This window comes from Megalobrama amblycephala, linkage group LG20, assembly GCF_018812025.1.
Source record: "Megalobrama amblycephala isolate DHTTF-2021 linkage group LG20, ASM1881202v1, whole genome shotgun sequence".
Classification (NCBI taxonomy): domain Eukaryota; kingdom Metazoa; phylum Chordata; class Actinopteri; order Cypriniformes; family Xenocyprididae; genus Megalobrama; species Megalobrama amblycephala.
Genome location: NC_063063.1, coordinates 33391951 through 33464039, shown reverse-complemented (window position 1 = coordinate 33464039; position 72089 = coordinate 33391951). Strand labels below are relative to the sequence as shown.

At 39.0% G+C, this 72089-nt stretch overlaps 2 protein-coding genes and 1 long non-coding RNA gene across 3 annotated transcripts in view; 2 read left to right on the top strand and 1 right to left on the bottom strand.

The window, feature by feature from the left end:
* The window catches only part of LOC125255188, a 19107-nt gene extending 18913 nt beyond the window's left edge, over positions 1–194 (top strand). The window contains exon 12 of the mRNA XM_048170221.1: positions 1–194. This exon is cut by the window's left edge and continues 1584 nt beyond it. The gene's annotated coding sequence lies outside the window, so the exon portion shown is untranslated.
* A 31669-nt stretch (positions 195–31863) lies between these two features.
* On the bottom strand, positions 31864–56635 carry LOC125255516 (NACHT, LRR and PYD domains-containing protein 3-like). Its single transcript, XM_048170823.1, has 9 exons — positions 53845–56635; positions 53647–53709; positions 51232–51408; positions 39200–40997; positions 38749–38922; positions 38483–38656; positions 36577–36750; positions 34018–34064; positions 31864–33755 (listed from the first exon to the last, which is right to left on the bottom strand). The coding sequence occupies exons 1-9, from the start codon at positions 54098–54100 to the stop codon at positions 33223–33225; spliced, it is 3396 nt and encodes a 1131-aa protein (XP_048026780.1). The 5' UTR covers positions 54101–56635; the 3' UTR covers positions 31864–33222.
* Positions 56636–67932: 11297 nt separating this feature from the next.
* LOC125255543 lies at positions 67933–69383 on the top strand. The gene is made up of 2 exons (XR_007181926.1): positions 67933–68335; positions 68438–69383. It is a non-coding gene; the product is annotated as an uncharacterized LOC125255543 (long non-coding RNA).
* The last annotated feature ends 2706 nt before the right edge of the window (positions 69384–72089 follow it).

Genomic DNA, 72089 nt, shown 5'->3' with positions numbered 1-72089 from the left:
AATAAACTATTTTACATTGTATAGAATTATAGTTGTTTAGTTGTAAAGTTACGAATTTGTTAATCTTGCAGAATTATATTTTTGTTTGTCAAGCTCAAAGTTATTTCTTCTGTAAGGATTCATTCATAACAGTATGTTACTTTAAATATTCATATGCATTATGCAAAATATGTCATTTTTGTTACAAAATATCTTAATAAACAAAACAATAAACAATAGTATAAAATTTGTATTTTAATCTTTTTTTTTCAGGTTCCACAAAAGAAACAAACCTCCAGTGACTTGAATTTGAGAGGAATAACATAGAAATATGAAATACTAAATCAAGCCATCTTCCACAGCATTTCTGTATTTAAAAAGAAACATTAATAACCCTTAGAAATGCAAATGCTTTTTATTTATTTTATTGTATTTTTTTCAACAGAAATCAATAATCAGAGTTTGAGGGATGGATGAGACTTGAAATGTACATCTTATTGAGGAAGTTAAGAAGGGAATGTTGGGATTAGTTATGACGGGTTGCGCCAACCTGTGCGGAAAGAAAATATTTTTTATATTTATTATGACCAATATATTAAATGTTTTAAATGTATTGAAAAATAATACTGCATAATATATTTGAACAATTCATAAGGAATTGCCTCTTTTCATATATTGAAAAATGACAATATATTTACAGTATATTATGTTATACACTGTAAATGAAATGTAATTAGTTGAATTTACTTAGAAATCTTGAGGAAATTTCTCAAACATGTTTTACTCAAGTTAATACAAAGACATGCAAAAGAGTGTTGGGACAACAATATACTGTGCAATTTTTTTTGCATTTATTAAACCACAAATACTTGTGGGTTTTGTACCCCAAACCTTTATATGCGAGTGTAAGATTGTATCTATGTCTTTATGTCTTTTGCACCCTGGCATGTTTAGTCTTGAATGAATTCTCTCAGGATGCTTTAATTAACTATGTATGTTCTGTTACAATACCATGCATTAGTCTACTTCTAAGGTCTTTTGGAGTAAAAGTTATGGCGGCATTTTAATGCCATTAATGACCGAGCGCACAATTGATGCTTGCGCGCGCAGTAAATCACTTCCGCGAGAGGATAACAGATCTGCACGCGAGGAAACGGGAGCCCGCAAGCTCATTTTAAACCCGCGCGCGCGCATGACATCTTCCTCTGCGCGCAGATCAAGCCCTCGCGCGAACACTTTTGATTTTTGTCAGTCGTGGGGCGGGACTTTACTTATTTCAGTGTAACCTCAAATGTCATTGGTCAATTCAGTTTTTCCAGAAGTCTGTTTTGATTGGACGCCTGTTGTAAAATGATTAGACATGGCTTGGACCAGATGAAAAAAATACTATAGTAATTTATAGTAAATACTATAGTGTTTTTGAACCATAGTATAGTATAGTACTTTTATTTGCTGTGGTAATTCCATAGTTGTTGAGGGTAATATAAACAAATTACCCAAATACTATAGTTTTCTACAACTATAGGGTATATTACTACAATATACACTAGAGTTTACTGTAGTAAAAACTAAAGTAGCCTATACAGTATTTATTACAGTTTATCAGTTCATCATAGTTAATACACTGTATACTGAAGCATTCATTAACAAAGTGTTGTAAATAGTATAATGTATACAGTATACTACACTTTACTATAGTATGGTCCAAAACACTATAGTATTTACTAGTATTATGCAAGTGAGTTAAACTTTATTTATTGACTGATTGATTGCATTATTATTATTATTATATGTCCTTATTAGATACTATATTAACTTGATTTATTATTTTTATGGAGCTGTAGCTGCTGGGGAAAAATGAGAACACATAGTAGTTCACCGCTACATTATCATTATACTTCCACTAAACAGTATCTGCTTACCCATGATAGTATACAAAAACAACAACAAAAAAACGAAATATGTCTTAGATATAAAGATTTCTAAATTGGGTTTCGGGGGGTATGATCATTCATACTGTGTACTGTATCTTAACTTTAACTGCAACCTTTCAACAGAGTGAAATGCTGAAACCATTTTATACTGTATTTAATGGAAAATATATTAACCTGATAATATATTAAACTGACAAAGAATGATAACAAAAAGCTTACACAACAACTCTTGCTGATATGAACAAGTGATGTATCTTTCATCCAAAGCCACATGAAGCAATTCTGGATTTAGAATCATAGTTACAACTATTTAATTGACACTTTTGACATTTCTGTAGTTCTCAGAACTGATATAATTTTGGCTGGGTAAACAGATACTGTTTAGTGGAAGTATAGTGGTAATGTACTACAGCAAATATAATATGTGTTCTCTTATTTCCCCAGCAGCTACAGCTCCATAAAAATAATAATAAATCAAGTTAATGTATATGGTAGGCCATATTATAATAATAATGCAATCAATCAGTTAATAAATAAAGTTTAACTCACTTGCATCTGGTCCATTGATGAAGCCATGTCTAATCGTTTTACAACAGACGTCCAATCAAAACAGACTTCTGGAAAAACTGAATTGACCAATGACATTTGAGCTTACACTGAAATAAGTAAAGTCCCGCCCCACGACTGACAAAAATCAAAAGTGTTCGCGCGAGCGAAATAGAAGATTGAGCGCGAGTGTGGGGAATGATGACGCGCGTGCTGCGAATCTTGTCCGAGCACGCGAGGGCTTGATCTGCGCGCAGATGAGATGTCATGCGCGCGCGCGGGTTTAAAATGAGCTTGCAGGCTCCCGTTTCCTCGCGTGCAGATCTGTTATCCTCTCGCGGAAGTGATTTACTGCGCGCGCAAGCATCACTTGTGCGCTCGGTCATTAATGGCATTAAAATGCCGCCATAAAAAGTTACCAATTCTGAAACCATCATAAATTATGCAAATTGAGCTTTCCCTCAAAATCCACGCTGGACATTGGCTGTTCACCCAAGGAGGCGTTTTGGCTTGTTTGTCCTTAAAAAAGACAACCACACGCAGGTTCCTTCGTCTCGATTGTCGTTTGGAAGCGGACAACAGCGGTCCGCTTGTTTGGTGCGCACCAGGGTTCGGATGGCAGCTGTTACAGATCCCTTGTTCCCCTGGACTCCATATCCCATGATCCTCCTGTTCTCCTCACCTGCACTCACTTCCCTCGTCAGTTCCTCATCATCACGGATCACCTGCACCTGGACTCTATTGTTAGCACTCCTATATATTGCACTCACTCCCTTCACTCCTTGTCCGTTCTCTGTTGTGTTAGTTGTATGTTTGGTGCTCTCTACCTTCTGTGTTTATTAAAGTATTGTTGCTATTGTGGAAATCCGTATCAGCCTCATCTCTACACCAGCATACCGTAACAGAAGAACGGACCTAAAAACGACCGGATTTTCCACAGCTGCCACCGCCGAGCCTGCCGCTCCAGCAGCCGCTGCCGCCGCCGAGCCTGCCGCTCCAGCAGCCGCTGCCGCCGCCGAGCCTGCCGCTCCAGCAGCCGCTGCCGCCGCCGAGCCTGCCGCTCCAGCAGCCGCCGCCGCCGAGCATGCCGCTCCAGCCGCCGCCGCCGCCGAGCCTGCCGCTCCAGCCGCCGCCGCCGAGCCAGCCGCTCCTGCCACCACCGAGCCCTTGATTATGATGAACTTTGCTCTAAAAGTCTCTAATTCAAAGACTGTTTTCCCTCCCTGCCTCCCTCTCCCGCCTCCCCCCACTAATGTACTCACTGCACCTCCACCTCAAGCCCCCTCGCCCAGATCTCCACCTCAGACCTCTGGGCGATTACCTTCACACCGGCTCCAACCTCCCTCTGCTCCACCGTTGCCCATCAGTCCACCAGCTTCACCAGTATCCATCCTGCCTCCACTCACACCTTGTTCACTCGTCAGCCTGCCCTCCCCTCTGGACTACACTCCTCCGTCTCCGCTCCGTCCCTCAGTTCCAGTTGGCCTCCTCACTCCCCCCGGTGTTCGTTTTGTTGGCTGTCCTCCTGCTTCTACTGCGGCCTTCTGGAGCCCCGGCTGCGCTTCGGTCGGCGGAGCCTACGGTTCCGCCATCTCCCGCCAGTCCTTCACCGCCGCCTGGGCTCAACGGCCCTAAGCCTTCGGTCCCGGACCAACCATGGCTGCCCACGGCTCCTGACCCGCCATGGCTGCCCACGGCTCCTGACCCGCCATGGCTGCCCGCGGCTCCTGACCCGCCATGGCTGCCCGCGGCTCCTGACCCGCCATGGTGTTTGAGCCTGCCCTGGAGACCTCCACTCCAGTCTACTCCTCCCCCTGCTCCGGTTTGAGGTCTCCAGGGCGCCCGCCCCCCTCCCGGTTGTTACATCTACGGCGCGAGGACGCGCCTACCGGGAGGGGGAGGTACTGTTACAGATCCCTTGTTCCCCTGGACTCCATATCCCATGATCCTCCTGTTCTCCTCACCTGCACTCACTTCCCTCGTCAGTTCCTCATCATCACGGATCACCTGCACCTGGACTCTATTGTTAGCACTCCTATATATTGCACTCACTCCCTTCACTCCTTGTCCGTTCTCTGTTGTGTTAGTTGTATGTTTGGTGCTCTCTACCTTCTGTGTTTATTAAAGTATTGTTGCTATTGTGGAAATCCGTATCAGCCTCATCTCTACACCAGCATACCGTAACAGCAGCGTTCTTAACAAAGTGTGCACTTAACAAAATGATCTGAGTTTTGTGTTGTGTCAGGTTTCAGATCAGGGACGTAACCATTGAGGGGGACAGTGCTCATCAATGTCAAAATGATTGAGACAGCTAATCAAATCAAAGAAGGTAGGCCTTAGAAGACAAGTGTAATTCTAATGCAATGCTTTAGTTTTAATGGTGAAATAATGCATGGTAAGAAGTGGCTCCTCATGCAATTTTAAGGGATTTCGGAATTGAAAAAAAAAGTTGGATTCATTGTTACTGCCAATATGGTAGCTGCTGTGAAAAAAACTGGCATAAGGCACATGCCTTGCTTCACACAAACTTCAAATCTTAATGAACTAATTGAAACCAGAGAGAAGGTGAGAAGAATCATTGGACATTTTAAGAGCAGCTGAGTTCCTATGGAGAAGCTTTTAAAATATCAGTGAGAAATTAAGCTTCTGGAGTATAAACATATACAAGATGTTGAAACAAGGTGGAACGCCATATACCAGCTGCTCGAACGCTTCCTAGCCATTAAAGTTCCCCTGTCTGCTGCCGTGTCAACTATAGATGCTGGCCTGCCAGTCCTATTCAGCTCTGACTGAGATGCAGTTGACAATGCTGTGAAGGTAAAGCACAATGCCTTAACTCTGGTGGAGAATTAGAGCCTTTTGCATTTAGCAAATTAGAGCATTTTGATCATTTTGGCATCATTGAATCAGCATCTTTAGCTTTTACAGAGGAAAACATTTCTGTGCCACAGCTGAGGGAAAGTCTGACTCTGAGTGGATGTCTGAACAGAAGAGGAAAGCTGCTGCTGACAATGTTAGAGATGTTCCTTGGACAACAGCTTGGAGGAGGAAGAAGAAGCCATTGCAAAACATTTACCTGCAGCCAAAGACGAAGGAGTATAGACATTTGCAAAGCTTTCTGCAGTACTTATGAAGGGAAAACTGTGGTGCTTTGGTTGGCAGACCAGTGGGCCCTTGCTCCTGTTGAATTAAGGTCTTTATGGTTTTATCTTTATAATTAATCTTCAGGCACTTGCGCCTTACACTTTAAACCATGCGCTTAGATCGTTAAAATATGGCCCAGAGTTTCGCAAACCGCATCGGCCTCCAGTTATTTGAGGCCTCCAGTTATTTCCAGCCGCCGCCGCCGAGCCTGCCGCTCCAGCCGCCGCCGCCGAGCATGCCGCTCCAGCCGCCGCCGCCGAGCCTGCCGCTCCAGCCGCCGCCGCCGAGCCTGCCGCTCCAGCCGCCGCCGCCGCCGAGCCTGCCGCTCCAGCCGCCGCCGCCGCCGAGCCAGCCGCTCCTGCCACCACCGAGCCCTTGATTATGATGAACTTTGCTCTAAAAGTCTCTAATTCAAAGACTGTTTTCCCTCCCTGCCTCCCTCTCCCGCCTCCCCCCACTAATGTACTCACTCCACCTCAAGCCCCCTCGCCCAGATCTCCACCTCAGACCTCTGGGCGATTACCTTCACACCGGCTCCAACCTCCCTCTGCTCCACCGTTGCCCATCAGTCCACCAGCTTCACCAGTATCCATCCTGCCTCCACTCACACCTTGTTCACTCGTCAGCCTGCCCTCCCCTCTGGACTACACTCCTCCGTCTCCGCTCCGTCCCTCAGTTCCAGTTGGCCTCCTCACTCCCCCCGGTGTTCGTTTTGTTGGCTGTCCTCCTGCTTCTACTGCGGCCTTCTGGAGCCCCGGCTGCGCTTCGGTCGGCGGAGCCTACGGTTCCGCCATCTCCCGCCAGTCCTTCACCGCCGCCTGGGCTCAACGGCCCTAAGCCTTCGGTCCCGGACCAACCATGGCTGCCCACGGCTCCTGACCCGCCATGGCTGCCCACGGCTCCTGACCCGCCATGGCTGCCCGCGGCTCCTGACCCGCCATGGTGTTTGAGCCTGCCCTGGAGACCTCCACTCCAGTCTACTCCTCCCCCTGCTCCGGTTTGAGGTCTCCAGGGCGCCCGCCCCCCTCCCGGTTGTTACATCTACGGCGCGAGGACGCGCCTACCGGGAGGGGGAGGTACTGTTACAGATCCCTTGTTCCCCTGGACTCCATATCCCATGATCCTCCTGTTCTCCTCACCTGCACTCACTTCCCTCGTCAGTTCCTCATCATCACGGATCACCTGCACCTGGACTCTATTGTTAGCACTCCTATATATTGCACTCACTCCCTTCACTCCTTGTCCGTTCTCTGTTGTGTTAGTTGTATGTTTGGTGCTCTCTACCTTCTGTGTTTATTAAAGTATTGTTGCTATTGTGGAAATCCGTATCAGCCTCATCTCTACACCAGCATACCGTAACAGCAGCGTTCTTAACAAAGTGTGCACTTAACAAAATGATCTGAGTTTTGTGTTGTGTCAGGTTTCAGATCAGGGACGTAACCATTGAGGGGGACAGTGCTCATCAATGTCAAAATGATTGAGACAGCTAATCAAATCAAAGAAGGTAGGCCTTAGAAGACAAGTGTAATTCTAATGCAATGCTTTAGTTTTAATGGTGAAATAATGCATGGTAAGAAGTGGCTCCTCATGCAATTTTAAGGGATTTCGGAATTGAAAAAAAAGTTGGATTCATTGTTACTGCCAATATGGTAGCTGCTGTGAAAAAAACTGGCATAAGGCACATGCCTTGCTTCACACAAACTTCAAATCTTAATGAACTAATTGAAACCAGAGAGAAGGTGAGAAGAATCATTGGACATTTTAAGAGCAGCTGAGTTCCTATGGAGAAGCTTTTAAAATATCAGTGAGAAATTAAGCTTCTGGAGTATAAACATATACAAGATGTTGAAACAAGGTGGAACGCCATATACCAGCTGCTCGAACGCTTCCTAGCCATTAAAGTTCCCCTGTCTGCTGCCGTGTCAACTATAGATGCTGGCCTGCCAGTCCTATTCAGCTCTGACTGAGATGCAGTTGACAATGCTGTGAAGGTAAAGCACAATGCCTTAACTCTGGTGGAGAATTAGAGCCTTTTGCATTTAGCAAATTAGAGCATTTTGATCATTTTGGCATCATTGAATCAGCATCTTTAGCTTTTACAGAGGAAAACATTTCTGTGCCACAGCTGAGGGAAAGTCTGACTCTGAGTGGATGTCTGAACAGAAGAGGAAAGCTGCTGCTGACAATGTTAGAGATGTTCCTTGGACAACAGCTTGGAGGAGGAAGAAGAAGCCATTGCAAAACATTTACCTGCAGCCAAAGACGAAGGAGTATAGACATTTGCAAAGCTTTCTGCAGTACTTATGAAGGGAAAACTGTGGTGCTTTGGTTGGCAGACCAGTGGGCCCTTGCTCCTGTTGAATTAAGGTCTTTATGGTTTTATCTTTATAATTAATCTTCAGGCACTTGCGCCTTACACTTTAAACCATGCGCTTAGATCGTTAAAATATGGCCCAGAGTTTCGCAAACCGCATCGGCCTCCAGTTATTTCTGCAGTGGAAAGAGAGTCTGGAAAAAGACACTTCTCTAGCCATCCCATCCTCAAGCAAGCAGTGGCCTTCAAAACTGAAGATTGTGTATGATATATTTGATTTTCGTGTAGTAGTGTTTGAATTGACATGATGAGAATGCTGACAGTGGTTTTGTGTTTATGTGTAGGGCGCCACTACCGCGTTTGTGTGCCCTAACACTAGTAATAATTGTAAATTCAGAGACACTTTATGACTTTACTGTATTTTCTGTGAAGATGTTCTTGTGAAATCTTCGTTTTGAGTTTATACACAGTTACAGTGGTGAATTTGAGTAGTGTTATCTGTGATATAAGTTGACTGATACTGAATTATCATGTGTTACCATTCATTTTAAATCACTGAAGATCACAACAATGAAATTTTAAACAATTGACTGAGTTAATAGAATAAATAAATTAAGCAAATCTAAAATGTGGTTCAGTGTCAATTGATTTATTCTGTTAACTGGCAAAACATTTATAAAAAATTGTAATCATTTTCCTTTGATTTGTGGTATTTGTTGTTGATTGCAACATTCGGTTTTTAAAGGATTAATTCACTTTCACATGAAAATTAGCCCAAGCTTTACTCACCCTCAAGCCATAATATGTGTATATGACTTTCTTCTTTCTGATGAACGCAATCCGAGTTATATTATTAAACATCCTGACCTCCTTCAGTCTTTGCCTGATATGTCCTTTTGACCATATGGTTCCATTGTTTATTATTACTTTTTAAATCAATCTTTCTCATTCATTTGCAAGGGTTATGTAAACGTAAGAGCTTAATTTTCACCCAGCATTTTTAATAGGTAAATCAATGACCTACACGAAGAGCTGTGAGGGCTGGGATGTCTGTCAAGAAGTGTGTCATCATCATGGACTGCTTCTGGGCTTCTGTAAACTTTTCCAAAAACTCAAAACGGTTCGTGTCTGCGAAAAGGCATCACTCAGAACTGTTAGTTCATACAACCAGCAAAATCCTCAAAGCAAACGAGGACTTGGACAAGGGGTCCGTTCTCCGTACGTCGCTCAATACATCCGAGATGATTTGACAGATGCCAGATCTTCTAATTGTGATAACTGATCTCTGGCTAATTTGGTTAAAATATCTGGATTAAGTTGTCTGAGATTGCTGCGTATTCTTGTGTTCATTGGAATATAGCCTATCGATACCTAGCGGCAGGACAGCAACGTAATGACATCATGTTAAAAAAGAACATCACAAAACGTGAATTTCTGGACAAAATTATTACAAACAGCCAAGCAAACAAAATTATTAAACAAGTTATAATAGATAAATGAAATCTACTATTTGTTAGTGTCATGATTCCCCGTTATTTCCATTATTTCATGATTTCTAGTATTTGTACAGGAGTTACATTTTTATTTCAAATAATTAGCAATTTGTTTCAATTTACTTGTGAAGATTTGTTGTCAAGTCTAGTCTCGTGTACAAACATATACATCTCCATTTTAATTTAATTGATATATGGTATAAATAGTTTCTTAACCTTCTACCTTTTAGACAAAGTCTCACAGTCTTTAGTAGTTTAATCCCAGTATTTTCAGCACATCATTGAACAACATGTATTTAAATATGTATTTCGCCAATACATTAAACTCTGAATTTCTCATATATTATTTTTATATTTATGCACTTGTGATTGTAGACAGATGTTTGTGAACAGGACATTTATTTTGATTTAGTGGTGCGATGTCATTGTTGTGATTCTGCTGAAGAAGGTTTGTGTTTTAAGTTTTAAGGTGTTTAAACCGATAGAAAACATTAAATCAGCTTTAGAGTTTTACAAGAGACGCAGAATGATTTATTAAAATATTTAACAATACATTGCTTTATCTAACATTAATTAACGTTTCGCGAGTAAAGTAACATAATGAAAACTCATGAGTAACATTAAAGGTGCGTCTCATTTCGCTTTCTTATATCGTGAATCAGTTTATCATAAACATGAATTCAGTTACTGTGTCGAGTAATTATGGAGTTTCCAAAAGCTTCGTTTCACCGAGTCAATTGAATTGCTTCGGAAAATGATTCAGTGATTCAAAGCGTTCTGTTTCTTTTATATCCCGATTTCTACAATCATTAAATAACCAAACTGTATAGTGTCTGTTTAATTTGTGTTCTTTTATTAAATTGTATTAGAAGTAGAAGCAAATGTAACAAGTTCCAGTTCTCATGAGCTTTACCTCCTATTGTTTTTCATCTTGAGGCAAAACATGAGGCTTATTGGTCTTATTTGTCCATTTGTTTGGGAAATTGATTCGTGGTTTTCATTCAAAGTAATGTACTTTTATGATATTATGAATGTGAGACACTGTAGGAGCTCAACAGGTACAATACCCTCAAAAATATCATGGGCAAAGTCTGGAGGGCATCCAGCTAGAAAATCAAAATGAGAAAGCTTTTTTCACTCATACTTTCAGTACCATTATCTTCAGCTGGTTTCACATGAGCTATGTGGAGATCTTTTGTTCTGAGTTTGAAAGCACCTGTTCTTAACTCTTTTGACTGAATGTCTAGTTTGCTTGCAGTACAAAATCGACAAATATAATGTCTGGAAAACTTTCATTAGTCTGCTAAACCATGAGCTCCTAAATTGTATGCAGCAACATTGTCAACTGTACCCTTTAGTGTTTTCCCTAGCTGTGGTAAACAAATTCCATTTTCTTTCAAGGATTTGAGGTGTTTTAGGAGTGGTTCTAACACTATGTATAGCCATATGTTTTAACATCATCAGTTCTACATAGTACGACCATGATGAATTGGACACTGGAGGTAGGTTATTCAGCACCCAATAGACTGCACAAAGCTTGTGTTTTTTGCAGGATGTCCCCAGGGGGTTGCAGAGCTCAAAATCATCAATATATATTAATCCACAAAGTCTTAACTCCTGTCCTGAGAAGAAGTTATTTTGCTTCAATTAAAGACCATCTTTAAACAACAGATTGGAGATTAAAATAATATCAGATTTGTCTCATTTTAAATAAACACAAAAAATATAGATGAAAAATTAGCTTAAGTAATACATTTACTTTTGCTATTGTTAAATAAATATTCAGTGATATCTTCCAAAGATTTCTGAATTTTGTCGCAATTTTTTCTCTATATATTGTCTAAATGGCAACTAGTAAATATGCTAAGGTTCTTCATGCTAGCGTGTGTGGAAGTATTTAAACCACGCGTGTTACAACTAACCCCGCATTAGTTTGTGCCCCGCGCTCCCCTGCCTTTATCTGATCTATAATAGTTTAGATTTATAGATCAGTTTATCAATTAAATAGGCTATTCAATTCACATTTATTTGTATAAGCCTATAGCGCTTTTCACAATACATATATTTTCAAAGCAGCTTTACAGGAACTGCATGTCAACATTACAATTTGGAGTAATCTGTTATCAAAGGTGATTCTGTGCAAGTTATGTAATTTCAGAATTGTAGGCTACACATGCAGTTAATGAACAATGTATTAAATTTAAACAATATATTAGGCCTAAGGTAGAAACAACAAGCTAATTTAAGTATGTTACAAAAAGATTACGATGTCTAGAAAAATGTGTAGGCTATGAACACTATACTAATAAAGTATACTATACAGAAAAAATGGTTTGTGCAGAATTAAATTTTTTAATATCACTTTGTAGGCTACATTAAGCGACGTTAAACTTTTTCTTTATAACGGTTTTCTTTGAGAGGAAAACACTTACCGTGTGCAACCTAATTAAACAAATTGCACTAATATTCTGGGCTCATCTGCTTTGCTCTACATATGGTTTATTAGTATGATCTTTATGGAGTTCGGTCTTTTAATATTACTGTCTTAGTACATTAAGCCATGTTAAAGGTGCCCTAGATTATGTTTTTAAAAGATGTAATATAAGTCTAAGGTGTCCCCTGAATGTGTCTGTGAAGTTTCAGCTCAAAATACCCCATAGATTTTTTTTAATTAATTTTTTTAACTGCCTATTTTGGGGCATCACTATAAACGCGCCGATTTATGCTGCGGCCCCTTTAAATCCCGTGCTCTCCGCCCACAGAGCTCGTGCTTGCCTTAAACAGTGCCTTAACAAAGTTTACACAGCTAATATAACCCTCAAAATGGATCTTTACAAAGTGTTCGTCATGCATGCTTCGGATTATGTGAGTATTGTATACTGTTATATTGTTTACATTGATTGTGAATGAGTTTGAGGCTATGCTGCGTGGCTAACGGCTAATGCTACACTGTTGGAGAGATTTATAAAGAATGAAGATGTGTTTATGAATTATACAGACTGCAAGTGTTTAAAAATGAAAATAGCGACGGGTCTCTCGTCTCCGTGAATTGTTACGATGTATTTGTAGATGACTACATCATCCAAATAGACGTTACATTTAGGCACTTCGCCCAAAACCATGGACATCAAACGCTGAAACATCGCCGGTGCGTTTCGCAGGCCGAAAGCCATCCGTGTGTATTGAACAAAAGAATCTGGAGTAACGAACGCGGAGATCGCAGAAGCGCGTTCGGTTAGAGGCACCTGCCAATAACCTTTTAATAGATCTAGTTTTGTGATATATTTCGCTACTCCAAGATTATCAATACAGTCATCGATGCGCGGCAACGGAAAAGCATCAGGCACAGTGACGGAGTTAACATTTCTGAAGTCGGTGCAAAAACGGACGGACCCATCAGATTTTGGCACTAAAATGCATGGCGAGCTCCAAGGACTGGTACTCGGAACAGCAAAGCCATTTTTCAGAAGATACGTTACCTCGCGTTTCATTTCTTCCCGTTTACTTAACAGACAACGATATGCATGTTGCTTAATGGGTGATGCATTACCAACATTGATATCGTGCGCAATAACATTAGTACCCGGAGGGACATCATTAAACAAGTTTGGGAAACTATCTAACAGTTTCTTTATGTCCTGCTGCTGTTCACTGGACAAGTAAGAAAGTTGAGACTGAAGAGTTGACAAAACTTCAGAGTTTCTCAAACTACCACCCCTTACGACCTCCATGGATATCTCCAACCCATCATCCACATCATCTGTAGGCAGAATACGAGTGAGTAACGAAACGCTCTCCCTTGACTCAGTCACTGGCTTAAATAAGGAAACGTCAGTGGAAACATCAGCGGTCTCGTCCTTAACAGCACGGCACAAATATGGCTTTAACATATTTACATGGCACAAGCGAGTTTTTCACCTTCGCTCAGGAGTATGGATTACGTAATCCGTCTCACTTACCTTGCTTTTAATAACATAAGGACCTGAGAACCACGCAGCAAAAGCAGAACCAGGAGTGGGAATTAATACTAAAACTTTTTCTCCTGGTAGGAAATTACACGTAACTGCCTTTTGATCAAAACAGCGCTTCATTTTCTTCTGCGACAGAGCAAGAGCTTCTTTGGCTGCAGTACAAGCTGTGCGTAAACGTTCACGAATACGAGAGACAAGGTCGATTACATTAGTCTTCTCAGAAGGACCTGTGCAAAGAAGTTCTTCCTTCAGCATTTTTAAAGGCCCACACACATTATGTCCAAACACTAATTCTGAAGGGCTAAAACCCAAGGAATCTTGTCGCGCCTCGCGCACCGCAAATAAAACAAAGGGAACTCCCTCTTCCCAATCGTTCCCGGTCTCTAGACAATACTTACGCAGACCTGATTTTAACGTCTGGTGCCAACGTTCGATAGCCCCCTGAGATTCAGGATGGTAGGGACTTGATACCACGTGAGATACTCCTAGAGCTTTTAACACATTCCGGAACACGCGAGATAGAAAATTGGACCCTTGATCCATTTGAACAGTTTTTGGAAGCCCAAAAGTCGTGAAAAATTTCGTTAACGCTTTCGTCACAGATTTAGCAGTTATGCTTCTTAAGGGAATCGCTTCTGGGAACCGAGTAGCCACGCACATTATCGTTAATAGACATTGATAACCAGACTTGGCGCGGGGAAGTGGACCCACACAGTTTACCAAAACGCGCTCAAACGGCTCTCCTATGGCAGGAATAGGACAGAGAGGAGCGGGTGGCACCACCTGGTTAGGTTTTCCCCCGACCTGGCAAATATGGCATGTTTTACAGTACTTTGAGACATTTTTAATCCTGGCCAGAAGAAATGTTGGAGCACTCGGTTATAGGTTTTATTAATTCCCAAATGTCCAGACCAAGGATGATCGTGAGCTAAACTCAGTACATGCTGTCGAAATTGCGAGGGAACCACAATTTGATGCACCGCATTCCAGTCATCTGCCTGCTCAACACTCAACGTACTGCTCCATTTGCGCATCAGCACTGCGTCACTCCAATAAAAATGTTGATTACGCGGCGACAATGAACTGTTTTCAGCACTCGCACAACATTTTTCTAAGGTCGGATCATTTTTCTGCGCATCAATCAAGGCTTCACGTAAAATTGACGCATCAGCAACCAAATCAAAGTAAACGTGTGAACCCTGCGACACTTTAGCATCATCCAAAGATTCTAGAGCTGCATCATTCCCCAGAATTTCCGAGAAAACAGAGTCACTGAGGTTAGTATCTTGAACGTCACGTTTTGCTTGTGCTCGTGTCGTAACAGCACTTATTGAAAACACATCAGGCAAAGTTTCAGCAAGTACATCAGACTGCGTATCCCTGCACGGAGCATCAGTCACTTTTAGGACCGGCATAACCTTACCACCAGCGATATCATTTCCCATTATTAAATCAATACCTTTCACAGGTAAAGATGGGCGAACTGCAACTTCAAAACACCCAGATGCCAATTCAGAAGTAACCCATATGCGATGAAGAGGAACGGTTACAAACCGAGCTCGATCCTGAGTCTCTAATTGTAGACGAGCTAAACGAACTTTTAAACGCAAATCCGAACAAATTTCAGCCGATGCCTCAGTAGAAAAAGAAATCGGTTCGAATTTATGCATTGAAAAAGGTGCACCTACCTCCGCACCAGTAGTCACTGGAGTAGACTGATCACCAACCGGTACTCGTGAAGGACTTCCTGCAGCAGTTATCGCGGGACCAGCTGCTTCTACAGAAACTGCTTCCATTGAAGAAAAAACCCCTTTGTCAACCAAAGCAGACACAATACAAGCTTTTATTTCCGCTTTACGCTGTGTTTTAGGAACAGAAATCTCATAGCACTGAGCGATCAGAAACAGATCATTTTTTCAAAACGCCTCTAACCCCTCAACACTAGGCTGATCTATGAATTTGTTCAAATCAAAAGTTGCCATTTTTACAAAACCGGTGTGGAAACAAATAAGGAAAATCCACAGACACTCCGGACCTACCTACCTAACCAGAAGTCTAACTACCTCCTATAGCTAGTCTTCGGAGGGTACCGATTAAGAGATTGCTCTCTCCCCCGGAATACCTCCAAACAAAATAAACTAAAATAATAAAGAAAACAACAAATAGTAAACCGTAGCCAGAACTGGCACTAAGCACAGCCCTGTTGGCTTACTCTGACTAACCGGAGAATGCGTAGGACAAACCTGATCCGCTCCACACCAAACAAATCACGTTAATTACTGGCAGCTGAATTCTCGGGAAACAATACTTACAAAGGAATCCCGGACGAGCCCTCATTTATGTTACGAACCCCACTTTTAAAGAGCTCGCTAGGGAAGGGGGTAAGCAACATAAAAGGACACGCGAGACAAAGAGAAACAATTTATCCGTTTATTAATGCCGCAGCACTCACGTATCACAGGCAACTGTTCAGGTAGTTTAGAACCAGCTCTCTGATACAACGAACATGAAATAAACAAACACACAGATCAACAAAATAAAACAAAAATAAGACAAACAAAAACAGCTTAGTCACATCAGTGGGCCATCAGGATGCACACAGAACTCGTCAGACAGAAGCTGGCCGTCCACGTCAGCTTACCGCACGAGCCCTCTCTCTCAAGTGTGTGCCACGCTCACGTAGAGCTAAAAACAGTGGCAGTGGCGGCTACACGACAGGTGTTGTAGTCATTGGGGGTTCCCAAGTGCGCACCACGCTCACATAAAGCCAAAGACAGTGGCGGCCTGGTGACTGAAGTTGAAGTTGTTGGAATTTCTCAAGCGTACACCACGCTCACATAGAGCTAAAGACAGCGGCAGTGGTGACCTGGCGACTGGAGTTATGATGGAAGCAGCACAAGTTCGACACTCAACAGCACACCCCTCACATCCACACTCTCTCCTCTTATAACCAGCCCAGCGCGTCGTAAATTAATGGGCCGCAGGTGCACAGGGGCGGAGCTTACCCTCGGGAGAAGAGAAAGACCAAAATTAATACAAAGAAAAAAATACATACCACACTAAATAATAAATACAAAGGCTTGGATCGTAACAGAATACAGTAAGAAACGATGGTAACTTTAACCACATTTAACAGTACATTAGCAACATGCTAACGAAACATTTAGGAAAACAATTTACAAATATCACTAAAAATATCATGATATCACGGATCATGTCAGTTATTATTGTTCCATCTGCCATTTTTTGCTGTTGTTCTTGCTTGCTTACCTAGTCTGATGATTCAGCTGTGCACAGATCCAGACGTTCTGCGCTTGCCTAATGCCTTTCATAATGATAATGTTGGGAACATGGGCTAGCATATGCAAATATTGGGGCGTACACCCCGACTGTTACGTAACAGTCGGTGTTATGTTGAGATTCGCCTGTTCTTCAGAGGTCTTTTAAACAAATGAGATTTATATAAGAAGGAGGAAACAATGGAGTTTGAGACTCACTGCATGTCATTTCCATGTACTGAACTCTTGTTATTCAACTATCCCAAGATAAATTCAACTTTTCATTCGAGGGCACATTTAAGCGCTTATCTATGGGAGGAAAATGCTTAACGTGTAATTAAACGCACTGCGTACAAATTCTGGGCTCAACTGCTTTTCTGTACATATGGTTTATTTGTATGATGTTTATGAGTTTGGTCTGTTAATATCACTCTCTTAGTAGGCCTTCAACAAGCCACGTTAAGCGTTTTTCACGTTAAGCTTTTTAGAATGTCCCGACTTGGGTTTTTGAGTTTATTTGTATATTAGGCATGAACACAATACAATAGGATCTACACTACCTATCAAGTAAATCCCTGAATATTTAATTAAATTTTAATCATTCTAAATAACCAGCTAATATTCATAAATTCATTAAGAATATGGACAAACTTTATTTAAGTTACTGTATTTGTCTTGGCAATATGTGGGTAATATATATATATATATATATATATATATATATATATATATATATATTTATTTATTTATTTTATTTTATTTTTTTAAAATATTTTTTCCAATACATGTAATATTTTAAACACTATTATTTTTTTTAACTCTGCATTTGTGCAGTAAAATTAACTTGAATGAATATCATAACAAATTTTGTCAATTTTAGGCCATTGCACTGAAGTATTGTCACAGACACGCCAGGCTCCATCATCCACCAATCACAGCGCACACCTTCCCCGGAGTACTCATCACCAGCACTATTTAAGACACTCTCACACACAGTCACATTGTCCAGTCTCGTCCGCATCTAAGGACTTACCTGTATGCTTGCCTCAAGGACTGTCCTCGCTACTCACCTGTTTCCCTTGTCTCCGAGTTTCCTCCATTGTTTCCAGTCTGTGTGTGAAGTGTTGTCTGCAGTCATCTACTCCATTCAGCAAGTATCATTCCCCATCGTCAATCTGCAACAACAAAGGACAGTATCATTCTCTATACCATTCATCAGTCACGAACTTTGCATCTGCATACTCACCTGTTGTCACCATATACTCTGCTTGTGTTCAATAAACTACCTGTTAACCTATCTTCTGTCTCCTGGCTGGTCCTACTGTAACAAGTATGAGACTATACCGCTCTACCGTTTGTTGTTATTCCAAAACATGTTTTTGCTCATGTGAAGGATGCTGTTTTACGTGGATACTGGGACACGTATAAAGTAGCTACAAAGCATTGACATAATAAGTTTAGTGTCCTAGTGCTAAAATAGAAATATTTGGATTTGTGCTAAATGAGAGAGGAGCCCACGTTTCAGCTTCAGCTTCGCTTTAAATAAATTAGATTAGGCTTTAAAATAAATATTGTTTGTAGCTAATGAATGCCACTATAATTTGTTTATTTTATACTTATATTTTTCATTCTTGTTTTGTATTGAATACCATTACATTTTAAGGATTTGTTGTGGAAATAGCCTAAATAGCCGGTATTTTTGCTACATTATTTTTGAATATATAATAAAATAAGATTGATACACCAACGGGATTTTTTTTTTTTTTTTTTCCTCCTCTCAAAAACTAAACTAAAGTCTGACCCGATGCATGTGACATCAGGTTTTTCCAGAAAATAAGGAATGCTAATTGATAAAATTGTGCTTTATTATTAGAAACTGCATATTTACAAATGGGGATAAACGCCAATAAAACAATAATATTGTGTTCATTACTCTATGGGCGCAGCCATTGATACAGGCATCGAAAGGTATTTTACACTATATTTGCTTGCTTTTCAAACGCGAAAGTGTGATAAAGGCACTGATTTAGGCTATATAAATTTTCCAATATAGGCTAGATCAGATAAAGGTAAATGCACACCTCATGTACAAAATATGTTGTTTTAACGACATATCTCGTTTTTACGAGAAAAGATGTTTTAATGACATATATCGTTATTATGGTCTACTTCCTGCTTCACTACTGTTCGGACGCTCTTGCTTACAGCTCCGCACTTTGCTCTATTGCTTTTATATTTTATCTCCTAATTTTAACTACAGAAATCAGCACAGTGTTCAAGCGACACATCTTGGCACCAACAAACTTTTTAACTGGAAGATTTGCTACAAAAAAGGAGAATTTTTATCCAACCAGCCTCCCATTGACGGCAGCCATCAGCTTACATTCCGGAGAAGGGAAAACCCAGCTGCCTACATCCAAAAGGATTAGAAATAATATGCCTCCTCTGGTTGAAGAATCTACCTGCTGCACAAACTGCCACAGACTTCTACAAAGGATTGCAGTTCTTGAAACAAAGTTACTTGCGGGACTACCAAACCAGAAGGAACACACAACAGAGCTTCGACATGGACGTCCTCCACACAGCCAGTGAGTCCCATGAATCTAATGCTCCTAAACAGACCATACTGAGTGCCGAAACTGATCAACATACTAATCGATGGCACAAACAGGGAGCGAGACCCAAAGGCACTCGAAACATCAGATTTAACATCAAACGTCACGAGTATCACATATTGCTGTAGGATCCTCTACCCCAAAAACTAGTTCCCTACCACCGCCAATACATCTGGAAAACAGATTTGAAGTTTTAATGAATGTGGGTGAGGAATCTCCAGACGTGATGAATGTGGGACATTATCGGACACAGATCAAATCAGCCAGCAGCTAACACCGATGCTAACTGCCGCTCATGGTCGAGCAGACAGCAGCACTCAGCTCTTAGAGTAGCCGAGCCTAGGACTCTGATAGTGGGTGACTCTATTATCAGAAACATTAGCAGCAGGGATACAACTACATGCTGCCTTCCACAAGCAACAGTTTCTGATGTAAACAGGGAACTTAAGAGCATTTTGACGAAATATAAATCTGCAAATCGACTAATCATTCATATGGGGAAGAATGATATTCGGAAGGAGCAGTCAGAACTCCTTAAAAGGGATTTCAATGAACATTTTGAAATGGTCAGAAGACTAAAAGTTCAGTCGTTCATCAGTGGACCACTCCCAGCAAGAGGAACAAATCATTTTACACGGTTGCTTGGGCTTAACACATGGCTGCAAAAAACCTGCAACTTAAAGGGACAGAGTACAACTGACCACAGGACTTCATTTCAGCACCTGAATGGACATGCAACTGACACATCCCACAAGGACAATGATAACACCATGCAGCTACAACAACCACTGCTCACGGACACAATCCTGACTGAGCCCTGCCCACAGAGCTCACCGATAGACAGTGACGTGTTAGAACTTCTCCAAGATTCAGCACCCAAGGACGACTTTCTGGAAAACAGCCAGGGAAGCCAGGACAACATATTACAGCCTCCTATAACACCAGAGCAACAGCCTCACTCACCGGACCCATTATCCCTCTCTCCATCATCCCCTCTTCTGTGCTTCTCAGAGAAAATGGAGGAACTGGTCTATGCCACAGCCAAACTCTGCCTCTCTTTTGCTGCGAGCCCCCAGATATCAACAAAAAACCGGCGAGCCCCGCAACCACCAAAGCCTGTGGGCCCAGCTCGCCCTCCCCCTCCTCCTGCGAGAGCTCTTCGGCCTCTGTCACAACGCCAGGGCCCACATCCTCCTCCATCTGTTCTAGGTGAATCAAAAACAACCGATAACAGCTCTCAGTGATGTGTGTCGGGTCCCCGCTATGATAACAGTGACTTTGTCAAATGTTTACAGAACAAGCGGGAACCCAGTGTGCCTGCTGCTTTCTCTATTTCTGCTTTCTCTATTTCTGTTTTATTATGTGATAGAAAGCCAAAGGCCTTCTCAAACCGTTTGGCAAACCCATTTAATCTGCTGCCTATTACACGTCAAACTAAGATTACTGTAGAGACAGAAAGTAAGACTGTTAAGTTAGCACTTTTAAACATTCGTTCACTTAAAAATAAATAATTTCTAGTCAATGACTTAACCACAAACAACATAGATTTTATGCTTCTAAATGAAATATGGCTTGAAGACAGCTGCAGTTCAACTATCCTGAATAAAACAGCCCCTCCTAACTTTACTTTTATGAGTGTCTGCAGAGCTGTTAGGAGAGGTGGAGGTGTAGCTGCTCTATTTAAAGATGTCTATCAATGCAAGCAAGTGTCATTTGGTGATTACTTGTCTTTCGAATACTTGGGTATTGTGTTAAAAGGTGCTCCTCGCATTCTACTTATAGTTATTTACAGGCCTCCAAAATACTCTCCAGCCTTTGTGGAGGATTTTACAGAACTGTTATCAGCAATTTCCTCTGAGTTTGACTGTTTTGCTATTACTGGGGACTTTAACATCCACATAGAAAATGCAGAATCCAATATGGCAAAAGAAATCATAACTGTTTTGAATACTTTTGATCTGACTCAGCATGTACATGGACCTAAACACAATCGTGGACACACTCTAGATTTAATTATTAGTAAGGGTCTAAACATTTCATCCATTGTCGTTAAGGATGTAGTGCTATCTGATCATTTCTGTATTTTCTTTGATATATTGATCTCTCCAACTGTTGAAGTTAGATCTATCTCGGTCAAAAAGCGATGCTTAAATGAGAATACTAGTGCACTGTTTATGAAAGCTATATCTTTAACACCAAGCATATCTGCAGACTCTGTTGATTTTCTCCTTGATTCTTTGAACTCAAAAGTTCAGAATGTTATTGATAACATTGCTCCTGTGAAAGTCAGGAAGAAAAGTGGCAGACAAAAAGCACCATGGAGAAACTCAACAGCAGTGCAAAATATGAAAAGACAATGCAGAAAAGCTGAGCGCATGTGGGGAAACACAAAACTTGAAATCCATTATAACATGTATAAAGATAACCTTCATGCTTTCAATGTGGAACTAGGCAAAGCTAGACAGACCTTCTTCTCAAATATTATAAACAGCAACACCCGCACTCTTTTTGCTACTGTAGAGAGACTAACAAACCCCCCAAGTCAGATTCCCAGTGAAATGCTCTCAGACAGCAAATGCTGTGAGTTTGCTTCCTTCTTCTCTGAGAAAATTAATAATATCAGAAAGGCGATCAGCACATCCTTGAGCTGCACTGGGGTAAAAGAGATCAGATCACAACCTCAGAAAGTAGCTATTATGTCTGTTTTCGAAGCAATTGATGGTAAAATTTTGGAAGAAACAGTACAGCACCTTAAAACATCAACCTGCGCCCTTGACACACTTCCCACATCTTTTTTCAAAAGTGTGTTTAACTGTTTAGAAGCAGATCTCCTAGAAGTGGTAAATGCCTCACTTCTCTCTGGGACTTTTCCAAAATCCCTGAAAACTGCAGTTGTTAAGCCCCTCCTGAAAAAGAGCAATCTGGATAACACCATATTGAGCAACTACAGACCAATCTCAAATCTTCCTTTCATAGGCAAGATCATTGAAAAAGTTGTTTTCAATCAGCTTGAACAAATTCTTAAGCTTGAATGGATGCTTTGACAACTTTCAATCTGGTTTCCGACCGCATCACAGCACAGAGACAGCACTCATAAAGATAATAAATGATATTCGCCTAAACACAGATTCAGGTAAATTATCAGTGCTGGTTCTACTCGATCTCAGTGCTGTGTTTGACACTGTCGATCACAACATTCTTCTTGACAGGCTGGAAAACTGGGTTGGGCTTTCTGGGATGGTCCTTAAATGGTTAAATGGTTACTTAGAAGGGAGAGGTTATTATGTGAGTATCGGTGACCATAAGTCTGAGTGGACATCCATGACATGTGGAGTCCCTCAAGGTTCAATACTTGCACCCCTCCTGTTCAACCTATATATGCTGCCACTGAGCCAAATAATGAGAAAGAACCAAAAGATGACACTCAGATTTACCTAGCCCTATTACCCAACGACTACAGCCCCATTGACTCCCTCTGCCAATGCATTGATGAAATTAAAAACTGGATGTGCCTAAACTTCCTTCAGTTAAACAAAGACAAAACTGAAGTCATTGCGTTTGGAAACAAAGATGAAGTTCTCAAAGTGAACGCATACCTTCACTCTAGGGGCCAAACAACTAAAGATCAAGTCAGGAATCTTGGTGTGATTTTGGAGTCAGACCTGAGTTTCAGTAGCCATGTAAAGACAATAACAAAATCAGCATATTATCATCTCAAAAATATTGCAAGAATTAGATGCTTTGTCTCCAGTCAAGACTTAGAGAAACTTGTTCATGCTTTCATCACCAGCAGGGTGGATTACTGTAATGGACTCCTCACTGACCTTCCCAAAAAGACCATAAGACAGCTGCAACTTGTACAAAATGCTGCTGCCAGGATTCTGAGCAGTCCTCAGGTCCTTGCACTGGCTTCCAGTTGCATTTAGAATTGATTTCAAAGAACTGTTACTTGTTTATAAATCACTCAATGGCCTAGGACCTCAATACATTGCAGATATGCTCATAGAATATAAACCTAACAGATCACTCAGATCATCAGGATCAAGTCACTTATTAATACCCAGGGTTCACTCAAAGCAGGGAGAGTCTGCTTTTAGCTGTTACGCAGTCGAGAAGAACGTACATGCAGTTCCTATCAGCTATTGATTCTATCATTTATACCTTGGAAATATATGTCTGTAAGTGCTAAAATTTATACTAAATAGTGTTTTTAAGTGGTTTGTAGAGTAAAGTAAATTGTAGATTACGATTATTGTTATATTTTTGTTAGAAACAGACATGATTTGCGTTATTGGTAATGTGCCTTGTTTTAGCATACTAGCCTGCTAATTCTCTTCATAAGTGTATGTGCATAATCTCATTAGAATATAATTTCGAATGTAATTTCTTGACATGTACATTATTTAAAATAATGTTTAAAAGGAACTATGTACAGAATCAAACTGTAATGTTAAGCTGAATGTATACATAATGTTCATACAGATTTTTTCTTCTTGTTTGTAGTTTTACATAAAAGAATTGAGAAGAACAATCACCAGTAAAGTCACTAAGTTATGAAGACTGCTTTCTGGAGTTCTTTTCTGAAAGTGTACGCTATCTGTTAAGACAAAGTCGATCTTCAGCTAGTGCAGCAGCGACTCGTGCAAGAGCTAAAGCAGAAGCAGCTCGAGCTAAAGCGTCTTATGCAGAAAGAGAAGCAGCAATGATGAGGAAAAAAGCAGAAGTAGAAGCAGATCTATTCTTGCTACAATCCTAAAAAGAAGCAACTGCAGCATCTGCTGAAGCAGCGATTTATGAAGCAGCAGCTGACATTGAGGAGGGAAATATAGATGAATTGGACCGTGAGACACACTCAATTCGCACTCAGTGTACTAAGGAGTATGTTTAGAAGCATACAGTGGAACAACATCAGCAGCAGTTTCCTGATACTCCGATTCTACAGTCATCCTTAAGGAATGCTGAATCCCTTCTGTGTGAAGCTACTGTAACATGTATATCCATCTTATGGAATGGAGGAATTAAAAATAAAACAGGAAACAATGGATAACCAAAGAGATAAAGTTCATGGACATCGCTCCACTTTCCAAGCATCTCCAGCTCCCAGCTTTAAAGCTCCCATGAGAAGTCTGCCATATCCATCTGATTTAGCTAACTACATGGTAAGAAAAGAGATGGTGAGTTCAGGTCTTGTGAAGTTCGATGATCACCCTGAGAACCACTGGGCCTGGAAATCCTCATTTCAAGATGTCACAAAAGACCTCGGACTAACGGCCAGAGAAGAGCTTGACCTTGTCACTAAATAGCTCGGCCCTGAGTCATCCATGCAAGCCAAACGCATCAGATCAGTTCATGCGCACTATCCTATAGCAGGTGTCCGTATGCTTTGGCAGCGTTTGGAAGAGTGTTACGGGTGCCCAGAAGTAATTGAGAATGCCCTGTTGAGAAAACTGGAGGAGTTTCCAAAGATTTCTAACAGATATGGACAAAGACTCAGGAGGTTAGGGGACATGCTTATGGAATTGGAATCTGCAAAGTCAGGTGGACATTTACCTGAGTATAAAGTATAAGTATAAAGAGGATTGTCAATGCAATATGTTGCCTGAAGATCGTGACGACATTTACCTGGACACAGCAAGGGGAGTCAATCCCATCATTGAGAAGCTTCCCTTTAATCTGCAGGAAAGATGGATCACTCATGGTGCTAAGTATAAAGAGGATTGTCATGTCTCTTTTCCACCATTTGGCTTCTTTGTGCGGTTCATTTGCGACCAAGCAAGAATAAGAAATGATCCCAGTTTTTCACTCTCTATGCGGTGTCATTCTAAACAGGAGAAATTTTCACGGATCAGCAACAAAATACCTGTTTCAGTGAAGAAAACTGAAGTGCTAACCACAGTTTCAAGTTCCAAAGCCAACCAATCTCCAGAACAAAAGGTTTTGGACCCTGGTAAGCAATGTCCAATTCACAATAAGACACATCCGTTGTCCAAGTGCCGTGGTTTTAGAGGGAAACCCTTGGATGAAAGGAAAGCGTACCTCAAAGAACAGTCTATCTGCTTCAGGTGTTTCGGTTCCACTAAACATATAGCAAAGGAATGTGCAGCAGCTGTTAAGTGTAGAGAGTGTAACAGTGATCGCCATGTCTCTGCAATGCACCCAGGGCCTGCTCCATGGGCAGTGGAATCTCTAGTGACACAGCAAGAGCAAGGCGGGGAGCCTGAAGGTGATGTATCATCTGAGGTTACTTCTAAGTGCACAGAAATTTGTGGAAAAGCTCCCAGACCTAGATCATGCTCGAAAATCTGTTTGGTTGATGTTTACCCATCTAACTCCCCTGAAAAGGCTAAGAGGATGTATGTAGTTCTGGATGACCAGAGTAACCGGTCTCTAGCCAGATCTGACTTTTTCGAGCTGTTTGGGATCAAAGGAGAGTCTTTCCCCTATACTCTTCGTACATGTGCTGGTACAACAAAGACAATGGGAAGAAGAGCAGACAATTTCATTGTTAGTTCACTGGATGGGAAAATTCAAGTGTTACTTCCCACACTCTTAAAATGCAATATGTTGCCTGAAGATCGTGACAAAATTCCAAATTCCTGGAATAGCACAATACTTCTCTCATCTCAAGCCAATGGCTGACAAAATACCACCTTATGATGAAAGCGCTCCCATTCTTCTTCTCTTTGGAAGGGACATTCTAAGTGTGCATAAGGTTCGAGAACAGTATAATGGACCTGGTAACATGCCATATGCTCAGCGTCTTGACTTAGGCTGGGTCATTGTGGGAGAAGTGTGTATGGGTGGAATACACAAGTCCGAGACTGCAAATGTTTTCGGGACAAACATACTGCAAAATGGACGCACATCTTTTTTCCGACCGTGCTCAAAAATAATTCAGGTCAAAGAACAGTTTGGCACTCCAAATTGTCAATACCAGTCCACTCTACCTTGGTGTCCAGTCACAAGCTGTTTGACAGATCACCTGGGTGACAAAGTCTTTCAGCGGACTCCTGATGATGATGATAAGCTTTCACTGTCTGTTGAGGATGACATCTTCCTTGATGTTATGAACAGAGAAATGTACATAGATGAGTCAAACCACTGGGTAGCTCCCTTACCAATTCGTTTACCTCGCAGCCCACTGCCGAACAACCAAGACCAAGCAATGAAGCGTCTTAATGTCCTGCAACGCACCTTACAAAAGAAACCTGAGATGGCTAATCACTTTGTGGAGTTTATGCGAAACATGTTAATCAACAAACATGCAGAAATAGCTCCCCCGCTGCAGCCTGATGAAGAATGCTGGTATTTACCAATATTTGGTGTGTATCACCCTCTGAAACCTGGGAAGATTAGGGTCGTCTTCGATTCTAGTGCGCAATATGAAGGCATCTCGTTGAATAACGTTCTTCTTCGTGGACCAGATCTAAACAACAAGCTTCTGGGGGTCTTGATGCGCTTTCGTAAGGACCAGATTGCAGTCACAGCTGATGTATAATAAATGTTCTACTGCTTCAAGGTCAGGGAAGATCACAAAAACTTTCTGAGGTTTCTGTGGTTCAAGGAAAATTATCTCTCTAAAGAAATTACAGAGTACCGAATGACAGTTCATGGTTTTGGGAACAGCCCGTCTCCAGCAGTGGCAATCTTTGGGTTAAGACGAGCAGCTGAGTTTGGAGAAGAGGAGCATGGTAGAGAAGCCAAACACTTTGTCCACAGAAATTTTTATGTGGATGACAGCCTGATCTCTGTATCCAGTGCAGATGAAGCCATCAGTCTTCTAAAAAATACCAAAAACATGTTGGCTGAGTCAAACATCAAGCTCCACAAGATTTCATCAAACAGTCATCAAGTCATGGAAGCATTCCCTCCGTCTGAGAGAGCCAATGACCTGAAGGATCTGGATCTGAATGTTGATCCTCTACCTCTCCAACGAAGCTTAGGGTTGAGTTGGAACTTAGAGACTGACTGTTTCACATTTCATGTATCTACAGAAGTTAAACCATTCACACGTCGAGGCATACTTTCAACAGTTAACAGTCTCTACGATCCTTTGGGACTTGTTGCTCCTGTTACCATGCAGGGTAAGGCCTTAGTAAGAGAGCTGTGATCAGAGCAGTTTGACTGGGACACGCCACTCCCTACTGATAAAGAGGCCCAGTGGAAAGCATGGACAGATTCTTTAACAGATCTCAAAGAAGTCCAGATTCACAGACCCTATGTACCAGTCTCTATGTCCTACACTTCTGAGAGAGAGATAATCATTTTTGCTGATGCATCCACATTAGCCATAGCAGCGGTTGCCTATCTTAGGGTTGTAACTACAGACGGTGAGTGTCATACTGGGTTTGTTATGGCCAAATCAAAGTTGGCGCCATTTTCTCTTGTTTAAGTACAAGGGCTGTCCATCTAGAAGTTATTGAGTCCATGTCAACCTCAAGTTTCATTAATGCTCTCAGACGGTTCTTAGCAGTTCGCAGACCAGTCAAACACTTCAGATCCGACAGAGGAACTAATTTCATCGGGGCTTGTCGTGAACTGAACATCAATGCAGATGATCCAGAACTAAAAGGTTACTTGCAGGAGCAAGGTTGTGTATGGATGTTTAATGCTCCCCACTCTTCCCACATGGGAGGAGCTTGGGAAAGAATGATCCACATAGCCCGGCGCATTCTGGATGCATTACTGCTAAAAACCAGCCTTTCTCGTCTTACCCAAAAACCGGCCTTTCTCGTCTTACCTTTACTTCCGATTTCTTCTGATCCTGATACATTGAAAGTTCTATCCCCTGCAATGCTTCTCAACCAGAAGGCTAGTACTGTACCAGCACCTCTTGGGGACTTTGACATTAAGGACCTCTACAAGAAAGAGTGGAGACAGGTTCAGTGTCTGGCGGATGCTTTCTGGAAAGCTTGGAGGAGAGATTATCTTGCAACATTGCAAGTATGAAGGAAATGGACTGAGAAAAGACGAAACCTTGAGGAAGGTGATGTTGTCTTGCTTAAGGACTCTAATGTGAAACGTAATGAGTGGCCAATTGGACTCATTGTGAAAACTATACTCAGCAGTGATGATAAAGTGAGGAAGGTGGAGGTAAAGATAATTAAAGAAGGATCTGCAAAAGTATACCTAAGGCCTGTCTCAGAGGTAGTTCTACTCCTGCCTGAAAAGTCACAGAAGGATCAATAGTGGTATAATAATTTATTATACCAGGCGGGGAGTGTGCTGTTAGTTATGTGTGCTGTATGTTTCTTTTCCACCTCCTACTGGAGTTTTAAGGTACTGTGCTATATTTTGCTGTTTGCTTTCGGTTTCTCTCAGTGAACGCGGTTGAGAAGAACGTGCATGCAGTTCCTATCAGCTATTGATTCTATCGTTTATACCTTGGAAATATATGTCTGTAAGTGCTAAAATTTATACTAAATAGTGTTTTTAAGTGGTATGTAGAGTAAAGTAAATTGTAGATTACGATTATTGTTATATTTTTGTTAGAAACAGACATGATTCGCGTTATTGGTAACGTGCCTTGTTTTAGCATACTAGCCTGCTAATTTCTCTTCATAAGTGTATGTGCATAATCTCAGAATATAATTTCGAATGTAATTTCTTGACGTACATTATTTAAAATAATGTTAAAAAGGAACTATGTACAGAATCAAACTTTAATGTTAAGCTGAATGTGTACATAATGTTCATACATATTTTTTCTTCTTGTTTGTAGATTTACATAAAAGAATTGAGAAGAACAATCACCATTAAAGTCACTAAGTTATGAAGACTGCTTTCTGGAGTTCTTTTCTGAAAGTGTACGCTATCTGTTAAGCCTTTGCTCAAGCTACGCAATTGGTCAGAACAGAATAGTAAATCTGCTTCAAAGATAAAATTAAATTAATCGCTAATTACAACATTGAAATAAAAAGGTAAAGGCTGCTCAAATACTAGAAATCGTGAATATAAATAATTGGGAATCATGTAAAAACAAAAACATGCACATTTCACTTATCTATTATTAGAGGTCGACCGATAGTGGATTTTACTGACTCCTGTACCTAGGTTGGACCGTACTTACTGATTAATCAACAGATCAAATAGATACTAGATAAAAACCAAACAAATATAACACTCCAAGTAAAACAGTGCTGAATTTTATTACAAAAAAAACAGTACTGAACCATGAAAATGTGCTAAATGAAATAAATATATAAATATGAAGATATTATTTACATTAATAAATATAGAAGTAAATAATAGACAACATTAATTCAAACTGAAACAAAAAATAACTCTATAAATGTTTTAGCTAAATTAAATTAGGGTTTGGCAAAAAAATAAATAGATGTTTCATTCAATTGTTTTTTAAAATGTGGACAATTCGATTTCGATTCTCAAAAGACGTGAATCGATCCTCTTAGTGGGGCCCTGTCATTCATTCAGTGCTCAACCTGGCGGATGCAGGTGCGCCTTTTAGTGTGAAATAAGTTCTGGACAGTTGAAGGAACTGTTAGTGTCCCGATTGGGACTGCAAGGTCAGGAAAGTTTATCATTTGGATGTGTTTTCAAGCCTTGCCAATTTAAGCATTCAAGCGAAAGAGAACTTGTGTGCGCTGTGTTAAAAGTTTTGTGTACACACACCCGAAGCACTCACAGCTGTGCATCTCAAACAGCATGCAAATAATAAAATTATTTCTCTTTCACCTCTCCTTGCACCTAAACAGGCAAATTCACACAAATTTATCTAAAAATGCCTGCCTTTGCGAACATCCAGGTAACATAGTCAGTTATGGTACGGTTATGGTAAGCAGTAGAGAAAGACCTCATGTGTATTACGGGACCTGTGCATTAGTCTTAAAGTGACAGCATCGTAATATTCCTGTAGCTGTCTGTTTTTTATTTAAGATTTATTTTTAGCGTTTTTGCCTTTATTATGATAGGACAGTGATTAGACAGAAAGCAAAGTGGGAGAGAGAGGGGGGGACGGGATCAGGAAAGGACAACGAACCGGGACACGAACTTGGGTCGTCCGAAGCGCATTGGCGCTACATGTCAGCACGCTGCTCATGAGTCTCACCGCAGGTAACTCATAATCTGCAGTTGTTACTCCTGTCTCCGGACAAAAACATTGCATGCGGAGCCTGTGGAGTGTGGAAAGTTACTGGAGCGCGCAGCCGTGCACGTCTCTCACAAAGAACGTCGCGGCAGTGATTGACAAGCCAGAGGGCCAATCGTTTACGCGATGACCGCGTAAACGATTGGCTGATGTTTTTAAGGCCCTACCTCGTGCACAGATGATGTATATTAATATTATTCCTTTCAGTGCACCTAATAAATAAAAAGTCTTTTATCAGTTAGTAAAGACAGTTTCAAGTAATATTGCAAAAATGTATAAAACAAAACATCCTCTTTAGAACCTTTAAATTTCACTGGTATCTACAATATTGGGTGTCATAACCAGTGTTGGGTAAGTTACTCAAAAAAACAGTAATCCACTACAAATTACTACATTAAATTTGTAATTTGATTACATTACTGATTACTGCATGTAAAAAGTAATCAGATTACTAATTACTTTACATTAAAGTTACTTTAAAACCTACAAAAATACACCACAAACTGAAACTCATAGTTCTTTCTGTAATTTAATATTGACTGAAAAATATTACATAAGTATGAAAACAGCAACTTGACTTAAAAATATTAGTTAATCATCTGTAGGTAGTGTATTCATTCTAATCTAATCATAACGGTCGCCTGAGGGCGCTCAATGACCACGTCATCTGTGAGCATGAGAAAATTAACTTTATTAAAACTAATAAATATATGAAATATTGTACACTTGTTAATGTTTATTTTTGTTTGCAGATTTTTTATAGTATTTAATGATTATGAACACATAGGCTATAAAGCATGACAAACCATACAATCGATGAAACTACAAAACTGACAGATATGGTATGTATGATTACAAAATAAAGTCATTAAGATTGTTATTAATATTATTTTATAAAGTAACATGTAGGATAAAAGTAGTTTTATCATGTGTTGAGCCGTTTCTGTGATAGCTCCAGCTCTCCGACGCAGTTATAGGCTACGTCAGCATCCGAATTTACTCCATTTCGTTCACTCTTTGCAGATATAGTTCACTCAAATGACATACACTATATAGGGATTAGTGAATCGGAGAGTGAGTTACCGGTTTCAGACACAGCTTAAATATTCCTTGCTGTGTGTAGCATGTATGTGTGTGGTAGCTGAACTGTGTTTATGTTTGTATGTAACTGCATTAAAGACAGAAAAAAATTGCTGAAAACATTTAAAATAACATTTGAAAACAGTATTGTTCAGAAGTTACCTTCCCTCCTGATCCTGAACAAAAATTTAATCTACCTTGTTTAGGCGAGGTTGGACTGCTCTCGTCTTGGGCGCGGGTATCCTCCTCCACGCGTTCCCCGGTGATCCATAATGATGCATCCGCGCCAAACTTGATTTATTTTAGAAATGCACTTTACCTAATATTTTTTTTGTAATTTTATTGACATCAGTAACTGTAATCAAATTACATAAATTTAAAATGTAATACGTTACATTACTGCGTTATTAGGAAAAGTAATTAGACTACAGTAATGTTACTTTGTAACGCATCATACCCAACTCTGGTCATAACCTTGTTTATTACAATACAAGTATACATTGGTCAAAAACAACAAAAACATCCCAGTTATATATGTAACCCTCGTTCCCTGAGGGAAGGAATGGAGACATCACATCAAGTGAACCGACAAATTGGGATCTCTACTTGTTTAAACAAAACAAACCAATGCAAATTGGCATGCAGGTTTTACATCTTGCGTTCCGCCCCGCAGCGTGGGTATAAATACGGAAGTGGATGCCACACATATTCAGGTATTCACTAGGGAGCCGAGATGGTGACCTGGCCACTCAGCGGTGGTACAGCAACTGTGGTGATGGGACGTGCCATGTCCATTCCCCTCCTTCAGGGGATGAGGGTTACATACGTAACCAAGACGTTCCCTTTCAGTCGGTCACGTTCGTTATGTTGAGGGAATCGACAAATTGGGATCCCGATACATCTCCATGCCATGTCCATATAGTTAAAAAAAAAAAACACTCCACCAGATGGTACCGGAAGTGGTGCCGCGACCTGCCGTTGCCAGGATTTGCGCTTGGTCTCTAGTGATCCCCTAGCATAGCGCCATCTGCTGTTTTGGAGTTGCTCAACTGCATTTGTGAGAAAATCGAGCCGAGAGATCTCATAAAAAGGCAAGTGTCTCACAATCGTAACAGACAAGTATGCATTTATATGCTATAGGTTTGGTATTTGTTCACAGGTTATATGCAATTTGTAGGATGGTTTGTATTTATTTGTACAATATTTATTTATATTTGTTAAACACAATACATTTGTTACTCTTCTGCATTCTCGCTCAAACTGGCCTTTGTATTTGCACACTGCTTTCTGTTTGTTTGCAAATCAAGTTTTTCCATTGCAAAGCATATTGAGTTTGTTTGAAAAATGCTGGATTTGTTTGTTTAATTATGGCACAAAATTCACTCCATATTACTATCATAATTACCTGTATGTCTCTGTCTTCATGGACTCTTATTTTGAATTAATTTGGTCTTGTTGTTTTTGGATTTCAGTTCCAGGTTCCTGTGTTTCCATTTCCATAGCAACCCTTGTTTGTAACCATGACAACTTATAACCACCATCACCTGTCCTTCATTTATTCTCTTGTTATCTAGTGTATTTAAACCCTCAGTCATCTTATGTTCATTGTCTTTTGTTAACGTTTCCTGCTGGTGTTTATTAAATATAAGTGTTCATCCACTTATCTTGGATTATCTAGTCAAGCCAGTGTGTGACAGTCACTGATTTATCATGAGCTCAAAGGATTATGGGTAGAATCTCTCTACAGTCTGTTCTGATTCATCAACACAGTTTCACTGATGATCCAGGATAAACCCAAAACCCAGGATAGAGAGGTTGAGTGAATGTGGTCTGGACTGTGTGGATGAGTTTCGTTGTGTTTCTCCTTATGCTGTAGAAGGACAGAGTTCCTGCACTGTGATCCACATACACTCCTATTCTACTGCTGATGGACTTTACAGGGAGTTCAGTGTCTATGTTATTGTGTCTGAAAAAGCATCTGAAGGAAGTGCAGTACAAAATCCAGGATTGATCATTAGATCCAAACATACACTCATTATGCTGTCCCTTCCTGCTGATGCTCTTATATGACACTGATATAAACACACCAAACACACCAACATTGCACTCAATCTCCCAGTAACAGCGTCCACTCACACTCTCTCTACACAACACCTGCTGATACACAATATCAAATCTGTCTGGATGATCAGGATACGGCTGGACTGTGTTAGTGCCAGTAATCACTCTGTTATTCTCAGATAGACAGAGGTTTTTATTCACTGTGTTCAGATCCAGAGTGAACTGATGGGAATCTGATGGAGATAAAACACATCAGAGGTATCAGTATTGCAGAAACACTCTATCTTAAGTCTTCAGTTCAGATTTGACCAGTTAATTTATGATTTTTCACAAATTCATTTTACATAAGTTAAACTTAACTTGATTTTTGATTCTTATCCGATCTTACAAAATCTTGTCTGTATTTAGGAAATCTTGAGTTCGGTACTCAACTCTCTGGTCTGTTACTAAGCAACCAATGAGTGTGTGTGTGTGTGTGTGTGTGTGCATACGTACATTTGTGTAGTCCCGCTGTAATCCTGATCTCTCCTCCATGATCCACACTAGAAAACATACACAGTGTCACAGTTAATCAGTAAACACAGACAGACACACACACACACACACACTTGCATACATGGCTTACGGGAACTCTCCATAGGCGTAATGGTTTTTATACTGTACAAACTGTATATTCTATCCCCTACACCAGTTGTTCCCAACCTTTTTTACACCAAGGCCCACCTCCTCTCTGAATCAATACTGCGCTAAAGAGATAGAGCGTGCGTTTTGAGCCACCGTTCAGTCTGTATTTCACAGCAGCACGATGAGAAACGCCCTGGCTGAACCGAAACAATCACAGAATAGCCTACGTACGAGAGAGGTGGTGCCTTGTTTTAAATGTATTTTTTAATTAATTTATTAAATGTAACATATTAATAATTAAATTAATGAATTATATTAATATATTTAAATAAATTTTTAATTTATCTTGCGGCCCCCTGGAGGATCACTGAGGCACTCTAGTGGGCTGTGGCCCACAGTTTGGGAACCACTGCCCTACACTACCCCCACCCCTAAACCTACCCATCACAGGAAACTGTTTTTTGAATTTCAAAAAAACACTGTTTAGTAGGGGTGGGCGATATGATCGAATTCTTATTTCATGATATGAAAAACATTATTTCATTATTTATATATATTATATATTTACATTATAAAAATGTATCAGTCTAAATAATTATTACTTTGTTTATTTAGTTTAGTCTCTTTCAAGGTTGCTGCACATTTTTTAAAGTCAAATGTAAGGCTTTTTAAGACCTGAAGAAATAAAAATGAATACTAGCCTATACATTATGGCTGTTACCAATCAAATGAAATCATCATCAACAAAATCCATCTTTGCAGTACAGAGGTGACACAGAATGAGAAGTGGCATTACTATATTTACTCAGCATTTACAATTTGTCTACATACATTTAATTCAATATTTAAATATGGATCTTTTTTCTAATTTTAACTTTTTAATTAAAATGTACCTTAAATATGAAACTAAACTGCCAGTAGGTGGCAGCAAGTCACTGTCTTAATGAGTGAGTGAGTTGTTTATTCAATCAATGTGTTCAAATGACTAATTCATTCAGGAACGAAGCACAGATTCATTCGTTCTAAACGCGGATTCAGTCAGTATAACAAAAACATGTCTGTCTGTTGCACGGGGCTCTGTTCTGCTGTTCATCGTTTAGAAATTTTCATTGGTGAAATAAAGAAAAAAAAACAATATTAACAATACTGTGTCTAAAATGTAACTCACATTGTTCATTTAACAATAATTTGAAGGAACATTGCATTTGTGCTGATTTGGGGAAAACGGCACTCTTGCTCGTGTGATATTGTAAAACAACAACATCTTTTAATATGATATAATGAAAAAAACTCGTCGGGGCAAAAAATGCCAGTGTATCTTGAATTTTGAGGGCATATAACTGCATGCATAGCTACATCATGCTGACGAGTAAAGAAAACGTGGTAGGCTACTTATTAAAAGAATATATAACATATATAACATTTCCCATTCCATGACTAGTTAAATAATCGCAATTTACTCTCTGTAAAATGGCGTAATCTGCAGGGTGATGGACACGGAGGTGGGTAAAAAGGTTAGTGGTGTTGCCACCCTTCGCACTGACTGTAGCTAGGCAAAACCTGCGGATTGGGCTGTCTAAGGAGCTGTTTTCTTGGAAGCCAAAAAACGACCATTCTGTCGAGCTTACTTTACTTTTTTCGGGTGTGGACAGAGCCTCTCACTCTCCTGTTCGGACGACTCTTGGAATAGCTGCGCGCGCTGTGTCTTCTTCTTGTTTGACAGGTGTCAGCGTTAAGGTGCAATACTGCCACCTGAGAGCTCAACCAGGTACTGGCGCTGGAGTATTTACATGTCATGATATCATAAGCGTCCTATTCATTTTAGTTATCGGCAATACTGGTATATTGTCACACCCTAAATTAACACAATATCGAAAATTCATGCTTTGAATATCATGATTATCGTCAATACTGGTATATTGCGACACCCCTAATATATATATATATATATATATATATATATATATATATATGTGCGCTTGTTTTTCCATGCTGCGGTGAGATGAAAACATCTCAACTTTTCAGAATGCCACAATCGCACCGCAGGTCATGTGACAAGGACCGATGAGCTTCCTTTCCTTAACAATATCGAAAGCTCAGCCGAACAGTTTTAGACCACTGACTTAACAGAAATTTCATTTTTGTGGTAACTAAATCTTGAAATCATTTTGCTGAGTGATATGGTACAGTAATGGTCAAAGGTCAAGACCTGCCTAGAACTACTTTAGCCGTGAGTGTCCTTTAAAATAATTGTACACTTTTAAACATTCGACAACCAATCAGATTCAAGCAACAGCCCTTTAGTATAACTAGTAAATACTCAAAAAGAACTGTGTAAATGTATGAAAGAAATAAAGTGCAACTTGTTTGTATTAAGTGAAGAATGTAATGCTGTTTTTGGAGTTTTTTAATCAAAACTCCTCTACATACTTGAGTTTATCCAGTCTGTAGTTTGGATGATTGAGTTTATCAGTGAGCAGCTTGACTCCTGAATCTCCTGGGTGATTGTAGCTCAGATCCAGCTCTCTCAGGTGTAAGGGGTTTGAACTCAGTGCTGAAGACACATAACCACAGCCATCCTTTGTCACCATACAGCCAGACAATCTACAAAGACATACAGCCAGAACAGTCCATGTGACATTGGTTTGGCAGTCAGACGTTACAATCACACACTGACCTGAGGCTGTTATTTGTAGCTGTTATTTCTGTAGATTCAGTCACAAAAGTAACAAAAATGTTTGTGGAAGTGTGCCAAAATATTACTTTTCTAAATGTAGTTAAGTCATCAGACACATATATACTTATTTGAATTATAGAAATTGTTATTAACATTTAGACATATTTCTGCCTTTCATTGGGGTATTATCTATTTTAACTGTTTTAACAACTTAACTCCCTCAGGTCGGCGGTCACGCCGGCGTGATCACCGCGGTTTTTTTCTAACCAGTGTGAAAGAGACTCAAAATACTCTGTCAATGTTGCACATACAATTAAGAGCTATACACCATTTTAATCTGTGGAATATCTTCTTTTATTTGTGTACACTCAGAGTAAAAACAAAATGTTGTGCTTTTTGTAAAATAAAGAAAATTAACATGATGCGTGATCTCTCGTCTCCCTCTGAACGAAGTCCAATCTGATAGTTCTCAGAAAATGAACTGTAACTTAGTGAATACTAATCACAAAAAAATTAGACTTGAGTCTAAAGAAACGTTGAAATATCAGGTTTTAAAACAAACCTTCTGTGTTTATGTAATCTGTATGAAAAGAGAGCCATGTCAGAAATCCGTGATTCAGCTCATTACATACATGCATTCATCGTCTCAATCGTGTATTTATTGTCTTGAAAAGTGTTTTGAATAGCCATAGTTAGCGATCTCTGGCCTTTGTTAGTTCAGTTATTTCCTGGATTGCCTATTCTTCTTTAGCATTGGTATTTGTGGACTAAAAGTGCACAGAGCGCCCTCCGGCTGCAAGTATGAATTGAAAACAGTATCCAGTCCTCACAGTGACGACAATAAATATTGAATAAATACTCCTCTGTATAGAAAATTGACATAAACATGAGAATCCATCAATATTTCTCCAAATGTGCATGCTTTTAAGCTAAAAGCCTATATGAAATGCCATAGAGGTAACATAACTGTTCAGACACTTTGTATCATAGAAATGCATTATATTTTAATAATAGAGTACCATTATTTTAAATTGTAATAATATTTCACAGTATTGCTGTTTTTTCTTTATGTTTGATTTACATTATGATGAGCTTGAGACATGATCAACAGAGGGTTTTTTCACAGCCTATCTGACTGAAAGGTCTCATTATTTATGCAGGTCATTAGAGCTCTTTTATGCGATTCTTTTGTCTTCTCAGGTGAGAATCACCCATTATTCACGATTATTCACGCCTCCACGCATACTGTGTTTCTTGACCAAAGATGTTTTAGAAAATTTAAATCTCTATTGTTTTATATGAAGGAGTAGGAATGATAATTTTTACATAATTCTGAAGCAAAAACTCTAGTCTACAACCTCAAATACCCAGAAGTCTTGTGAACAAAGATTTAATATATATATTTTGGCTTTATTTCAGTGACTTAAGTTTTTTGTTTTTTCAATAACCACGCATAAACGTTATTCCTTCAAAAACACAAACATGTACATACATGTTCCTCACATATTATTGTAGCCTAGTTTGTGCTGAATACAGTGTAATGACACTTTTTCCATTAATATGTTTATGAACAACTGAAAAAAGCACAAATGTCAGGGCATGTCAAAACTTCTCCAGGGTCCCAAAAATCCTCAGACCCCTGAGGGTTAAACCATTCACCTCATTATCTCCAGCTGACAGTTTGGACTCTTCAGTCCATCAGAAAGAAGCTTCACTCCATAGTCCTTCAGGTCATTGTTACTCAGGTCCAGCTCTCTCAGGACAGAGTTTGAGGATTGTAGAGCTGAAGACAAACTCTCACAACACTGAGCAGTAAGATTACATGTTGAAAATCTGAAGAAAAACAATGTAATTGCATACAGAATAAATATTAACAGTGTGATTTTTAATAATTATTGCAAAAAATAAAGTATTTAAACTCAAACCTCAGTATCTTTAGCTGAAAGTTTGGACTCTTCAGTCCATCAGAAAGAAGCTTCACTCCAGAATCCTGCAGGTCATTGTTACTCAGGTCCAGCTCTCTCAGGAAGGAGTTTGAGGATTTTAAAACTGAAGACAAACTTTCACAGGATTGAGCAGTGAGATTACAGCTCTGTAGCCTGTGTAGAGAACAAAACAAACAAATAAAAAGCAACAGCAATATATTACAAAGTGTTTCTAATCTGGATCTTGGAAAAGCCTTTGACTGTAGTGATGTAAGCAAAGCTAGAACAATTTTCTTTTCATAAAAAAATCAAACCAGTATTTATAGCATCACACTCATACATGTATTCATTTTTTTGAAGAGTTAAGGTTAACAAGTCACCTATGTAAAATGAAGGCCCAATTACAAAAGACTAAAAGTGTATATAAATGAATAGAAAAGAAGACTCTTACAGTGCTCTTCTGGTGTTTTTGATCACTGGCAGCAGTCTCATCAGTGCATCATCAGATTTTCTGTATTTCTCCAGTTCAAACTTCTCTTGAGTCTCTTCTGACATGAGGAGCACAAACACCAGACCAGACCACTGAGCAGAGGAGAGATTCTGTGCTGAAAGATTTCCTGAGCTCAGATTCTTCTGGATTTCCTCCACAAAGTTATCTTTCAGTTCACTCAGACAGTAGAAGAGATTGATGGTCTTCTCTACTGATTTCTCCTTCTCTATTGTCAGTTTGATATAGTCAACAGTGTCTTTAACATTCTCTGTTTTGAGTTCCAGTTCTGGCAGTAGTTCCATCAGGTCACTCTGATTGGACTCCAGTAAGAGACCTAGATAGAACCGGAGGAAAAGGTCCAGGTGTCCGTTCTCACTTTGTAAAGCTTTCTTGACTGCAGCATTATGAAGTTTAAACAGTGGCTTTTTGGACAGTTTCCATGTCAGTTTTTCTTTCCAGGATAGAAATATGTCAGCTCTCTCATCTTTGCCCAACAAAAACACATAAAGAGCAGCAAGGAATTCCTGGACACTAAGATGTATGAAGCTGTAAACGCTTCTTGCTGCAAAAGCCTTTTCTTCCTGAAAGATCTGAGTGCATAACCCAGAGTACACCGACCCTTCACTGACATCTAGCCCACATTCCTCAAGATCTTTTTTGTAGAAAATCAGATTTCCTTTCTCCAGCTGTTGAAAAGCCAATTTCCCAAGCATCAGAATAATCTGATCAAAAGACCTTGCATTGGCTTTAGGTTCACAGTATTTTTTTTCCATCTGATGCTGCTGAGAAATTAAGAATCTTGTGTACATCCCTGTAAGAGTTGTGGGAGTTTGGTCATTGGTCTTTTTGTCATTTTGTCGAGCCAGAGGTTGAAGAACAGTAAGAGAGATCCAGCAGAAAACAGGTATATGGCACATCATGTACAAACTCCTGTTTTTCTTGATGTGACGGATAATGTTTTCAGAAACGTCAGGACTGTTTTTGATGAAGTATTGCTCTTTCTGCCCATCATTAAATCCTCGCACCTCTGTCACTTGATCAATGTAGTCACGGGGTATCAGACTGGCTGCTGCTGGTCTGGATGTGATCCAGATGAGAGCAGAGGGAAGCAGGTCTCTCTTGATCAGGCTTGTAACTATCTTACTCACTGTTGTTATTTTGTTAACATCTGTAATTTTGTCACCCTTTTTAAAGTTCAAAGGAAAGCGACATTCATCCAGCCCATCAAAGATGAACATGACTTTACCATCACCTTCAGGAAGAGAAAGTAGTTCTTCAGTACCACTAAAGACATGTTCGTGAAGCAGTCCAATGAGACTGTAGTCCTTTGTGATCAAATTTAGCTCACGGAACGGCAAAGGTAAAATAAAGACTATATCCTGATTTTCTTTTTCTTCAGCCCAGTCAAGGATGTATTTATTGACAGAGACGGTTTTTCCCACCCCTGCGATCCCCATTGTCAGAACCTTTCTGTTTTGTCGACCCTTTTGGACTTTGAATATATTATTGCACTGGATCGTTGTGTCTTTGGCATCAAATGGTTTGAGATTTAATTCCAACTGTCTCACCTCGTGGTCATTCACTCTTCCTCCAGTCTCATTCTCCACCACATATAAATCAGTGTAGATATCATCCAGGTATTTCTGATGACCCGTCTGTGAATTACCAACTAATATCTGTTTGTAGTCCTGTTTTAATTTGTCTTTCAGTCTGAAGCTAATCTCATGAAGAGCAGCCTTACTGTGCTCTGCAGCTGAGCCTTCAAGAAATAGGAAAAAAGTGAGCAAGAGATCAATTTAAACAAATTTATAATAACATATTTAGGTAAATTCTAACCTGTTCTTTCATTTCTTTCATGTTCTTTCATCGAAAAATAACAACTGTACATGTGTGGTAACTTGAACACTGTATTTCTGCTACATTTAAATTAATCACACTCATACTTCAAGATTATGTTTAAGTTGACAACATGTACGGTCATGGAAATTCCTTGACTCATGTCAAGTCACATTAATACAATTCTTACAATTTCATGCTTTTTATAATGGGGTTGTTACAATTTAACAATTTTAGATACCATTGAAATTTCATACTTCACAACACAAATTTTTATATTCCAGCAAAAAGTAGTTCTAGCCTAACTAAATCAAGTACATTTTTTCTTGGCTCTCAGAGTAAGAGTATTGAATTGAATTCTCCTTCATGGTTTATTGTGCTTGAGATTAAAAATCTCTTGATAAATTCATGCAAAAGGTGAGGGCACAGAACTACAACTTCACATTTGTGTAACCACAATAATCCTAAATATCTGCCAGTTGATGGTATGTTGCTCATCCCTAAATACTACATTTTTAACTCAATTTAAACATTTCTAAGCAACTTTTTTTATAATTCCTATTTACAGAGTGGTCAATTAACTGTTGCCATTTGATCATGTTTATGTCATGCTGACCAAAGTCATTAAAAGTTATTGTTTTCTTTTGCTTAAATTAACCATTGCATGTAGGATTGTTAGGGGTGTGATGAGAGACAAGACATGAGATTGGGTTCACAAAAACAAGACAAGGTTTTTGCACAGTATTTTTAAGAAATCCTCAATGACAAAATTCATGACTGGAAAAAAAGTCTGCAGGTGCATTTTGAAGGCCCGGCTTCACAGACAGGGTTCAGAATAAGCCAGGATTAGGCCTTAGTTTAATTAGGACATTTAAGTAGCATTTTAAAAAGTGCCTTAGAAAAAAATTACTGGTGTGCATCTTGAGACAAAACTTATTTTTAAGATATGTCAGTGCAAGTTGCTTTCAGTTAAAACAGCTCAGACTACACTTAAGTCTGTGAAACCAGGGGGAAATGTTTTAACTAATCATCTTGTAATGAATGTAATTTCAGTTCTACTTCCGGATTATTAATTATCATATGAATTGAAATACAACAATATACATGCACTGTAAAAGGTTTTTCTACAAAATCAACTAATGCCAAGTTCACACTACAGGATTTTAAGCCTGATTTGCAAGTTAACAAGCTCACCGACAGGTCGGGCTGTGATCGGGGGCAAATCAGCGAGTGATTAGTGCTCGTCAATCTTTATGCGTAACTTCTGGTTTATGGTACGCTGACGCGTTTGGCTGCCGCTCCTCTCCCGTTTGTTTTTGTTTAAGTTTTCAAGAGGGTTTTGGAGCATGTGAAGACTGCCTATTTTTATTGCCATGCGGAAATACGCATCACACAGATTTCCTGCTGGAATCTACTGTTGTGTCTCCCAGGACTTACACCAATGTGAGGTTACGGCTGGTGTAGACTTCTCCAACATGGCTTTAAGGTACACTGTTCGTGAACTGATGAACCTTAAAGGAAAGTTTTATCTGGCGAATGACATATATGCTATGCTCGCTGCAGTCATGTTGGAATATTGAGACCTCGCTCGTCAGGACGCAGCTTCTCTTGCTTGTCATCTAATATTGTTACTTATCCTACATATCTGCGCAAATCTCAAATGCTGTCATTGGCTCTTAAGCAAGTGGGGGTTCCTCCGGTTTCATCAGCTGCTCCCTGTGTTTTGGCACTTTTCAAAGCGCGCTCTGTCAAGAACAAGGCTGGGATATTATCTGACATCATTACAGCAGGAAAATTGGACCTTGTGTGTTTAACGGAAACCTGGCACAAAGAGTCTGATGGTCTTCTCATTAATGAACTTACTTCTGCTGGATGTGGATTGTTTTATCTAACGCAATCTTCTGGTAGAGGTAGGGGTATCATTGTGCTGTATAATCACCAACTCATTATGAGCCCTGTGGATGTCCCTCAGTTTAACTCGTTCGAATGCCATGTACTGAGTGTATCTGCCTCCCTCTCCACTGCCATAGCCATAGTCTACCTAAGATAAATAATGTCTTTTTGTTTGAATTTGCAGATATGTTGCCCTTATTGTGCCTCAAATTTGAGAGAACTCTTATTTTGGGTGACTTCAACATCCACATGGACATTAAAGATTCTACTATAACAAAAGACTTTTCATCTTTATTGGAGTGCTTTGATTTGAACCAGCTGGTGGACTGTCCTACTCATAATAAAGGCCACACTCTTGATTTAGTGATCCTAAATGGTTCATTTGTGTCCCAGTTGTCCACCTTTGACTTGGGGCTGTCTGATTTTAATATGGAGCTGCCTGGCATGAACACTACCTCTTCTCGCATTATTAATTATCACAAATGGAGATCTATTGACCCCTCTGATTTTGCTGAATTCATTGATTCTTCCTTAAGTTGTTTTTCTCCATTTGATGCATTGGAAGACAAAGACTTCATGTTTAATTCCGTTCTCTCATCTGGCTTGGATTTATTTGCCCTTTTGAAATCACGATCTGTTTCCTTTGGACGTTCCTCTCCCTGGTATAATGATAATCTGTGTGCAATGAAGACATCATGTCGTATGTCTGGCTTGACTGTCCATCAACAGGCCTGGAAAGACCAATTACTTGAATATAAGACAAAAATTGCAGCAGAAAGGTCTGCTTGTTTTGCACAGATTGTTTCTACAGATTTCTTTAGCTCTACGATTGATCACACTCATAAATGTATTATTTCTTCTCTTCCTTCGTCTGTTTCTCCTTTATCGGTTTCAGAATTTTCTGGTACCCATCTCTTAAACTTCTCCACAATGGACTTGAAATTCTCTTTGTAATGAGGTTTCAAAAATGAAAGCTGCCACTTCCATTGTTGATCCTGTACCAACCGTGTTTCCGTAAACTCCACAGCACTGAAACATCTTTAGTTAAGGTCACTAATGATTTGTTAATAGCTTCTGTTTCTGGCTGTATTTCCATCTTGATTCTTCTTAATCTCAGTGCCGCATTCGACGCTGTTGAACATTCAATTCATTGTCTTTGGTGTTTCTGGGACTGCACTAAGCTGGTTTGAGTCTTATCTCTCAGATCGAAAGCAGTTCATTGCTATGGGTGGTTGCAGGTCTGATATTGGTGTTGTGAAATCTGGTGTTCCTCAAGGATCAATTTTGAGCCCTTTACTTTTTAGCATTTACATTTATCCATTGAGTCAACTTTTAAGATCACTTGGTCTCAACTTTCACTTTTATGCAGATGACACTCAGGTTTATGTACATTCAAAATCTGATATTAATGTGGCTGTGTCTTTTCTTTCTCAATGTATTTCTGAGATTAAAAAAAATGGATGTCTGGAAATTTCTTGTGTCTGAACAGTGACAAGACGGAGGTAATGCTCATTGGTTCACACTACCAGAAACGTAAGGCTGGGTCTTTAACTTTAAGTGTGGATGGCTCTACACTGGAATTTAAAACAAAATTTAGGGGTGATATTTGATGCACATTTAACATTTGTTCCCCATGTTCAGAACACTGTAAAGACATCAATCTTTCGTCTAAAAAATAGATAGCTTCCTATGCTGTCACTTCCAGTGGCTGAAAAGTTGATAAATATCTTTGTTTTCTTGCATTGATTATTGTAATGCTTTGCTGGTTGGGATCTCAAATGCTACCCTAAATAAATTACAGTTGGTTCAAAATTCAGCAGCCCGAATCCTGTCTGGAACCAGGAAAAGGGATCACATCACTCCAGTCTTGGAGTCTTTACATTGGCTCCCTGTCAGATTTCGAGTGGATTTTAAAGTTTGCAAGCTTACTTATAAAGCTTTGAATGATTTGGCTCCTCACTATCTCTCTGAGCTTTTAGCCCCCTACACACCTTTGCATGCTCTCCGCTCTTCGGATGCTGGCCTTTTAATTGTTTCAACCATTTAAAATCTATGGGTGAAAGGGTGTTTTCTTCAGTCGCTCCAAGACTATGGAATTCCTTGCCTGCTCGAATTAGGCAAGCAGAATCCCTTAGTGTTTTTAAATATTCCCTTAAAGTTTATTTCTTTAGAGTAGCTTTTACTTGATTATATTGAAATTTATATTTTTATTTACTTGTTTTTGATAGTATGCTCTTATTTGGTATGTTTTTTTATATCTCACTTATTTTAAAGTATTTTCTTTTTTTCTCCAGTGAAGCACTTTGAGATGCTACTTTTTAAAGGCGCTATAGAAAATAAAGTTTATTACTATTATAACTACTCAACGATGCATCAAAGACGCTCGCTGACACCTCGCCAACGCCTCACCGATGGCAGACAAATATCTAGCATGCTAAATATCTGGAGCTGTCAGCTGACTCGACATGCTGTGTGTCATGTGTTATGATGGCCTACAGCCAATGAGAGCATAGGCCAGGGGTCATCAACTATATTTGTCCAAGGGCCAGAATTTTTCACTGCAGACACTGTAAGGGCCAGATACTCGTAATATAAAATAAAATTCGAATTGTATCCTAATATGTTATTATTTGATATACTAATTCTAATTCCAAATTTATGTTATTTTTTACATATTACCTGTACTGCAGCAAGCCACCAGGGGGCGATAGCGATATTTTAGGCTTCATATTCGTGAGGCTGTCAAGCTGTCCATCACTGTCACGCAATTGTGCGCAAATCCCAGGCAAGGAAAATTTTGACATTTGTGAAAAAATGAGCACGTGAAACAATAAAAGATGTTCAATGAGAGAACGCGTTTATCGTCATTCTTGACTGAAGGCAGGCTATGGCACAAGCTACTTTTCAGAAGGCTTTTTTTTTTTCGTTAGATTTAAAAATAAAAAAACGGTTCTCATTCCCCCTTGAATAAGGCCGGCGACACACTGGCTGCGTGGCGTGTCCGTTTTTATTTCGGCTCCCATATTTAACAGGTTGGAGTTTGCACACTGAGACGCGCGTCTCAGGCGCGCTCGAGCCACGCAGAAAACGCGTGCATGCTAGAAATAGAACCGACGCGTGTTCCAGCCCTATGGTTCCAGCAACGGGAGTGTTCTCTGGCTCTGAGCTTGTGTTTTGTTGCTTTGACATTGTGGAAAATAGAATAATAGAAACAAAATGTATTAGCATTTTTACCCGTTATTATCAATCTAAATTAATCTTGTTTTTAATTTAACTTAATTTCATTTTTCTTTATTTAAATTTCGTTTTTTCTTTATTTAAATTTAGTTTTTTCTTTATTTAAACTTCGTTTTTCTTTATTTAAATCTACCCTTACTGTGCCAATTTGTTAGTCAGAAAAATATTAGACTACCTTAAAAGTATTGCTTAATTTAACAGACCTGTGTGTGTACGTTTTATATCACTAGTGCAGTGTCCGTTCTCGGAGCATAAGCCCTGCCCGCGTGAGGTGCGCCGCTTCCCGCTCGCGCTGCTCTGACTGTAGTTTACTAAAAGTTTATTAATTCTGAATGTGTCGCGTCTCGCGTGTCCATCTATATTGCACCAAATGCGACACTGCACTGCCTTGTGAAGTCGATTGGATGAACGGTTCTCGAAATAATATAAATGCAAACGGACATACAGACACAGATTCCTGCCTTTATTAGAGAGAAAAATATGTTCAGCCCCTCTCTCCGAAGCTTCGAATAGTCGATGTTCATCAAAAAATGGTATTCGGACCAGCCCTAAACTTTTTCCTCTTACAAGGCTATTCCTGATTTCAGTATTATTCTGGGGGCCGGATGGAAATCTCTGGCGGGCCGGATTTGGCCCGCGGGCCGCCAGTTGACGTTGCATGGCATAGGCGCTTATCCCGAGTACACATGAAAATGGTCAAGCACCCACGGAAAAACAAAGCTATTCTCCATTAGTCATCTAGTTCTCTAGTTATTTTATTATTGTAAATAGGTATTTAATGAATTCATTTATTTAGTGAACCCCTACTGATCATCAGATATTTTGAGTGTGACTCTGTACATCACTCATGGATGGAATGTGTTTATTTGGTAATATATTTGCATTCCGTGTGTTACTCTTTGCAAAATACAAATAATTTTTGAGTAATTAATTCATCAGGCACATCATTGAATGTTTTGTTTTGAATGTTTTGAAGGGGCACTTGCGTATATGTTTAATGTTTCAGTTATAATTTGCTTATGGAAACTGAGGTGAATAAAATGTGTTTTATAGTTTAGGCTACTGGAAGGCAAGGGTACCAAAACCTGGTAACGAGCCCACCGGCTAAATTATTATACTAGTGTACGTTAGAGCTGCTTGATTATGACAAAACTCATAATTGTCCATTATTCCCTTGAAATTGTAATTGCGATTATTAATTACGATTATCACAATTTACATTGAATAATATTTGAATATTTTGAATAGCTTTATACCATTGTTTGAAGCAATAATCATGTTTTGCTTGGTCTGCTCAAAGTCGCGCTGGATTTTCTCCTTAGCGTAAGGTTGAGGGGTCCATCTATCACTCTTTTCCATGTTTGTAGAGGTAGTTTGTGGAGTAAATATATAGGCTGTGTGGACCCACTTTATATTAAGTGGCCTTAACTACTATGTACTTACGTTTAAATTAATCATTTGATACAATGCACTTAATGTGTACAAACATGTTTTTAAATTGTAGTTATATTTTAAAAACACCTGCATGTAATTACATCTGTAATTAATTTCTGTAATTACATTTATAATTACACTGTTGACCCATCCCTTAACCCTTACCCCTACCCTTAAACCTACCCATACAACCCAAGCTTTCCCTAACTGTACTCGTACCCCACCTCAATAGCTACAAATGTGTTTTGCAATTCAATATGAACCCAGTAAATACATTGTACTTATTTTTTGATGTAAGTACATAGTAGTTAAGGCCACTTAATATAAAGGGGGACCTGCTGTGTTATTGTCATGACACTGGAATTTCTAACTTCGATACTGTAGCGTCTGGATGGATCCGTTCGTAGTCAATAAACTTTGGAATTTTCAGAATGCTGTTAAACTGCTGAACTGTGTTTTTAAATCACTAGATCGGCTCTGGCCGACTGTGACTTGTGGCATTTTTGTGGACCCGTGAGTTTAAACAGAGATGCCCACTTCCCAGCTCTGGAAACTTCAAAAGGATCGCCCCCTTCTTTTGTGGGCCCAGAGAATAAGTGCCAGATCACATTCCAGCACACACAGACACACACAGACACACAAACATGCATTGAAGACTATGTGTAAAATATAATTATGCCACTATGTACCCTTCGTGTCTGCCAAGTGCAGGTATGTTCTCCTAGTGTGTAGACTTAGTTTAAATGACTGTAGTTGTTCTAGTTTCATTTCTAATGATGGAATTTGTCTGTAAATTATAACTTCTTTTATATGCTTAGCTTAGCTTACCTATCGAATTTAGTATCATTTTAACGCTCTCTCTATGCATTATTCACTAATGTATGTTGCACTGCTGACAAATGCATTGTACTATTTTTAATAGTACTTCGAAGAAAAATGTACCCTGATCCAACCTCATAAATTATGCAAATGAGGTCGCAAGAGAAGACTTGCCTGCCAAAGATTGCCCCGCATCTATTGGCCGTCCAACTCAGGAGGTGGGTTAGCTTGGTTTTCTATAAAGCAACGACATGCAGCTTTTCTCTTTGTCTCCCGATTGTCTCTTGAACACCTCGTGCACGTCTCTCCCGGACGCCTCAGGTGACCGTGCTTCCCAATCATGCGCGCAGCTTCTCTCGGGACGACCATTTCCTTGGACTCTCTCTCTCTTCTCTCTCTTTAGTTAATTTACTCTTCAGTTTAAACCTTGTTTGAAAACCCCGCCGGAGAAACCCTCTCGGAAAGGACCAACCAAGCCAAGCACACTGAAACTCTACTGCACATCGACTTGAACCAATATGCAAGTATTAATTTCCTGAAATTCGTTTAAACTGATTTCCTTGCTGGCTCTCAAAAGGGTTTAACTGTTGGTTGTAATTTGCCATTCTTTGATCATCACGCTCTTTTTCTGTCTTTACTTTCACTTTGTATATATTTGTATCTACTTATGTACATTTAGCCGTATAACCTTTGTATTATCCGACCACAACGCAGCCCTGAAGTATCAGCAGAGATCGAGTCGACTAGATCATCCACTGTTAAGGCCTCATCGCCACGACAGCCAGTAGCACAGTTCCTCAACAAACTGTCCATACCGGCGTGATGAATACGATCCTCAACTGGATGGAACTGAAATAAATACTTTGATTGTTGCAATCCTATCAGACTTATGATAGCAACCTGATTCGTAACAAAGCACTGTTCGCCAGAGGAGAACTGGCCCCCCGACTAAGCCTGGTTTCTCCCAAGGTTTTTTTTTCTCCATTTTAACACCTATTTGCCACTTGTTTGCCACCTGATGTCACCTGTTGGAGTTTGGGTTCCTTGCCGTTGTCGCCTTTGGCTTGCTTAGTTGGGGACACTTGACATTTGACTTGACATTTGATATTCAACAGTATTCTTGACATTTATTCAACAGTGCTTTGATCTGCCTGCATTGACACTATTCTTGAAGAGCTGCTGTGCAGCAAAAATTATGTACCAGTTATCAAAGCTGCTTTGATACAATCTGCATTGTAAAAAGCGCTATATATAAATAAAGGTGACTTGACTTGACTTGACTATATATATTAAACACATTATATTCATGCTTATTTGTTCTTTGCTTATTCATAAAATCCAGGTCACTTTAACGTTTAGATCCTATCCTTGCTTTACGTTTGGATGTTAGAATAGGAAGTCTTTCTCGTGGCCAGAGAAAAACCTTCCTTTGATAATATTCTATGAGGAGCTTAGTTTGCTGGACAAACGAACAGTTTCTCTAAACAATTATTAAACCAGAACTAATCATATATATAATTGATTATAATTCATTGTAATTAATTCACCATATATGGTTAATTCCCCCTTGGGTCGGTATGTGCATAATAATTATTCATAAAGCTTAATGAATTATTATATTCATATTCCACCCATAAACTGATTAATAACTGTACAACTGCTACAATACGATACCTTGAAAAGTACCAATATTCAATATCATGTTTTGTCCATCTATTGAAAGTCTAGGCAATCAAAAATGCTTCTGAAGAGATCACTTTATATGATAAAGCTTTTAAGCACAAGGAAGCTTTATTGCAAATGGTAAACTGAATTTAAAAAGACAAGTAAATAGTAATGAAATAAGAACAAATGACAAATTACTAACTATAGCACAAATAAATACAACAGAATAAAGGGGGTGGGGGGTGAGAGGGCAGTCTTTGGACAGGGTTACGGTGAATGAAATCATGAGAATAACACCTTCTTAAAAAACAAAAAAAACAAAAAAAAAACCTCCGACCTCCTGGCTTCGCCCTACATGCAGTGCTACTGGGAAGAGTAAACACAACTGAAGAGACTAGTCATCTCTTTAATGTAAGAATCTCGTAAAGTAGTGTTATGATAACCTTCATTTAATTAGAATAAGTATTGATATAAAAAGCTTGGGACTGTTTATAAGCCTGACATGGCTGACTTGTTTTGATTTTAATTATTTTCACCGAATCTAACATACTTTTTATTCTAAAACAATTTGTATATATTAGATACCATTTTGCCAACGAATACAACTTTAGTTGAGCCCTACTATACTATATTGTCATAACGTAACTAGTTTGCTTTTTACCACACAAGATGTTCTATGCAATTTCATAATGACAGGGTTTGAAATGAACACCTGTGAAATGCAGGTAAAAATCAACTGTGGAGGCAATTTGGCAGGTTATGTTTGACAAATTATGTTCACTCAATTTGCTGGTGAAGTTTATGTAATTTGCGCAGATTTAGCGCACATAATCAATATTACACATAGTCAATATTATGAATATTAAATATAGCTGAAATTGAGCACCTGCGCATTTCTGGCTTACTTCAACACAACTGTCACTAAGCAACCAATAAAGGAGCGGTGGTTTGTTTGCTTTGAAGGGAATAGTGCAGATCCAAGAAACATAATGTGGGGTAAATAACCCCAGTGTAAAATGGAAAGAACTACCTTGCAACAATGAGCAGACCCTGGCCAGATAAAAACTGAAAATGAGTAAATGACCTTTGGTGTCTCGCATCTTTCTCACCTTTTTCACCCGAGATGGGTTTGCATCCCTGTATATTGATACCATTTCCTGCACTGTTGTAGATGAAGGTCACTGGGCCTGTGATGGTGTTTCCAGCAAGTAAAGGAGCATTTACAGTTGCTCCTGTTTCAGCATTCACATCAACACTGACTCCACAGTGCGCACTGCTTATCTGGACTAGAATACAGAGAGATTAATGACATTTCTTAAATGACAAATTTTAGGCATGCACCAATACCAGTATCAGTATCGGCCCAATACCAAGCTCATGTACTTGTACTCGTAAAAATACCCCTGATACCTAAAGTCCCAGGTATACTACGGCCGCACGCGTGCAACAGTGCATGCGTAAGCAGGACAGAAGAGTCCGCTAGTTGGCAATACGCACAGTACTGAGCACAGTGTGCAGTCCTCGAAGAAGAGTGTATAAAAAGTGATTCAAAAACAAGACGAGTAAACTCAGAAGCATGCCTTCTCCATCATTTTTTATTCCTGTTCTTCTGGTGTATCTTCTGAACTATGTTGCAATGGTGGATGCACTATTTTTAGTTTAGAAGTTTACATAGTTTAGAAGATACACCAAGAGAACAAGAAACAAAAACGATGGAGAAAGCATGCTTCTGAGTTTACTCGTCTTGTTTTTGAATCGCTTTTTACACACTCTTCTTCTTCCTCGTCTGTTTTACCTTCCTGCAACCAGCTGTAACAGATGAACGGACCGCCCTACTTTGATGAACGGGCTAAGTTCATCACCGCGGTCCGGGAAAGCCACGATTTTTTTTCGTTTGCCACAAACTTTTGTTTTTTGGCCAGACAGAGCTTATTGGAGGATGAAACCCTCAACAACCTGTTCTGGATCGGGGCCAACCTCTACCATGCCACCCACCTTCCAGACACTACCGGACTTAGTTGGAGGGAAGCCGTATTTATGCGTGCGGTCCCGATCCAGAATCTGGCCAGACCCAGAGCCCAGCTCGTCACCACCGCGATCGACGACGCCTGAGCCCCCCGCAGACTGGAAGCTTGCCTACTGTCGTGCTCTGTCCTGCCTCGACCCGTCGACCTAGCTCCTACGCCTACACTCCTCCTCCCTTCAACTCCGACATCGACCATCGAGTATTCAGACTCGCTGGGCTCCCTTGGAAAGTCGGCTCCCCCTGGGTCGGACGTCACCAAGCCTCCGCTGCGGACTTGTGGGCCGTACGCTGCTCTCCAACCCTCCACCCCTTCGGCTTCGGCAAGCTCCACCCTCCCTCAGGCTCCACCTCTGCCCTGGGTTGCTCCAGCTCGTCCTCTGCTCTCCGGATCTCCACTTCCGCCTCGAAGAGTTGTCACTGTGGATTCGTTAATGACTTATTCATTATTACTTTATTTAATTCCATGCCTGTGGTGTACCCAAATGATTACTGTGGGAATTCAACATCCAACTTGCTATTGACTTGCAGCACAAGTAGCTATATGAAATATAGCTAAAAACCTAACAATTTTTTTTAATGATGCTTATTAAAAAAAAAAAAAAAAAAAATTAAAATACATTTATATAAAGCATATATTTTCACTTGGTAGTCTTTTTATCTTTCATGATATGTTGACATTAAGGATCTTGGCAAGCGCTGCTGCTCACGATCTGTCCTCTGTCTGCTGCCTATCCCACTGAAAATAAACTAGGATGCATCCCCCTGACCAAGAGTAGGCTATATTAATAAAAAGTAATAACAAATAAGTAGGTAAATACAAATAAGCTGGACATTTCTGTTGGGATTCCTTTTTCCCGGCAGCTCGCGATGCCCAGTCTGCCTAATAGGCTACATTTAGCACAGTTATTATAGTAATAATAAAATTTATAGCACTTCAGGTGAAAAGGGTCATTCTCTGTGTTCAGTCTTTTAAAACTACTCCTCAACACACAGTGCAAATAAAGCAGTTACATCAATGAGATAGCAGTCTGCGGCCACACACCCGTGCTAATGGTACAGCCCTCAACGCAAATTATATGACAAAAAAATGGAAAAATAGAAAAACGTTTAGATTTTATTTATTCAAATGATTGTTTCCAAAGTCATAATTTAGCTAAAGTAAAATTGAAAAATTGGCAAATATTGATGATGTAACCGAAAAACAATAAAAATTAACATCTGGTTTAAATTTTTCATTTTTGCATTTGCATTGTATGGTCTGAATTGTGAAGCGTTACATTGACCCTTGAGCATTAATTTATGAAAAGTGTAAAAAAAAAAAAAAAAAAAAAGCCTTGTGGGACACTTATACTAATGTAGTTTTGTTGTGAAAGACAGTTATTTAATAATAAGATACAAATAAGATTTGCCATTATTGTGCTTGTTCCTGTATTTGCTGCTTACTGTTATATTTTCTCGTTTCCAAACTTTCCATGTGTAGGCAGTGATTGTTATTTACCCAATTTATCTTTTGAATGAGCATCAACAGCAGCAGATGTCTTCATATTGCCTTCAGCCTGACCTGCGTGAGAAAGAGAGAGGATCACTCACTGGGAAACATAAATCACACAAACACATCAGCAGAGCAAAGATTAAGTCAAACCATCACATTAGTAAACAGTCAATCACATTACAGTCACTGTGAATTAAACATTACCTGGCTTGTGATTGTTCTCCAGCTGCTCAGCCAGATTATTCTGGTTCATCTTCCTCAGGATCTCCACCATGATCTTCACAGCTTCTTTTGGTCCAAAACATGCCACCATCTTATCCACTGTGTCTAACCTATCTGCATTCTCCATGTCAGAATTTGATATACACCCATGTTTTTTTAAGTGCCACTGAAACTTCTTCAGTTCAGCTTTTTTCAATTCATTCAGTGATTTCTCAAGAAGTTCTTCAACAGACGCCATTGCCCTTCACAGATTCACAGCTGCAGAAAAAGATCTGAAGTTGTTTCACTCTTAACATGTGGACCTAAGAACTCAAATGTTATTTGGATTATGAAATGATCAGGAGAAAAACCTGATCAGGACTATCATCCAAACTCATCTGTTAAAGGGGTCCTAAAATACTCCTTTTGCATGGCATCTATCTGAAACATACTAGCAATGAGAACCCTAGCAACCACCCAGAATGCCCTAGTAACTCCTTAGCAACCATTTAGCAACACCCTAGCAAATTAGCTGCAGCTCCCCACCCCCTTTTCCAGAAGTGTCTCCTCGGATACTCTGCCAACAACTAATAAAACATCAACTTGTTTTCTTTGGAACTTAAACCTGTTATACCAGCACTTTTTCGCAAAACTAATAGAACCAGTTTTCAAAAGGACTCATGACACAAGAGTGAAACTATGTGGAGAAAAGGTATCTGAAATTACAGGTAAAAAGAGACTCAAACCGTGGTCTCTGGCATGGGAGGTGGGCGCTTTTTCATTTTCATCAACCCTATCAAATACAAATGACAAAATCCTATTTTATATTTGAAATATGTATTTGAAATACATTAATCATAAATATTGCCCATCCCTGATATATTTTCACTCACAAAACACTCTGAGTGCTTGAGAGTTTTGCTCTCCGCCAAGTGATCTGTACTATTTCAGTTCAGCTCAATGCGCAGCATTCCTGTATTTGACGTACTGCAAACTCTAGTGTGTAGGTGCATGACTCGCCATCACTTTACTGAGAGCACTGTGTTTCTCATACACAAGCAAAGAGAGAGAGAGACTCTTACATACCACGTAGAATCGATGCACTACATGTAAATGATATTCATTGTTGTATTTTCCTGTCAAAATAAGTTCATTTGGAATTATTCATCTTTTAAGAACATACAGACGAGATGCCAGTTTCTCTGGTAGTTGGCTGAACTTATGCACAAACGTCAATCTCATTGGCTGGCGCTCAACTATTACCGTCCCTGTTTTGATTTCAGCAAATCAGTTTGAGCAAAACACTGACAACGTGATTAACATTCATGAACCCAGCAGCTCATCAATCCTTAGTGCATTGTGTAAATTGTTAATCACAAGTTCTCACAAATAATCAGATAGTAAATAGTATGCGTAGTAGTATGTGTATTTGGCGTGCTGTCCGAGGAGAGGGCTCCGAGCTCGGTATTTTGGACAAAACCCAGAGTGCTCCCCCAAAAATTGCAAACCAGTGTAGGACAGCAGCTGGAAACGTTACTGATGACCCCCAAAAATTGCATTGCGAAGGGTGATTTTCTGTTTAGAGGGTTAGGTTGAAGGGCCGGGAGAGTTCTCATCATATGGATGAGGACATTACTGCTGCAGCAATGAAGGCGAGTTTTGACAGGGCTGAGCTCCTGCGGGAGCAGAGGGAACATCACTGCTGCGGCAGTGGAGATATTAGCCAGGATAACCGAGCTCCTGCCTTTTTTTTATATGGAAACGATTAGAACGGATGTAGCTTCTGATGACCAGCAACCAAATGTTTGAATCTGATGCTGGGAGAGGCCTTTTTGGGTGGCTGTAGTTGCTGCTCCTATGCGGCTTGGATTGTAGGGTTCTAGGGGAGGCAGCTTGAAGAATGTAGTTGAGAGAGGTGTCAAGGAGAGTTTTTAGTGGCTGTTAGCCAACGGCCGAGGCCGTTAGCGGAGGAAGCCTCACGCTCGGGTCGGCCCCTGGAGCCAGTGGAGGGATAAGGAGGTTAGAAAAGAAGGAAACTGAGGAAGGGAAATTGAGGCATCTGGGTCTGCAACGTTAGCAGAGGCAGCCTCTTGCTCGGGTTGGCCCCTGGAGCCTGGGAAGGAACAGGGTGGTTAGAAAAAGAGGGAAGCTGGGGAAAATAGGACGTCTAGGCCTGCGTCGATAGCGGAGGCAGCCTCACACTAGGGTCCGTAGATGGACTGTAGACCAAAGAGAGGTAGGGTGAGAGATGGCGGGATGAAATGGCTGAGACGGCTGAGCGTGCTCCGCTAGTAGAGGCATCCTCACGCTCAAGGGCGTAGATTTGGTTTCAACATTGGGGGGGTTGAACATTGGTATGCTAGCATTATTGGATAATGTATTTCTTCTTTATCTATCTATCTAGTCTATGGTTTGTTAAGTTACTTATGGATTTCTGATCATTATAAAACAGATACAGATGAAAAGGGAACGGTAAGATTTATTTGATTTAAATGCATCAAAATAACGATTTGAAAAGAATTAGTCCTACCAGTCTCTGCGTCTCTTTACCAATAGTGAGGCTGTGGTTGAAGTTACTTCAAAACAGAAATTCATATTATGACTTTAAGTTTCTAAGCGATTTTGTTGATAAATCCCATACGGAAATGTAATATATGTACATGTATGAAATTTACATATATAAAATATATCCACGTATACAGTGAAAAACATATATGAAACCTATTCGAAAATGGAACAATTTCATATATTGACATATAAAACTAGCCCATATAAATATATATGTTAATGTATGTATAAAACAGTCTTATATACATACAGGTCCTTCTCAAAAAATTAGCATATTGTGATAAAGTTCATTATTTTCCATAATGTAATGATAAAAATTAAACTTTCATATATTTTAGATTCATTGCACATCAACTGAAATATTTCAGGTCTTTTATTGTTTTAATACTGATGATTTTGGCATACAGCTCATGAAAACCCAAAATTCCTATCTCAAAAAATTAGCATATTTCATCCGACCAATAAAAGAAAAGTGTTTTTAATACAAAAAAAGTCAACCTTCAAATAATTATGTTCAGTTATGCACTCAATACTTGGTCTGGAATCCTTTTGCAGAAATGACTGCTTCAATGCGGCGTGGCATGGAGGCAATCAGCCTGTGGCACTGCTGAGGTGTTATGGAGGCCCAGGATGCTTCGATAGCGGCCTTAAGCTCATCCAGAGTGTTGGGTCTTGCGTCTCTCAACTTTCTCTTCACAATATCCCACAGATTCTCTATGGGGTTCAGGTCAGGAGAGTTGGCAGGCCAATTGAGCACAGTAATACCATGGTCAGTAAACCATTTACCAGTGGTTTTGGCACTGTGAGCAGGTGCCAGGTCGTGCTGAAAAACAAAATCTTCATCTCCATAAAGCTTTTCAGCAGATGGAAGCATGAAGTGCTCCAAAATCTCCTGATAGCTAGCTGCATTGACCCTGCCCTTGATAAAACACAGTGGACCAACACCAGCAGCTGACATGGCACCCCAGACCATCACTGACTGTGGGTACTTGACACTGGACTTCAGGCATTTTGGCATTTCCTTCTCCCCAGTCTTCCTCCAGACTCTGGCACCTTGATTTCCGAATGACATGCAAAACTGAGCAACAGTCCAGTTCTGCTTCTCTGTAGCCCAGGTCAGGCGCTTCAGGAACAGCCTATTCGTTCAGAAATTTCTTTCTGTGTCTTACCCTCTCGCTTGAGGGTGTCAATGATGGCCTTCTGGACAGCAGTCAGGTCGGCAGTCTTACCCATGATTGCGGTTTTGAGTAATGAACCAGGCTGGGAGTTTTTAAAAGCCTCAGGAATCTTTTGCAGGTGTTTAGAGTTAATTAGTTGATTCAGATGATTAGGTTAATAGCTCGTTTAGAGAACCTTTTCATGATATGCTAATTTTTTGAGATAGGAATTTTGGGTTTTCATGAGCTGTATGCCAAAATCATCAGTATTAAAACAATAAAAGACCTGAAATATTTCAGTTGGTGTGCAATGAATCTAAAATATATGAAAGTTTAATTTTTTTCATTACATTATGGAAAATAATGAACTTTATCACAATATGCTAATTTTTTGAGAAGGACCTGTATATGTCACATATATAAATATCAATATACATGACATATATTTCTTTGTATAAATATTCAATATACAAATTACACATATATGTTTAACATATTGCTTACAATGCACATTGCCTTAAATGTTAAACGGTGCAGTTAGGAAAAATAGAATACAGTAAAACAGTTAAAACATTAAATCTTTATTAAAACATTCAATTATTTAAAAAAAATGAAGTTGTGCAAAATTAGAAAACTAATGAACACTCAACAAAACAAGCCCAGAACAGGAAAATCCACCAACAGGGGCCTGTATCATGAAGCTGGATTAGCTGGCTAGCCAGGTAAGTTTCAGATTAGTTTGCCCCAATTCTGTCTGTTGTTCATGACTCTGCATTGAAGCTGATGACGTGTTATCTGGTGCGACTGAGCTTCGTTTACAGTCTGAGGGAGACGCACGCTGTAAACAAAACAACCTTCGCAAACATGTCTAAGGATTTCGACACAGAGGAAGACTTGCATTTTTTTGCTCAGCCATATTTATTTGAACCCGAATACACGGATGAAGAACTGAGAGCGATGGAAGAAGCTCCTAGACAGCAGCAACCGCTGTCACAAGCTTCGGAAAGGCAAAAAGCGATGGAGACCTGGTGGTGTCACTGCAGAGTTGTGAACAACAAACCCGGAAGAGAAGACAATGCTGAACAAAGTCATAGTTTTTGTTATTTTTGGACCAAAATGTATTTTCGATGCTTCAAAAACTTCTAACTAACCCACTGATGTCACATGGACTACTTTGATGATGTTTTTATTACCTTTCTGGACATGGACAGTGTACCGTACATACATTTTCAATGGAGGGACAGAAAGCTCTCGGACTAAATCTAAAATATCTTAAACTGTGTTCTGAAGATGAACGAAGGTCTTACGGATGTGGAACGACATGAGGGTGAGTCATTAATGACATAATTTTCATTTTTGGGTGAACTAACCCTTTAAGCTAAATGCAGAATAATAGATTACTAGAAAAATATTTGTGTCAATATATTTTTTAAATTCTATTTCAATTATTGATAATAGTAATGACATACAAATTATATTAAATGTATCACGGTACAGTGCTGTTGTTATGGAGCTGTGGCTTACACATTACATCTGTACTAATTTCAGATGATTTTATTTATAATTGTTCATCTGATTAATAAAATAAAATGTATGACTCTGCAAATCCATTAAAATAATTTATAACTGCGATTTTTTTTGCGATTTTTTTTAATCGCAACATGTTGTTTATACATAAATCTCAATTTTAAAGATGAAAAGTAATAAACAGACAATAATGTGCTGATTTACCACATTAACATAATATAACTTACTCTTAATCATAATATAGTTAGTTTCAAGGTGCCCTAGAATTGAAAATTGAATTTACCTTGGCATAGTTGAATAACAAGAGTTCAGTACATGGAAATGACATACAGTGAGTCTCAAACACCATTGTTTCCTCCTTCTTATATAAATCTCATTTGTTTAAACGACCTCCGAAGAACAGGCGAATCTCAACACAACACCGACTGTTACGTAACAGTCGGGATCATTAATATGTACGACCCCAATATTTGCATATGCCAGCCCATGTTCAAGGCATTAGACAAGGACAGCCAGTATTAACGTCTGGATCTGTGCACAGCTGAATCATCAGACTAGGTAAGCAAGCAAGAACAACAGCGAAAAATGCCAGATGGAGCAATAATAACTGACATGATCCATGATAACATGATATTTTTAGTGATATTTGTGAATTGTCTTTCTAAATGTTTCGTTAGCATGTTGCTAATGTACTGTTAAATGTGGTTAAAGTTACCATCGTTTCTTACTGTATTCACGGAGACAAGAGCCGTCACTATTTTCATTATTAAACACTTGCAGTCTGTATAATTCATAAACACAACTTCATTCTTTATAAATCTCTCCAACAGTGTGTAATGTTAGCTTTAGCCACGGAGCTCTATCAAACTCATTCAGAATCAAACGTAAACATCCAAATAAATACTACACTTACATGATTAGACATGCTGCATGACGAACACTTTGTAAAGATGCATTTTGAGGGTTATATTAGCTGTGTGAACTTTGTTTATGCTGTTTAAGGCAGTCGAGAGCTCGGGGGTGGGGAGCACGAGAATTAAAGGGGCCACAGCCTGAATCGGCTCATTTATAATGATGCCCCAAAATAGGCAGTTAAAAAGATGAATAAAAAAATCTATGGGGTATTTTGAGCTAAAACTTCACAGACACATTCAGGAGACACCTTAGACTTATATTACATCTTGTGAAAAAGGGTTCTAGGGCACCTTTCAATTAATATTGAAGGCTATATGTTAAATATGTAGCTCTGTTGGACTCATTTTGTATCAGGGGTCCCTGCTCCATGTCTCTATTGACTAAGGAGTCCTTGCCCTGAAAAACTTTGAAGACCCCTGCTCTAGATCTATATTACTATTTGATTTCTTTGATGAAGCATCATACTTTGGTAGTTAAGCAGCAAGTTACATTGTTGTACAGGAAACATAGCCCAGATTGTTGAATGGCAGGGCTGTGCAGCACCAAATTACACAAATGTCTCAGTAAAAATGTCTAAAAATTTATAAAACTGATAAACACTAAACACTGGTTCACTGAGATCAGTCCTAAACAGCAAACTATTGAAATTTCAAAATATTTTAAAACAGTTGTGACATAACAAAGCCTTGTTTACTGAAATCACATGACTTTGTTTCAAAGTTTCACAAAGCAGTGATTTGTAAGCGCTCATCACTAGAGTCAGGGCTGCCAACTCTCAGACATTCAGTGAGACTCACACAACTGACACTGTTTTACGCCACTGTCACGAAGATACTCCGTGACCATGTGCGGACTATGGGGCACGTTCCCTCATTTCACATGTACATGCACACTTTTTACATTTACACTATGTTGTCTGTATTATGGTATCTTCCATAGGTGGGGCCAGGATGTTAAGATGGCCACCGGAAAGGTTCAGTGAGGGGTGTGGTAAATTGGCGTGAGCGTGGTCGGAGTACCGCCACTTTTTATACTGTTTGGTGTCCTTTGTTTGTATAATTTATTATTTATTTTTGGGTAACACTGCTTATTTTTTTTTATTTTTTGCATCTTGGGATTTATTTTTTTTGTGAAATAAATTTTTTGGGCGTCAAATGGAAATTCTGTTGTCTTCGTCACCTTAACCGCAAGGTTCATCCACGACAGCCACACATCCATTATTCTCACACAGTGAAAACTTCGAGGTCTCGACACGGAACCGCTTCTCCCCTCTTCGCGAGGCGGAACGCGACGCCGTGGTCATCGGAGACTCCATCGTCCGCCACGTCCACGCCACCACAGCCAAAGGTAAGGTGCGCAGTCACTGTTTTCCTGGTGCTCGTGTTCTTGATGTCGCCGCGCAGATTCCCGCGATCCTGACTGGCGCTGAGAACATCGGAGCTGTAGTTCTGCACGCGGGGGTGAACGACACCGGGCTGCGGCTGCGGCTGCGGCAGGACTTCAGGGGCCTGAAGCCTCGTTTACACTGCACGCGTGTGCGTTGCATTCAGGCCCGGTTCTAGGATTGCGTGACTGGGGGGGCATTTCGAAAACTTGGTGGGGCAGCATAATATGATTTATGATTCATAGGTTTATGATCTCCCCACCCCCTTTTAACTACTAAACAGTTTCCTCCATTTTTCAGATTTCTTCAGATTAATAACAGCTTCAGATTTAATATTAATCACAAACGTACTTTCTGTGATTCTGAAAGTGAAACAACAGGACATTTGTTTTTTGAATGTTTAGATAGTACAACTGTTTAATTAGCCTGTTTAGAGAATTTTGGTCTAACATACAAATGGCTTAAAATTACAATTAATTTGATTTCATTTTCAAAAAAAAAAAAAAAACATAACTTTTGATATAATAATGGAAGATGTACACATTCAATTTTCAACAATATTTTCATTTTGGGAAAATGTTATATTCATGTTATATTAATTTACTGTAGGTTCCTTAAAATAAAGCCATTGTTTTCTGTTTTTCAGAAAGAATTTTGGATTTACTCTAAATCTTTAAGAATGGTAAAATTTAAAAGTGGAACTTTTAAGACAGCTTGGTTCATTGAAGAAATTTAAACCATTAGAAGACCGGGTTGCATGATTCATTCCTTTTTCGTGTTTTTCCCCCTTATATTTTTGATTCATTTCTATAGAGTTGTGCTCAGTTATTTTGGCTATATAAAAATAAAAACCACAAGACATAATAATGACTGAATTTACACAAAAGATCCAGTTCAAAAGTTTATATGATTCTTAATAGTGTGTGGTTACCTGGATGATCAAAAGCTGCAAACATTCACTGATGCCCAAGACAACCCAACAAAATAAGATAGCCAGTGGGTTGTAAACCAATGAACAGGATGACTGGAAATTCTGACTGGAAGTTCTTATTTTATTTAAAGGTCTACTTTTTTTTTTTAGTTCTGTCCTACAAAAGCTTCATAAAACACTTTCCAGAAGACAAAATAAAAACAATTTACCCTCCAACCATCCTGTGCAAATGTTTATACCCCCTGAATTTTAATTGCTTCTGGAGTATCAGTAAATGTTTTCACCATTTGTAACAGTTGGGTATGAGAAGAGTCCCAAAACTGGGACTTATCATAAAGAAAATTATAAAAACAGTTGTAAATTAATGACACACAGTACTGAGAATAAATTAAGTATATGTAAACTTTTGAACTGCTTAATTTGTGTAAAGGCAGATATTATATATTGTGGACTATATGTAAACATCTCATAATAATACATTTTTGTTGCAGTGCTAAAAAAAACAAAAACAATTTTTGATCTCATTTATGTATTTTTAAATTATTGATATTTTGCAGATTCTGTAAGGTTTTATCACATCAAATAATAGGCTACTATTCAACAAATAGCACAATATGCTGATAGAATATTTTAGAGCTGAACATAACTGAGCAAAACTATTTTATATTTTACTAGAATAGTTACATCTATATATATATATATATATATATATATATATATATATATATATATATATACTTTTTTTTAGTTTTTAATTTATCCATTTTTGAGATTTTTCATGACTTGGAAATCACATTTTTAAAATTCCAAGCTAAATTTCCAAGTGTTCCATGATCGTGTATAAATGTATTAACGGTGTGTGCGCTGTGCGCGTTTAAATAGAGAGCGCATTTATGAAGGAGCTGCATATCATCTGCTCATGTGATTGTCATTTGCCGTCTTGAGATGTGATCAGATAAGGTGTGCAAAAGTCTTGGAAAACTGCTTAGGATAAGAATGTGGATGAGGACATGAATGCTTTTTACAAGTTGAAATCTTGTAATTATGGGAATTTTAGCATGGTGTGAGCACCTGAAGTGCTGAGCGTGTCTGTGAGGGAGAACTGTAAAAGGATGCGTGCCGCAAGGCGCGCCAGAAAAATACAACCGCACAATGTTTCTAGTAATTTGCGTATATAACTAATTTAGTGTTGATATATTTTTTACATTTTGTGTGCTATCACAAAAAAACAAGTATCCTGGGGATGTTGGAGGGGCACAAGAGAAATCTGGGGGGGGCATTGCCCCTCCTAGCCCCCCCCCCCAGACCCGGCCCTGGTTGCATTACGGCTTCGGCAAGGTTTTGTTCCGTCTTCTGCAGGGTGTCAACTCACACCAGAAGCATTTCAGAAGCGAAGCGGCTGGATTCCCAAAACCACTAGATTTGCCTGTCCAACGTTGTTTTTGTTGATTTTTTCATGTTTTTAATGGCTAAATTGTTATATTTTGTCCGGTTTAATTGTGTTTATTGCTATGCCATAATTTATTTTTCTGTAGCCATACAGATGAAGTTAATACACTTAAAATTCCAGTTATGGACAACAAAAACAAAGAAATTTCAAGTTTTTCAACTTCGAATCTCTTGTCGTCAGTTTCTGGCATACTGATGTGAAATATGAGCAGGAGTTTACTCAGGGTGATTATTTTGACTTTATTTTGTATTTGAGCTGCGCGTCTTGGACGCGGCGTCCGTCAAAAATAGGCGAGGCGCCTATCTTTAGTGAAGCGGCGCGGCGAGCCGCTTCTGGGACGCTTCTCAAACGCACCGCGGCGCGGCTGGTGTAAAAATGAGCATTGACTTATGGGGGCGGATTCGTGCCATTGATTACCAACCAAAGGAAACAGTCGTGTACTTTTTACGTGTGAGAAGGGGTACGTTGCAACACAGACGCGTGAGACCAACGCCGGAGAAAGGGTACGTCGCATCACAGACGCGTGACACTAACGCCGGAGAAAGGTTACGTCGCAACACAGACGCGTGAGACCAACGCCGGAGAAGGGGCACGTTGCCACCACAATAAATTAATATCTTACCCTCATGTTTTTTCCTATGTGTTCGTATTTTCTTTATCAATCACTTTTTTTTCTTTTACTTTTCTGTGTTCTGATGACACTGGATATATCCTAGATACAAATGGTGCATTGCATACAAAGTTGTATAGCCTACTGTTTAAAAACCTAATAATAATAATAAAAAAATAATTCACTTTCTCTTTGAGATTAGGCTAATGACTGTACAAATTATACACCACCAAAGTCGCAATTTTATGTTATGTTCACGACTATTACCAACTTCAAGCACGTAAAATTTATAATTATAATCTAGAAACATAATATTCTGGGATATGTCATTCTGAGCTTTTACTTTTGATAGTGGTAAGAATTTTAATTAAAAAGCTGACCATACAATGTGTGAATAAATTAGCTCACAATATCAGATTATATGCGATACTGTTTTCAGGAGATTAAGTCATTTTAATAGCCTATTATTTTCAAGAAATTAAATATAACAAAATATAGGAAATTACTATTCTGATCACAAATTTCTTAAAAGTAATGTAAATGTAAATTATGTTTTCAACAATAGCTGTAGGTTTATTGGCCTCGATGAGCATGAGACTCCTGGCCTGAGATTGTGTCCCAGACGGAATTATAATTCGTGAATCTTTGTAAATATTCGTGGCTTATACAGCGGGAAAATTTACTGTAATGCAGTTCTGTGGTTTTGCCTAGGCAGGGTTATTATAGTTAATTAATAACAAAAACTATTAAAACATTTATGCTAATCGAAATAAACCTGAAATATAAGAAAATATAAATATTAGTTGAAAAACTTAAACTGAAAGAAAATGATTGTTGCCTTGTCAGTATCATTTCTGTGTTTTTCCCCCTGACTTTCAACTGACGCGATCATCTTTTCATTAACCGACAAGATTAAATTAAATTAATTAAACAAAATTAGAATTGATAAGTGTCTGTGAATCATTAAAAAAAATCCCAGGGGTTTAGTTTTAGCCTAGGCCTACATGAACAAATAGCAAAATAACCAACAAAACATGAGGATTCATTATAATCACGCATCTGCAGCGCTTCTGTGAACGAAAAAAAGGATTGAATTATATAAAAGGAATAAATAGCCTATGTCTATGCGCATAACATAGCCTATTAACAAAATTAAAGGGGGAAAATGTGACAATTAGACTAGAGTAGGCTTGATTGATTGATTGAGACCTATATGAGTCTCGGTTCATTTGAGAAGTTCACACAAAGGAAACCAAGACGGCAGAAATATCTTTGTTTATTTTACGAGCAAAGTTTTTTTTATTGTGAGTGTACAAAACTAATAGGCATATTTAACCCTTCACAGATTCGAATGGTGTTGCATCTATGTGACCATAAATGTCTGATTATTTTAAGTTGTTTCCGCTTTTAAAAGAAAATTCAAGTGAACGCGTCGGCGCCTCATCACGCGGACACAAAACATATCAGTTTTAGTAACTTGACATCGCAGTTGTTAATTGTCAAAATAACATACATTCAACCAAACATATAAAAGGTTATGTGTGTAAAAGCGTTTAAATAGTTTAGGGTCCAAATCGACAATTGGGTTTGTGCCAAATTAGAGAGGTAGGTTATAACGCAGGTTTCTGTTTCAGTTTAGATTTAAATGAATTCGTTTTGGCTTAGGGCCTAACGTTTATATAATATTTTTTTCATAACTAAAATAGCTATGTAGTGGTTAATAAAATAATACAAGGACCGTAAATGGTTCTGCCACAAACTCAACTGTTGAACTGAACAGTACCAGAGGGTTAAAGGGATAGAGATGTGTATGTTGTCCCAAACACGTATTTCTTTTTCTTTCTTCTCTGGAAAATAAAAATTAAAAGTAGACTTATAGAAGACTTTTCTATGTCCCTCAAAAATATGATTATAGTAACAGTTCTATTTAGAACCGCATCGCCCTCATGAATAACCCCTTTATATGCATTTCTTTATTCCTTCTTTTTTGTTTTTCAAAGCTGTAATCGTCATAGCCACCTCATTAATGGTTTTCTGGAGCTCAACCATCAAACTACAGTTTTATAATTTAAAGATAATAATATACTAATAGTACTGAAAATAAACTATTATTAAACACATTATTTACAACACCAGCGTCCTTTATACCACTTTCAAAGGATAAAAAATTAGAAGTTTATTTCTTTATGGATCCTTGGATCTATTTAGCACCAAAACGGGTTCTGCTATTGCTACAAGCTGAAGAACCATAATTTGGTACCGTTTAAAACCATTTTTCTTTAGAGTGAAGGGAGGAATGCATTTGTGATGGACTTGATTTTGTTATTTTCAAAGCAATAGCCTACTTGCTACTACTAATATTTATTGAAATCACCGCCTGTTAAATAAAACTTTACTAAATTAATAATAAATAATTATAAATAATAATATAAAAAAAAAATATGGAAAAATGCAGGTAAGTTAACACATCTCATCATGTATATGATTTAAAATTAATCATATTAAAATATATATTTTTCCACCATTAAATAGGCTATTACTATTTCACATTTCACAAACTTACATGTAAATGAAATATACTGTCAATACACAAGTTACACAAATTATTTAGATAAATAAATACATTTATTTCTATTCAAAGGGATAGAAAACAAATTAATAATATAAGTCTAAAATGATTCCTTATCTTATAGCTCCATCTAGTGGACAAGGTTAATATCCAAGCCTTCAGGTTGCAGATGAAATTGCTGATGATTTAGAGCAGTGGTTATAATACCAAAAATAAAATTATAACAGTTCAGGGTGAGAACAGCAAATTCTAAACCAGGAGTTCTTAACTGAATATGGTTGGAGCTAAACTCTGCAGTAAAGTGGACCTTAAAGACCATAGCTGACAACCCCTGGTTTAGAATTTGCTGTTCTCCTGAGCATCAGAAATTCATACATCTATTATAACTGCTCCTCTTTTTGGTCAGAAGTTACCATGTTAGTATTCCTTCGTTGTAACAAATGTAATAATAATAATAATAATAATAATATAATAATAAGAAGAATCCTTTCTACCATCATCTTTTTACTGTTTATACTTTTTGTAACTTCTTATTTTCCCAAATAGACAAACTATATCCATGAAACCAAGAATGTTTTCTAGGATAACTTGTTCTCCACCTCATGTTGAAGAAAATGTTAAATGACAAAGAAAATTCAGGCAAGATCACGAAAGAACAAAAAAAGATATAGAAAAATTGAGCATAAGCTTTTAGGGCTATGGCATCCAAGTTAAAATAATGCCTTTAAATTTTCAAAACATGTTTAATTTGTTCACTTCAACACTAACGTAACAGCCAATACACACAAAGACACACACACACTCATAATACATGAAATAAATTTAGAATTCTTATGCACTGTTGCCACTAGTTAGTTAACTAATTATTGTAAAAACAATAGTCTATAACAAATAGCCTACATCTACTAATGGAAATTTTTAAATGCGTTTAAAGGCGTCATATGATGCGACGTATGATGATCAGGCGTCATATGATGCGACGTACATATTTCAGACGTACCAATCACACGTCATTTTTTATGTAAATTTCTCACGTACGCCGCCGTCACGTCGCCGCCTACGATTAGATCTACAGTGACGTCGCCGCGGGTCTATCGTCTGCCCTCCCTATCAATCCCATTCAAAATTTGACACGGTCTGACGGCGACGTAAGGGTAGACTGCGCCTTATCCTTCGCCTGCTTAGCCTTAGAACTGGCACGGACCGCCCCTCATATTGACTAGAGTGGCTGCGTATCAGCTCCGGTAGCCGCGTCGCAGCCGTAACGCGCCGCACAGGCGTGCAGTGTAAACGAGGCTTGATTGAGACGGTACGAGCCACATCGCCCGCGACGAGGATCATCGTGTCTGGACCGCTTCCGACGTACCGACGAGGACATGAAAGGTTCAGTAGTTTATTTGCTCTAAATGAATGGTTGATGTCTTGGTGTAATGAACAGAAGCTGCACTTTATAAATAATTTGAATCTTTTCTGGGAGCGTCCTAGGCTCTTCCGTGCTGATGGCCTGCACCCCAGCAGGATCTGAGCTGATCTTCTGTCAGAGAACATCTCAAAGACGCTTCGCACCGTATGACTAGTGAGTCAAACCTCAAATCACAGTCTGTGTTCTGCCCACTTAACTGATAGAAATGTGAGTGTAGTACAGTCTATAGAAACTGTGTCTATTCCCAGAATAGTGAGGTTTAACAATAAAAATAAAGGATCTAGAAAAAATCTGATCGTGATCAAACCAGAAATTCGCAAAATTACTGAACAAAAACAATTTCTAAAGCTAGGGCTACTAAACATTAGATCGCTGACACCTAAGGCGGTTATATATAAATGAAATGATCACAGATAATAGTCTTGATGTAATTTGCCTTACTGAAACATGGCTTAAACCAAATGATTATTTCGGTCTTAATGAGTCTTGTCCACCTGGCTACTGTTATAAAAACAAATGCCGTCCGATTGGCTGTGGTGGTGGTGTAGCAACAATCTACAGAGATATTCTGAACGTTACTCAGAAAACAAACTATAGGTTTAATTCATTTGAAATTCTTATGCTAAATGTTACTCTCTCAGATATAAGTAAAAAGTCGCTACTATCTCTTGCTTTGGCTACTGTTTATAGACCTCCAGGGGTTTATGCTGATTTCCTAAAAGAGTTTTCAGACTTTCTCTCAGACCTATTGGTCAACGTTGATAAAGCACTGATTGTTGGAGATTTTAACATTCATGTAGACAATACAAATGATGCGTTAGGGGCTGCGTTTACTGATTTACTAAACTCATTTGGGGCAAACAAAACGTCACTGGACCCACTCACTGTTTTAATCATACTCTAGATTTAATTATATCACATGGAATAAATCCTACTGATATAGAAATTCTACCGCAAAGTGATGACGTCTCTGATCACTACCTTGTAACATGCGTACTGCATACTGATGATATTTGTCAAATTGCGCCGCGATATCGACTAGGCAGAACAATTCTCCCGACAACTATAGATAAATTCACAAATAACCTGCCTGATATGTCTCAGCTGCTCATCGTACCTAAACACACAAATGATCTCGAGAAAATGACTAGCAGCATATGCACCATTTTCACTAGTACATTAGATACTGTTGCACCGATGAGATTTAAAAAGGTTAGAGAGAAAAATACTGCACCATGGTACAACAGTATTACTCGCTCTATCAAAAGAGAAACTCGTAATCTAGAACGCAAATGGAGACAAACTCGTTTAGAGGTCTTCAGAATCGCATGGAAAGACAGTTCGTCCCGCTATAGAAAGACTCTAAATGCAGCCAGGGCCGAACATCTCCGCAAACTCATAGAAAATAACCAAAACAATCCACGGTTCTTGTTTAGTACAGTGGCTAGATTAACAAATAAACAGACATCACCAGAACAAAACATTTCATTACAATTTAGTAGTGATGACTTTATGAATTTCTTTAATGAAAAAATCGAAAGTATCAGAAATAAAATTGTAAATGTACAAACTTTGACAGCGTTTTATGATTCAGCTTCAATTATCGCCCCTCAAGAACAGTTGCAGTGCTTTACAACTATAGGACAGGAAGAGCTAAATAAACTTATCTCTGCGTCTAAACCAACAACATGATTATTAGATCCAATACCCACTAAACTACTGAAAGAACTGTTACCTGTAGCAGAAGAGCCTCTTCTCAATATTATCAACTCGTCTTTATCTCTAGGTCACGTCCCACGATCGTTCAAGCTAGCAGTTATTAAGCCTCTCATTAAGAAACCACAATTAGATCCAAACATATTAGCAAACTACAGACCCATCTCAAATCTTCCATTTATGTCTAAAATACTAGAAAAAGTGGTGTCGGTCCAATTGTGCTCCTTCTTGCAAAAAACACTATCTATGAAAAATTTCAGTCAGGATTCAGATCTCATCATAGCACAGAAACTGCACTCATTAAAATTACAAACAACTTACTTCTAGCCTCTGACCAAGGCTGTGTCTCAATACTAGTGTTACTTGATCTCAGTGCTGCGTTCGACACTATAGATCATAAAATACTCCTAGATCGACTACAAAATTACACTGGTATTCAGGGCCAGGCTTTACGGTGGTTTAGGTCGTACCTATCAGACCGACACAATTTTGTTTATATAAATGGGGAAAAATCTAAGATAACGATAGTAAACTATGGAGTGCCGCAAGGATCAGTGTTAGGCCCTCTGCTATTTTTAATATACATGAATTATCCAATCTGACAGAATGTATTAAAGAATTAAAACATTGGATGACTAGTAATTTTCTTCTGTTAAATTCAGATAAGACTGAAGTATTACTTATTGGACCAAAAACCTGTACACAGAATCTCTCAGACTACAATCTGCATTTAGAAGGATGTACTGTTACTCCATCCTCGACAGTTAAAGACCTGGGTGTTATATTAGACAACAACTTGTGCTTTGAAAATCATATTTCATATGTTACAAAAACAACCTTCTTCCACCTCAGAAACATTGCTAAGATACGGAATATGTTATCTATTTCTGATGCAGAAAAGTTAGTTCATGCTTTCATGACGTCTCGACTAGATTACTGTAATGCATTATTAGCTGGTTGTCCTGCTTCCTCAATAAACAAGCTACAATTAGTACAAAATGCAGCTGCTAGAGTTCTTACCAGGTCAAGAAAATATGATCATATAACACCAATCTTATCATCTCTACACTGGTTACCTATTAAGTTCCGTATCGATTATAAAGTATTGCTAATGACCTATAAGGCTCTAAATGGTTTAGCTCCTGTGTACTTAACTGATCTTCTATCGCTCTACAATCCTTCACGCTCTTTAAGATCACAAAACTCTGGACTTCTGGTTGTACCTAGAATATCTAAGTCCACTAAAGGAGGGAGAGCGTTTTCACATTTGGCTCCGAAACTCTGGAATAGCCTTCCTGATAATGTTCGGGGCTCAGACTCGCTCACCCAGTTTAAATCTAGATTAAAAAATCTCTTTAGCCAAGCATTCACATAATGCATTTCATGTCAGATCAATTGCACAAATCTTTACTTAATGTTATGAACAGCAGCTACGCTAATTATTCTACATGTGCTTTTCTGTTTTACCTCGGGACACCCGTCCCGAGGCGACTAGATCCAGCCTCTTATGAAGACCTCAGATGACCAACACCTGTGAAGAGATGGCGTCAAGTCCTGCGAGGACTTCAGAAGATGCAACATGCACTTTCCCTAATTTCTATATCCTAATTTATTGTTGATATGTAATTCATTTTTCCAGGAGCTCATTGCTTCTGCCTTAAAGTTAAAATGCTAACAGTGTTATAAATTAATTGCCCAAATTATTACATTATTAGCCAACTGCATTTTTCTTAAACTGTAATTTTGACATGCATTGTCTGTAAAGCTGCTTTGAAACGATATGCATTGTGAAAAGCGCTATACAAATATACAAAAATGTGAATTGAATTGGATTATTTTATGAAGTAGTATTTACAAACCATGAATAATGATGACGTAGATGTTTGTTGTTCCTCCACTGAACTTCAACTGTCTTCAGCAGAAGTTACTATGAAACTCCTTTCAATTTTACATTTACATAAAAAGACTGTGCAGGGAGGAGTTTTCTACTGAACCTAA

What these genes read in the sequence shown, in the direction of transcription:
- LOC125255516 (XM_048170823.1), bottom strand. Translation starts at nt 54,100, where the DNA reads ATGGCGTCTGTTGAAGAACTTCTTGAGAAATCACTGAATGAATTGAAA. An exon ending in AAAAACACCAGAAGAGCACT is followed by an intron (nt 38,923 to 39,199) that starts GTAAGAGTCTTC and finishes TTCTCTACACAG; the next exon opens with GCTACAGAGCTGTAATCTCA. An exon ending in TGTCAGCTGGAGATAATGAG is followed by an intron (nt 36,751 to 38,482) that starts GTGAATGGTTTA and finishes ATGTCTTTGTAG; the next exon opens with ATTGTCTGGCTGTATGGTGA.